The sequence below is a fragment of the Hemitrygon akajei genome, unplaced genomic scaffold (genome assembly GCF_048418815.1).
Source record: "Hemitrygon akajei unplaced genomic scaffold, sHemAka1.3 Scf000075, whole genome shotgun sequence".
In the NCBI taxonomy this organism is placed as follows: Eukaryota; Metazoa; Chordata; class Chondrichthyes; order Myliobatiformes; family Dasyatidae; genus Hemitrygon; species Hemitrygon akajei.
Genome location: NW_027331961.1, coordinates 3162769 through 3234857, shown reverse-complemented (window position 1 = coordinate 3234857; position 72089 = coordinate 3162769). Strand labels below are relative to the sequence as shown.

Sequence of the window (72089 nt, the reverse complement as noted above, 5' to 3'; positions counted from 1 at the left end):
GTGAGGTGGAAAATCTAGTCAGATGAAGAAGGCATCATATATGAGGTACAGGAAGCAAGGATCAGATGGGTCCTATTGAATATAGGGTAGCAAGAAAGGAGCTGAAGAAGCCGCTGAGCGGAGCAAGAAGGGGGTATGAGAAAGTCTTGGCGAGTAGGGTAAAGGAAAACCTCAAGGCATTCTTCAATTATGTGAAGAACAAAAGGATGACAGGAGGGAAGGTAGGACAGATTAGAGATAAAGATGGGAAGATGTGCCTGGAGGCTGTGGAAATGATCGAAGTCCTCAATGAATACTTCTCTTCAGTATTCATCAATGAGAGGGAACTTGAAGACGGTGAGGACAATATGAGTGAGGTTGAAGATCTGGAGCATGTTGATATTAAGGGAGAGGAGGTATTGCAGTTGTTAAAATCCAGGACGGGATAAGTCCCCGGGGCCTGACGGAATATTCCTCAGGCTGCTCTACGAGGCGAGGGAAGAGATTGCTGAGCCTCTGGCTAGGATCTTTATGTCCTCGTTGTCCACGGGAATGTTACCGGTGGATTGGAGAGAGGTGAATGTTGTCCCCTTGTTCAAAAAGGTATTACGGATAGTCCCGGGTAATTATAGACCAGTGAGCCTTACATCTGTGTTGGGAAAGCTGTTGGAAAAGATTCTTAGAGATAGGATCTATGGGCATTTAGAGAATCATGGTCTGATCAGGGCAGTCAGCATGCTTTGTGAAGGACAGATCGTGTCTAACAAGACTGAAAGAGTTTTCTTTCAGGATATGACCAGGCATATTGATGAGGGGAGTTCAGTGGATGCGATCTACATGGATTTTAGTAAGGCATTTGACAAAGTACCACACGGTAGGCTTATTCAGAAAGTCAGAAGGCATTGAATCCAGGGAGGTTTGACCAGGTGGATTCAGATTGGCTTGCCTGCAGAAAGCAGAGGGTCGGTGGAGGGAGTAAATTCGGATTGGAGGGTTGTGACTTGTGGTGTCCCACAAGGATCTGTTCTGGGACCTCTACTTTTCGTGATTTTAATTAACGACCGAGATGTAGGGGTAGAAGGGTGAGTTGGCAAATTTGCAGACGACACAAAAGTTGGTGGTGTTGTGGATAGTGTTGGGGATTGTTAAAGATTGCAGAGAGACATTGATTGGATGCAGAACTGGGCTGAGAAGTGGCAGATGGAGTTCAACCCGGAGAAGTGTGAGGTGGTACACTTTGGAAGGACAAACTCAAGGCAGAGTACAAAGTAAACGGCAATTTAGTTGGCAGTGTAGAGGAGCAGAGGGATCTGGGGGTACACGTCCACAGATTACTGAAAGTTGCCTCACAGGTAGAGATGGTAGTTAAGAAAGCTTATGGAGTGTTAGCTTTCATAAAGTGGAGGGACAGAGTTTAAGAGTCGTGAGGTAATGATGCAGCCCGATAAAACTCTGGTTAGGCCACACTTGGAGTACTGTGTCCAGTCAGGTCGCCTCACCATAGGAAGGATGTGGAAATATTGGAAAGGGTACAGAGGAGATTTTCTAGGATGCTGCCTGGTTTAGTGAGTATGCATTATGATCAGAGATAAGGGAGCTAGGGCTTTACTCTCTGGAGAGAAGGGGGATGACAGGAGACATGATAGAGTTATACAAGATATTAAGAGGAATGATAGAGTGGACAGCCAGCGTCTCTTCCTCAGACCACCACTGCTCATACAAGAGGACATGGATTTAAGGTAATGGGAGGAAAATTCAAGGTGGATATTAGAGGAAGGTTTTTTACTCAGAGTAGTTGGTGAGTGGAATGCACTGCCTGATTCAGTGGTGGAGGCAGAAACACTAGTGAAATTTACGAGTCGACTAGACAGGTATATGAAAGAATTTAAGGTGAAGGGTTATATGGGAGGCAGGGCTTAAGGGTACGGCACAACATTGTGGGCCGAATAGCCTGTACTGTGCTGTATTGTTCTATGTTCTATGCTCTATTACCGAACCTTTCCCACACAAATGAGAAAATGTAGCTCTCTTCTGGTCGGCTGGCACATCATCTGTAGCTATGGCCATTTTATGTCTCTGCCAGCTTTCACGAGGTTTCAATACTAGCGTCCCAAATGCTTCCAGGGAATATGTTGTCAGGCCCTGGAGATTTATCCATCTATACTCACTTCAAGAGAGCAAGCACATGTTCCATAAACTGGATACAACGAACGGCCAGGATTTCGATATGTCACCTGGAAGAGGTGGCGTGTACCCCAGAATTTTAAAAGTGGTGGCTGAAGAGATCATGAGACATCAATAAAGTTCTTTCAAGGATCATTAGCTTCTGTAATGGTTCTAGGAGACTGGAAAATTGCAAATGTTACTTCACTCTTCAAGAAAGGAATGGGAACGAAGAGAACCCATCTGTCCGTTTGTCTGACCTCAGTGTTTAGGAAGGTATAGGAGCCGGTGATTAAGGATGTCGTCTCAGGGTATTTGGAGACCCGTCATAAAATAGGCCGCAGTGGACATGATTCCTCAAGGGAAAATCATGCCTGACAAATCTGATGGAGTTCTTTGAAGAAATAATAAGCCTGATAGACAAAGGAGAATCGGTTGATGCTGTGTATTTGGATTCTCAGAAAGTCTTTGTTACGCTGCCACACATAAGGTTGTTTAACAAGCTACGAGATCATAGTATTACAAGAAAGATTCTGACATGGATAAAGCAGTTGTTGATTGGAAAGGGGCAAAGCCTGGGAATAAAATAATCATTTTCTGGATTGCTCCCAGTGACTAGTGATACTCCACAGGTGTCTGTTTTGGGACCGATTCTTTGACGTCATATGTTAATGATCTGGACAATGGAATCGGTGGCTTTGTTGCAATGTTTGCAGATAGTATGAACATAGGGGGAGGGGCATGAGGTTTCGAGGAATTAGAAAGGCTACAAAAGGACATTGACAGATTAGGAAAATGGGCAAAGAAATGGAATACAGTTTGGAGAAGTGTATAGTCGTGCACTTCGGTAGACGAAATGAAAGTCTTAGTTATTTTCTAAGTACAAAAGAAAACTGTGGTTCCAATGGACTTGGGGATCCTTGTGCAGGATTCCCTAAAGGTTAATTTGCAGGTTGAGTCTGTGATGAGGAAGGCAAATGCGATGTTCGTATTCATCCCAAGAGGAATAGAATATAAAAGCAAGAATGAAATGTTGAAACTTTATAAAGCACTTGGAGAGTTCTGAGCAGGTTTAGGCCTCTTAACTTCGAAAGGAATGTGCTGAAACTGTAGAGGGTTCAAAGGTTGTTCACGGAAATGAATGGCTTGTCATATGAACAGAGCTTTAGGGCTCTGCGCCTGTATTTACTGCAATTCAAGAAAATGTGGAGTGACCTTACTAAAACCTATCGAATGGTGAAAAGACTTGATAGAGTGGATGTGGAGATAATGGTTCCTCTGGTGGGATCGTCTACAAGCAAATGATCCTACATCAAAATAGAGGGGTGCCCTATTAGAAAGTGGTGAGCAGGAATTTATTTTGCGAGGGAATATGGCCAAATCATACAAAAACTTACAGAAGGTTCAGAGAGCTAGGTAATGTTAGTCATCGAGAAGATTAGAGTGCTAACAGGAAGGAACTTAGAAGAGCCAGGAGGGGCCATTCGAGGGCCTTAACGGGCAGGATTAATGAAAGACCCAGGGCATTCTACAAGCATGTGAAAAACAAGAGGATAACACTTGAGAGAATAGGACCAATCAAGTGTGACAGTGGAAATGCGTGTATGGAACCGGACGAGATAGCAGAGGTATTAATGAATACTTTTCTTCAGTATTCACCGCGTATAAGGATCTTGGCGATTGCAAGGGTGATCGCACTGGTCTGAAAAGCTTCTGAATGTAGTTATTAAGAAAGGGGATGTGCTGGAGCTTTTACAAAGTATCAAGATGGATCAGTCACCGGGACCAGACTAGATGTACCCCAGGTTCCTGTGGGAAGCGGGGGAGGAGATTGCTGAGCCTCTGCCAATGATCTTTGCATCATCAATGAGGACGGGAGAGGTTCCGGAGGATTGTAGGGTTGCAGATGTTCTTCCCTTTTCAGGGATAGCTCGGGAAATTATAAGCTAGTGAGTCTGACTTCAGTGGTTGGCATGTTGATGGAGAAGATCCTGAGAGGCAGTATTTATGAACATTTCTAGAGGTAAAATATGATTAGGAATAGTCAGCATGGCTTTGTCAAAAGCAGGTTGTGCCTTACGCGCCTGATTGAATTTTTTTGAGGATGTGACTAAACATATTGACTAAAATAGAGCCGCAGATGTAGTATGTATGGATTTTAGCAAAACATTTGATAAGGTACCCACGCAAGGCGTAATGAGAAAGTAAGATGGCATGGGATCCAAGGAGACATTGCTTTGTGGATCCAGAAGTGGCTTGCCCACAGGAGGCAAAGAGTGGTTGTAGACGGGTCATATTCTACATGGAGGCCGGTGACAGTGGTGTGCCTCAGGGATCTGTTCTGGGACACCTACTCTTTGTGATTTTTATAAATGACCTTGGTGAGGAATTAGAGGGAAAGATTAGCAAATGTGCTGATGACACAAAGGTTGGGTGTGTTATGGATAGTGTGGAGGGCTGTCAGAGGTTACAACGGGATTTGGATAGGATGCCAAACTGGGCTGAGAACTGGCAGATGGAGTTCAACCCAGATAAGTGCGAGGTGTTTCATTTTAGTAGGTCAAATATGATGGCAGAATTTAGCATTAATAGTAAGACTCTTGGCAGTGTGCTAGATCAGCGGGTTCTTGGGATCCGAGTCCATAGGACACTCAAAGCTGCTACGCAGGTTGACTCTGTGGTTCAGAAGGCATGCGGTGTATTGGCCTTCATTAATCGTGGAATTGAATTTAGGAGCCGACAGCTAATGTTGCAGCTATACAGGACCCTGGTCCGAGCCACATGGAGTACTGTGCTAAATTCTGATCGCGTCACTATGGGAAGTAAGTGGAAACCACAGAAAGGGTGCAGAGGAGATTTGCAAGGATGATGCTTGGATTGGGGAGCATGCCTTATGAGAATAGCTTGAGTGAATTCGGCCTTTTCTCCTTGGAGCGATGGAGGACGATAGGTGCCCTGATAGACGTGTACAAGATAAAGAGAGGCCTTGATCGTGTGGATGGTCAGAGGCTTTTCCCCAGGGCTGAAACGGCCAGGACGAGAGAACATAGTTTTCAGGTGCTTGGAAGTGGGTACAGAAGAGATGTCAGGGGTAAGTTTTTTGCACAGAGTAGTGAGTGCGTGGAATGGGCTGCCGGCAGCGGTGGTGGACGCGGAAACGATACGGTTATTTAAGAGACTCCTGCAGGGGGGCATGGAGCTTAGGAAAATAGAGGACTTTGGTAAAGCCTAGGTCGTTTGATGGACATGTTGGGCACAGCCTCGTGGGCCGAAGGGCCTGTATTGTGCTGTAACTTTTCTATTTTTCTATGTTACTATGTGTTGCCTCATCAGGACTTCATAAATTCTCAACAGCACATCCTTCCTTTTATATTACAATCCTCTTGAATTGATTGCAAAGATCGCATTTGCCTTCTTCACCGCCGACTCGGCCTGTAAATGAACCTGCAGGAAAAGTACACAAGCACTCCCACGTCTCTTCGCACCTTTTTAAAAAAATTACTTTCGGCCCAGCTTGTCCATTATTATTTCAGAGAAATTGCAGGGCAGGTAGACATGTGGTACAAGTTATATTGTGAGGTTAAAGTCCTCCTTATCTTGCTGGCCACCGTTCATTTTGCTTATAACAGCAGAATGGAAACCGTCCTTAAGCCTGGTTGCAGTGTTTTCCATTTTTTTAAACTCCTACCCAAGTGGGATGTCAGACTGTCCCGGGTTGTGAGGTTATGTTGTGCCTGCTTCACCAATCACACAGGAATTGCAGGCACAGTCCATGGTGGGCAGATTGGTTTCTATGATGTCCTCAGCTGTCCACAGCTCTCTGCAGTTCCTTGCACTTACGAGTAAAACAGGAGCCGTATGAACGCGTGAAGAATCCTGTTGGGATGCTCTCTATGGAAGGTTGATGAAATTTACTGAGGGATAGAGGTCACAATTCAAAGTTCCCGTTGTTTGTTCTATCTCTATCGTTCCATTCGATTTTAATTTAGTATCTGTGCATTCCTGGAGGACCATCTGTGATTGTCATTGATCCTTTCTCCCACATGGTTCCATCAGCTTACCCCATGCCGATTTTGTTCAAAATCTGTCCAGCTTGTATCTCTTCAAGTTAATGATACATATCAACCATCTTGTCCAACCTCTGTCCAATCTATTTCCCTCCACATCAATGAAATATATCAACCATCTTTTTCAACCTCTGTCCAGTCTGTATCCCACCACCTCAATGATAGATATCAACCATCTTTTTCAAACTCTGTCCAGTCTGTATCCTACCACCTCAATATCAGCTATAGCTCTGTGCATTTTATTTGTCTGTGACAGTGTTCGAGCAGTTTCTGCACTGGCCTCCCAGAAGGTCCAAGGGAACAACTTGTCAGGCCCGGGGGATTTGTCCATTCTAATTCAGCAAGCACCTGTTCTGTAATCCGCATACAATCTATAGCAAGACTAACTTTTCCCGATTTCTATAGTCTCTGTATCTGTCTCCCAGGTAAATATAGGCATTCAAAAATCATTGAAGATCTACCCCATCCCTTTCGGTTCCTTGACTAGATAGCACAATGTTCTTTTTTGACAATTAATTGGGCACTACGAAACAGTACATGAGGCTCAATAAATTATTCCCCCGGCAAACTGTCTGTATCCGAGAAAATGTGCTCATTACAGTTGTTGTTTACAAAGTTCACAAGAGTGATTCTAGATTGAAAAGGTTTTATGTATGAGGAGCATTTGGTGTTTCTGGGCCTGATCTCAATGGAGGGGTGATGACTCTGGGAACAGGAACCTCGATGAAATCCTGAGGTCCGGATAGAGCGGATAGGGACAAGATGCATTCAACAGTTGGGGAGTCTAGTAACTGAGGTTACAATCTCAATATATTCAGTTGTTTCTGCAGACCTTCCCTTCCATCATTCTGTCCAGTAGCAGGATCTGAATTGAACATGAATCAATGCCTGGAGTTGATCATGGATATAAGCTATTGGAGCCACAAGAACATGATGGAATTTTAGCCACTTAATTGAACAAAGAAGTACACTTTATGGTTATCACCATGTGATATCTTTTGCAAATATCCGATAGTTGCCATTTGAAGCAGATAGGCCGCATCCAACAACGTGTTTTGATTTTGGAACAGCTTCTGCACTGCTGGAAGTTCTGTAGAGATGTAAATACCAACAGATTTACTGGATACACCTCGCAGCAGGGTTAAAACAACTACTGGAATTTTAGCTTCCCCATTACAAAATGGCTGAGAGGCCAGTATTCAACTTTGTCATAATGAAACTCAGAGCATGTGAGGTCGAGTTCCTTATTTCCTATTTTCCCTTCAATCTGCTCAGCCACTTCCTCCATCACCAGGGTAACAGCCCACTAGAGCTGCAAGGAGTATTGAACATTTTTATCGCTCTCTGGTTACTGCCCTTCAGCGGAGAGACAGTGACTTCAGGAGGCAGTGTGGATGCGATGATGCCTTCAGCATTCACTGTATGGAAAATATGATGTTTATATTGGAATAAAGAGATAACGAATGAATGTTGGGATTGCATTTATGCAAATCTCTTCAGGATGCCACAAACATCTTGCAGTCAGCCAATATGTGTGCATCAAAAAGGCAAAATCCTGCACTGAGTTTCCAGCGATTTATTTTCAATTTTATATTAAAAGCATTTTCTTACTGTTTCACTGCGGGATATCTTACTATCTTTCCTTTCAGTTAGTCCTGACGAAGGGTCTCGGCCCGAAACGTCAACAGTGCTTCTCCTTATAGATGCTGCCCGACCTGCTGTGTTCCACCAGCATTTTGTGTGTGTTGTTTGATTTTCCAGCATCTGCAGATTTCCTTGTGTTTGCATTTTAATTCTGATTCCCATTCAGAGATCTCGATCAACGGCATCCTCTTGTGCCGAGATGAGACCGTCCTCAGGGTGGAGGAGCAACACCTTATATTCCATCTGGGTACCCTCCAACCTGATTGTATGAATATTGAATTCTCCTTCCAGCAAACAAATCCCCCCCCCCCCCGCGAACCAAAAAACTTCTCTATTCCCTACTCTGAACGTTCATTTCTGCTCACCAGCCTGTTATTGCTCCCAGGTCCCCTCCTTCCCTTTCTCCTATTGACAACTCTCCGATTCTTTCATCCTTATCCCTTGACCACCTATCACCTTCCAGCTCGCCTCTTACCCCTCACTTACCTTTTTATTCAGATATCTTCCCCCTCCCGCATCAGTAATGAAGAAGGTTCTTTGCCCAAAATGACGAACGGTCTACTCTTTTCCACAGATACTGCCTGTTGTGCTGAATTCATTCAGCATTTTGCGTGTATTGCTTTGGATTTCCAGCGTTTGCAAGCTTTCTTGTGTTTAGGTGTGGTAACTACCGTAACAATTATTTGGGTTCTGTTGAGATTGTACCTGGAATATGGTGTAAAGTCCCGCTCTCCATACTAACACGGGTTATACAGACCAAAGAACAAACCGCCGGAGGAACCATGGACGTCCAGTGTAGTTTCTCCTTTGGCTCCTCCCACTTCCGCCAAACCAAGGGTGTAGCCATGGGCACCCGCATGGGTCCCAGTTATGCCTGCCTTTTTGTTGGCTTTGTGGAACAGTCCATGTTCCAAGCCTATACGGGTTTCCGTGTCCCTCTTTTCCTTCGCTACTTCGACGACTGCATTGGGTCTGCCTCCTGCACGCATGCTGAGCTCGTTGACTTCATTAACATTGCCTCCAACTTTCACCCTGCCCTCAAATTTACCTGGTCCATTTCCGACACCTCCCTCCCCTTTCTGTCTCCATCTCTGGAGACGGCTTATCTGCTGATATCTACTATAGGCCTACAGACTCTCACAGCTACCTGGACTGTTCCTCTTCCCACCTTGTCACTTGCAAAAATGCTATCTCCTTCTCACAATTCTTCCATCTCCGCCGCAACTGCTCTCAGGATGAGGCTTTTCATTCCAGGACGAAGGAGATGTCTTCGTTTTTTAAACAAAGGGACTTCCTTTCTTCCACCATCAACTCTGCTCTCAAACGCATCTCTCCCATTTCCCGCACATCAGCCCTCACCCCATCCACCCGCCACCCCACTCGGGATAGGGTTCTCCTCGTCCTCACCTACCACCCCACCAGCCTCCAGGTCCAACGTATAATTCTTCGTAACTTCTGCCACCTCCAACGGGATCCCACTACCAAGCACATCTTTCCCTCCACATTCCCTTTCTGCTTTCCGCAGGGATTGCTCCCTACGCGACTCCCTTGTCCATTCGTACCCTCATCCCTTCCCGCCGATCTCCCTCCTGGCATTTATCCTTATAAACGGAACAAGTGCTACACCTGCCCTTACACTTCCTCCCTCACCACCATTCAGGGCCCCAGACAGTCCTTCCAGGTGAGGCGACTCTTTACCTGTAAGTCGGCTGGTGTGGTATACTGCGTCCGGTGCTCCCGGTGTGGCCTTTTATATATTGGTGAGACCCGACGCAGGCTGGGAGACCATTTCGCTGAACACCTGCGCTCGGTCTGCCAAAGCAGGATCTCCCAGTGGCCACACATTTCAATTCCACGTCCCATTCCCATTCTGATATGTCTATCCATGGCCTCCTCTACTGTCAAAATGAATCCAAACTCAGGTTGAAGGAACAACACCTTATATACCGGCTAGGTAGCCTCCAATCTGATGGCGTGAGCATTGACTTCTCTAACTTCCGTTAATGCCCCTCCTCCCCTTCTTACCCCATCCCTGACATATTTAGTTGTTTGCCTGTTCTCCATCTCCCTATGGTGTCCCCCCCCCCTTTCTTTCTCCCTAGGCCTCCCGAAACCATGATCCTTTCCCTTCTCCAGCTCGGTATCACTTTCACCAATCACCTTTCCAGCTCTTAGCTTCATCCCACCCCCTCCGGTCTTCTCCTATCATTTCGCAGTTCCCCCTCCCCTCACTACTTTTAAATCTCTTACTATCTTTCCTTTCAGTTAGTCCTGACGAAGGGTCTCGGCCCGAAACGTCGACAGTGCTTCTCCTTATAGATGCTGTCTGGCCTGTTGTGTTCCACCAGCATTTTGTGTGTGCTGTTTGAATTTCCAGCATCTGCAGATTTCCTCGTGTTTCCGCAACATGAAAGCCAGGACATCAACAGGATCCGGGACATCTTCTTCCACCAGGCTATGAGAATGATTAATTCATGCTGACAAAATTGTATTTTATGTTCTATTGTTGAACATACTATTTATTATAAAGTACTATAAATTGCACATTGCATATTTAGACGGAAACGAAAAGATTTTTACTCAAGTATATGAAGGATTTAAGTGTAACTATCTTGGTCAACCATTGTCCAGCCTGTATCCCACCACCTCAAAGATATATATATATATACACCATCTTGGTCAACATCTGTCCAGCCTGTATCCCATCAACGATTATATATCAACAATCTCTCTTCTGCCGTTGTCTTCATTATGACGTATTTTTGACTCACTGAGTTGATACTGAAATCGGTGTTTGTTACCTGGAACTACCGGAGGGTTTATTGAATACAGCACGTAGTAAGTTAAAGACAGCCATTGCGATTTTAGCTTCAAAGTTCAAATGTCTGCTGTATTAATCGTTGTCGGAAGGAGGGTTGGAAGCAGAGAATACAGATTGATAGTGGGGTGGGATGGATGTTGTGAGCATTGACTGCATTATCCCTGTATTGGATTGAAGAGAAAACTAATGAATATTGGTATTACATTTGTGCTAATTTGTTCTGACCGTCACAAATATCGTGTAATCAGTTAATAGTTGTGCATCATTTAAAGTAAAATGAGAAAATGGTGGAAATCTTCAGCAAATCGGGCAGCGTCTTGGACAGTCCCGGTTCAGTTACTGGGTCTTCCACAGTTTCTCTTTCCACACATCCAATCTGATGTACCGAGTTTCCAACACATGACTTTCAATTTTACATTTAAAATGTTTTATTCCTATTAGCCTGCAGGAAATGTGACGGGCAATTGTGCTGGGCAAGATCTCATTTAACAATAGCATAATGATAAAATGTGTTCAGTTTATCTGGTGGAGACAATGGGTAACATTATACCCGCCTGCTGTTACCCCGCGCCCAGGTTTTCCAGCCCGATCTCTGGCCCAGTCAGAGGTTCATCAGGTTCCCGTTCTGACACAGGTTGATGTCGGAGTGTTGGTGTTTGAAGTCTGAATGGCCGAGACACTGCAGCATATTACTGGCAACAAGGAGTCCTGGGCGAGTTGCTGCTTGAGCTATAACCCTGGGAAACACTGGGCCTATGTAGCTGTCAGTATCGGGGATTTGACCCAGGTCTGTACTTCCACAGATGGGGGCTGGATGTTCCTCCTTTCACAATGAATCAAAAGCCTCGGGGTGCTGGGCATTGGCTATGGGGAAATTTCTGATTACACCACGCAGTGTGAGATGCGGGGACGATGTGTGAGGATTCGGGGGTCGGTGAGTGGCAGATTCATCTGTGTGACGCTGTGAGGTTAGGTCCTGAGATATTACAGTTTTAGATCCAAGTACAATGGACCCGGGATTCAAGCTGCCCAGGTTTATGAGGTGTTGAGCCAGCATTTCTGTTCTGGGCTCAGATGTTTGTTTCGGGAGTTTCTTTGGAAGAAATGACTGCTATACCGAGGAGAGGATGAGTTACCATCCCATCCCTCACAGTGAGAGGCTGTGAGTAAACGGGCTGTACCGTGTTTGCAACAGTAGAAATAGACCCTGAGTTTGGTGTTCAAACTGTGTTTGGAAATCCCCCCTCATTGTCTCCTGCCTGTCAATCGTTGGAAATGAAGCAGATGTGTTCAGTACAACTGTGGCTCACGTGGTTCACAAGAGTAATCTCAGGAACGAGAGGGTTTCTGTACGAGGGTGATTGATAAGTCTGTGGCCTGTACTGGAAGGAGATGAGTTATTAACTTCAAACTTTATGTATAATCACTCAAAGAGTTGATCTGAATGTGCATGTAACGAGAGCTGTATAACCCGTCTCCTTCTACCTTAGGCCATGAACTTATCAATCACTCTTACTCTCAATCAACTCTGGAGGTCCAAGTTGTCGAATTCTGCAAAGAAGGGATCCGTTTGCTCCACGACCGCTGGACTAAGCGTGTAAATGTAGGCGGGGACTATGTTGAAAAATAAACGTGCTGGGTTTTCTAAAATGGACTCCTTCTACCTTGGGCCACAAACGTATCAACCACCGCTCGTATGACAAGCATTTGATGGCTCTGAGCTTGTACTCTATTGAGTTCAGAAGTACAGAGGTGGACGGGATCTTATTTAAACCCACAGAATACTGAACAGCCTGGAGACAGTGGACACGTGGAGGATGTTTCCATCAGACGGAGAGTCTGGGGTCTGAGAGGACAGCCTCGGAATAATCAAGCTTCCCTTTAAAACTGAGAGAAACTTCTCCAGCCAAAGAGTGGTCTATCTGTGGAGTTTGTTGCAACAGATGGTGATTGGGGCTGTCACTGGATATATTTCCGGCAGAGGTTAATATATTATTGATCGCTAACTATTGTCATTTTTTGTTAGCCAGAACTATCAGAGGATTATTAAATACAGCATGTTAAAAGCAGACTTTACAATTTTAGATTCTTCATTTCAAAATGGCTGCAGTGTTAACCTTTTTCAAAATTATACTCACAGCATACGATGTTGAGTTTGTTATTTCCCTTTTCGGTTATTTTCGGTGAGCCACTTCCTCCGTTTCCAGGGTAACGGCCCACCAGAGCTGCAAGAAGTGTTGCACATTTTTTTTAATCGCTCTGTGGTCAACGCCTCTCAGCGTACAGACAGTGGCCTCGGGAGCAAATGTAACAGAATAATAGTGGGAGGAAAGGATGCTGTGAGCATTGGCTGTGTGGAATGAACTGAGAACATAGAACCAGAGAAACATAGAGAACCCATAGCATAATACACAGGCTCTTCGTCCAACAGTGCTCTCCCAAACATGAACATACTTTAGAAATTTCCTAGGGTTACCCATCAGCCCTCTTCTTTTTATCTCCATGTACCTATCCAAAAGTCTCTTAAAAGGCCCTGTTGTATCCGCCTCCACCATCGTCGCCGGCAGCCCATTCCACGCACTCACCACTCTCTGCGTAAAAACACTTACCCCTGACATTGCCTCTGTAACTTCTCCTAAGCATCTTAAAACTGTGCCCTCTCGTGTTAGCCATTTCAGCCCTGAGGAAAAAGCCTCTGACTATCCACACGATCTATGCCTCTCATCATCTTATACACCTCTATTAGGTCACCTCTCATCCTCCATCTGTCCAAGAAGAAAAGGCCAAGTTCACTCATCCTATTCTCATAAGGCATGCTCCCCAATCCAGATAAATCCTTGTAAATCTCCTCTGCACCCTTTCTATCGCTTCCACACCCTTCCTGTAGTGAGGCGACCAGAACTGCACTCCAAGCACAGTACTCCAAGTGGGGTCTAACCAGGGTCCTATATAACAGTAACATTACCTCTTGGCACTTGAACTCAATCACAAGGTTGATGAAGGCCAATACACCGTATGCCTTCTGAACCACACAGTCAGGCTGCGCAGAATTTTTGAGTGTCCTATGAACTCAGACCCCAAGATCCCTCTGATCCTCCACACTGCCAAGAGTCTTACAATTCATACTATATTCTGCCATCATATTTACCTTCTAAAGTGAACCACCTCACACTTATCTGGGTCAGACTCCATCTTCCACTTCTCAGCCCAGTTTCGCTTCCATTCGGGGTCCTGCTATAACCTCGACAGCCCTCCACACTATCCACAATACCTCTAACCTTTGTGTCATCAGTAAATGTACTGACCTATCCCTCCACTTCCTCATCCAGGTCCTTTATAAAACTGACGAAGAGAAGTGGTGCCAGAACAGATCCCTGAGGAACAGCACTAGTCAGCGACGTCCAGGCAGAATATGACCCATCTACAAACAATTTTGCGTTCTGTGGGCAAAGCCATTTCTGAATCCACAAAGCAAAGTCCGCTTGGATCCCATGCCTCCTTACTTTCTTAATAAGCCTTGCATGGGGTACCTTATCAAGTGCCTTGCTGAAATCCATATACACTACATCAACTGCTCTACCTCCATAAATGTGTTTAGTCTCATCGTCAGAAAATTCAATCAGGCCGGTAAGGCACGAGCTGCCCTTGACAAAGCCAAGCTGACTATTCCTGATCATGTTATGCCTCTCCAAATGTTCATAGGTTCATGAAACAGAACATGTGAAGTTGAATTCCTTACTTCCTATTTTCAGATAGCTCTGCTGAGCCAGTTCCTCCATCACCAGGGTAACAGCCCAGCAGAGCTGCAGATTGTTGAACATATTTATCGCTCTCTGGTCACCGCCCCTCAGTGACCTCAGGAGCCGGTGTGGAGGCCCGGATGTCTTGAGCATTCACTGTATGGAATATATAACGTTTCTATCGCAGGAAAGAGATAACTAATGAATGTAGGGATTGCATTCATGCAAATCTGTTTAGGATGTCACAAACAGGGTTCAACAGGGATCACTCCCTCCACAATTAGATAGATAGATAGATAGATAGATAGATAGATAGATAGATAGATAGATAGATAGATAGATAGATAGATAGATAGATAGATAGATAGATAGATAGATAGATAGATAGATAGATAGATACTTTATTCATCCCCATGGGGAAATTCAAATTTTTTCCAATGTCCCATACACTTGTTGTAGCAAAACTAATTACATACAATACTTAACTCAGTAAAAATATGATATGCATCTAAATCACTCTCTCAAAAAGCATTAATAATAGCTTTTAAAAAGTTCTTAAGTCCTGGCGGTAGAATTGTAAAGCCTAATGGCATTGGGGAGTATTGACCTCTTCATCCTGTCTGAGGAGCATTGCATCGATAGTAACCTGTCACTGAAACTGCTTCTCTGTCTCTGGATGGTGCTATGTAGAGGATGTTCAGAGTTATCCATAATTGACCGTAGCCTACTCAGCGCCCTTCGCTCAGCTACCGATGTTAAACTCTCCAGTACTTTGCCCACGACAGAGCCCGCCTTCCTTACCAGCTTATTAAGACGTGAGGTGTCCCTCTTCTTAATGTTTCCTCCCCAACACGCCACCACAAAGAAGAGGGCGCTCTCCACAACTGACCTATAGAACATCTTCAGCATCTCACTGCAGACATTGAATGACGCCAACCTTCTTAGGAAGTACAGTCGACTCTGTGCCTTCCTGCACAAGGCATCTGTGTTGGCAGTCCAGTCTAGCTTCTCGTCTAACTGTACTCCCAGATACTTGTAGGTCTTAACCTGCTCCACACATTCTCCATTAATGATCACTGGCTCCATATGAGGCCTAGATCTCCTAAAGTCCACCACCATCTCCTTGTTCTTTGTGACATTGAGACGCAGGTAGTTTGAGTTGCACCATATCACAAAGTCCTGTCTCAGTTTCCTATACTCCTCCTCCTGTCCATTCCTGACACACCCCTGGTTCCCTTGTTCATTCATCCCTCCCCACCAATCTTCTTCCAGATACTTATCCCTGCATACGGCCTAAGTGCTACACCTGCCGTACCCCTCCTCCCTCACCTCCATTCAGAGACACAAAGCAGTCCTTCCGGATGAGGCAACGCTTCATCTGCGAATCTATTGCTGGGGTCATCTATTGTGCCCCGTGCTCCCGATGCGGCCTCCTCCACATTGGTGAGACCCGCCATAAACTGGGAGACGGTTTTTGTTTAGCATCTCTGCATCATCTGCCACAAGGGGGACATTGCAGCGGCCAAACGTTTTAATTCTGATTTCCATTCCGACGTTTCTATCAGACCGCCCTCAGGGTGGAGGAGCAACACCTCAGTGATCGTTTTCACAAAAAAAACCAAAGGCCGGCAGATGTGTGGAGACGGAAGGGATGGAGGAACTGAGGATCGGGCAGAAACATGTGGCTGAGATGGGAGAGCAGCCGCCATCTTGTTGATGGTTAGAGGGGCTGAATGGCCTCCTCCTGCTGTTTTTCACTTGATGTCTCAGTGTGCCTGTCCAGTGAGGCTCCGGAGGAATCTGAATAGAAAAAAAGTGTTTATAAACATAGAAGTGATTTCAATGAAACCTGCACAATTCCTTTTCGGGTGGGAATTGTATGTCGGACCGGGATGGGAATCGAACCCTTGACTCTGAGAATCGGGAGTTGGAGCCATGGGGACGGGGAAGATACAGAGGGGAACAATAAAAATGTAGCTAGTGTAAATATGGAATAATGTGGGGAATGCGGCAGGTAGGTCGGGCAGCGTGTGAGGGGCGAGGAGCAGAGTCACCGGTTTCTCGCTCCCATTTCAAACGCAGATCTGCAGCATCTCAGGTTTTCGCTTCCGAGGCCCCGCCCCCGCTCTCACAGCCTCCGGATGGGCGGGGTTTTCTTTCCGTTCTCTGTTGAAGCTGTTCGTCTGTGGGGAGCCGGTGGACGGATCTCGCTGCTCTCCGGACAAATTGATGAAGTTCTCATCGGTCAGTATTGAGGCCGGTCACTGGGGTTGAACGCAACCGACAATTTCCCATCGGTGAGTACTGAAGTCGATCCCGGGGGCGGGGAACCTCATGTTGGGCAGAGAGTCCCGTTAACCTCCTCGAACTGGCGGCCTCGTCCCGCTTCCTGGATACAAACTGTCGTGGTCGGTCCGGGTTGTGGGACCTTCACACCGAACCGCCTGAGATGAGCCGATGCTCAGCCCCTGGTGTTCTGGTCCCAGGAGCGGGATGAGGTGGTGATGCCGAGACTGAACCCATCCATTAAGATGTACCTGGTGAACTTTACCTCCATCACCCGGCCCGGTATCGGATCCAAACTCCACCTGGATCGACGCCTGGGGTCGATAATTGTTTTACATATTTCCAGCACACTGGAAGAGGCCGTTCGGTAAAACAAATCATTCTCAATGATATATATATCAACCATCTTGTTCCACCTCTGTCCAGCCTGTATCCCACTACCTCAATGATATATATCAACCTTCTAGTTCAATCTCTGTCCTGCCTGTATGCCACCAGCTCAATGATATATATATATCAACCTGCTTGCTCAATGATTGTCCAGCCTGTATCCCAATGCCGCAATGATATATTTCAGCAATCTCTCTTCTAAACTTTGTCTTCATTGTGAAGTTTAGTATTGCAGCTTTCTATTTATTTATTTATTTGTGTGCCTGTCTGTTTGTTTATTTATTTATTTATTTATTTAGTTAGTTAGTTAGTTAGTTATTGTTCGCTAGGAATACCAGAGGTTTAGTTGGACACAACACGCGACAGGGTAAAAGCAACCATTTCAATTTTAGATTCACCGTTACAAAATGGCTGCAGTGTTAATCTTTGTCATAACGGAACTCACAGCATCTGATGTTCAGTTTGTTATTTCCCTTTTCGGTTATTTTCAGTGAGCCACTTCCTCTGTTTCCAGGGTAACGGCCCGTCAGAGCTGCAGCAAGTGTTGCAGTTTTTATCGCTCTGTGGTCACCGCCTCTCAGCGTAGAGACAGTGGCCTCTGGAGCAAATGTAACAGAGTGATAGTGGGGGGAAAGGATGCTGTGAGCATTGGCTGTATGGGATGTGTTACACCAGGGTCAGAATGAACTCAGAACTAACAGAGTGGTTGGGGTGGGGGTGGCATTTACAGTTCAGGGTGGCAATCAGTTACTATCTGTGCATTAAAATGAAGAGGGAGAAAATACCACAGTTGCAGGAAATTTAAAGTAAGGAAGGGAAAATACTGGAGACGCTCAGCAGATCGGCAGCATCTTGGACAGTCTCAGTTCTGGAATTGGGTCTTCCACCATTTCTCCTTTCAGAGACGTAGTCTGATGTACTGAGCTCCCAGCATTTTCTACTTTATAATTTTACATTTTGTTCCTGCTACACTGCAGGAAACATGGCAGCCCGCTCTCCTGTGCAAGATCCCACACAGCGATGACATAGAGATCAAATGTGCTCGGTTTAGCTGCTGGGGTCAGGCTGAAGTGTATCCGCATCCTCTATACAGACCGGGGAACCAGCCTGAGCACCGGCCCCGGCAGAGGGTCATTAGGTTCCAATTCCACCTTAGTTTGTGAATCGGAAATGGCAGGAACTCCACGGCAAATTGCCGGCACCAAGGCGTCTTTCCATGGGTGATAATATTGGGCTGGTGACTCTGATGATATGGAATTGGCAGTATACGGACTACAGTCCAGGTTGGTAATTCTGCAGCTGGGATCGGAATTTTCTCAGTCTGCAGTGAAGCTGAAATCCCGGGTGGTTGGGCATTGGTTATGGGGAAATCACAGTCAACACTGTCCAATAGGATATCATATCTGTCAAGTATTTTGGAGATTATTTAAGAATGAACTAGGGCGTTAGATGAAGTTGGGCAGTGACGTTGTTCATCTGAACTTTGGTAAAGTCTGTAACAAGATCTTGCATGGCAGCTGATCGGGGAGGTTCGGTCACGTGGGATTCACAGGGGGCTGGCGAGGTGGGTTCACACCGGGCTAGAGAACAAGAAGGAGAGGGGGATGAATGTAGACGGTTCTAACGAATGGAGGCCTGTGACGACTGGGATGTGAGTGTCAGTGTTGAGATCTCTGTAATTTACTATTCATGCCCTTGATTTGTATATGAATGTACATGGCTACACAGAAAATGTAGTGTAGTTTTTTTTGGGGGGGTTTGATTTACTTTTCAGCTGGTTTGGCACACTATTGTGTTCCTGTGATGTACTGTTCCATGTTCTGTTCTATCTTCAGCATCTAGACTTTCTCTTTGACTTCCACTGGCAGATAGACAGGTGAGAGTGAGGGGGAATTTCCAAATGTGAATTCAGTTCTGAAACCCCGGTCTATTTCTACCGGTGCAAACACAAAACAGGGTATTTAATCACAGCCTCTCCCTGTGAGAGATGGAATGGGAACTCATTCTCTGCTTTGCTTCCAAAGGAACTTCAGAACCAAACATCTGAGCACAGAACAGAAATACTCGCTCAACATCTCATAAACGCGGACAATTTGATTCCCCGATTCATTTTATCTGGGTCAAGACATGTGTGGTATCCCAGGATGCAACCTCAGAGGGTCACAGCCCGCACCCAGAGCCTCGCACATCTTTTTCACATCTCACACTGACAGATTCACGCTACCAATATCCAGCCCCCGGAGACGTCTGCTTCATTGCGGAAGGAGGAACATCCAGCCGCATCTGTAAAAGCACCAACGGAGACTGAAGCCCAAACACTGACAGTTCCATATTCCTGGAGCCCCCATCCCAAGATTGTATCTCAAGCACCAGCTCTCCCAGGGCTCTTTGTTGCCAGAATAATCCGAGGAATGATAAGCATTATGTATGTGGAGCATTTGATGGCCCTGAGCCTGTGTTCAGTGGAGTTCAAATGGTTGGCGGGTTAGGACAGGGGTGATTATTTACACCGACTGAATGACAGGAAGTTTGGTTGCAGTGGGAATGGAGAGGGTGTCTTGATTAGACGGAGAGTCTGGGATCTGAGAGTGCCGCCTCAGAATAAAGAAGCTTCACTTTAAAAACTGAGATGAGAGCAATTACTTTAGCCAAGTGTTGGTTGATCTGTGGAATTCGATGCCACAGAGGGTGGTGGAGGCTGTCGTTGGGTATATTCATGTTCTGGATTGCTAAATAGGTTGCGTGCTATAGCAGGGAAGCAAGAATACGGTGTTGGGAAAAAAAATCTCCATGATTGACTTTGGAGCAGACTAGATTGACCGAATCACCTAATTCTACTCCTGTGCATTATGATTTGTATCTTATACCATGACTGAGTAATCAGTTCTTTGTGTCCCATCACAAACAAGAGAAACTCTTCAGATGCTGCCAAGCAACACACACAACATGCTGGAGGAATTCAGCAGGCCAGGCAGCATCTATGGAAGAGAGTAGAGTCGACGTACAGATGCTGCCTGGTGTGATGAGGCCCTGCAGCAATTGTGTGTGTGTTTCTTTGTATCCCATGTCAGGCTTTGGAAAGTGTGATGGGCAGTTACAGATTTCTTCACTCGCATCATTATATATGAGTTCAAGTTTAAGTTCCAATAAGTTTACTTCTTTGGTCTACTTTGTATGAGTAACATGCTTCATTGTCTCTCTGGTTAAAGATAGACCTGACCTGCGAGATTTATTGGAAGAAAAGCCCACGACAGGAAGAAAATCACAACTGAAGACGAGTGAACAGCAACAATGAACCAGCCCGAAGACGGACAGCAGCAAATGGAGATAACCCATCTGACTTGGCGTCTCCATTGATTCAGTCAGGAGAAATTTTGGTGAGTCTTATTTACCCAAACACTGGTCCTTTAGACATTACATTTCTGTATCAAGGAAGGTGGGAAATAGCTGGAGTGGGACTGAATAAGCCTCGGAATACCAGTATGCGTCTGTCAGACCCAATTGCACTCACTGCAGATTTGCTAATTACTCTGAGAAGCCACGCACATTCCCTCATATTGTTTCCTCATTTCAAACTCTTATCAGTTCTGCTTGTTTCCTTGCTTGGCTGTGTTAGGTCACAACAATCTCAAAATGCATTGAGAATTTCCTCCCTTTATAAGAGGCCGCAGTTTTCTCCTGCTCTAGTGATTGCAGAAATGTGGAATTACCGTGAACTACAGCAACATGTCATTGACTCCTCTGTCTATTGCAAGCTGCAACGATATACTTGCCCTCGAGTATGTTGTCGCACAAGCCTCTGCAAACCCTCTTGAAGCCAAATGTCCCAGCACCACATTTCCGTCTTAACTAGCAAATGCCAAACAATAATTTACATTTGTATACCCTGTCGCCATCAAATGCTTTGCTGCTAATAAATTGTCAGAACCAACGAAGCTGTGATTAAGCATATTTAGGTTTTATAATGAAGTTATGTTCCCATTTGGCCCTGTACCAAAGGCATGGGTTATATCTGTACTTGAGATGTCCCTGCAGCCGGGACTTCTGGAGCTGCCGGGGTGAGTTTAAACTCAGTCGTTGCGGGATGGGAACCAGAGTGTTTGGTCAGATAATAGAAGAGTTGATATAAAGGTAGATGCGAATTTCACAGAGACTGTGGAAGGATCGGATGTGGACAGGGCATCATGTAGTCAGTTGGAAATGTCTTTAATTCAATACAATATGTATTAAGAACACGAGTAACTTAGAACATGGATGGTACATGTTATCACCATTACACAGACCGGACTGTTACAAGGGCAGGATTGGTGTTTGATGCTCCAGGTTTTACTTGTTTCATAATACATATGGGGGGGGGGGGGGGAGGTGAAAGGCGGAGAATTGTCTTTACTAATTAGGAATCATATGACAGTTACATAAACAGAGGACATCAATGTGGGTGGAAATCAGAAAAGAGAAGGGAGCTATCATTCTGTGAGTATTCTATAGGCCTCCCCCAAAGCCACTGGGATAATGATAACTTGGCAGATTTGGGAAAGGTGCAAAAACAACAAGGTTATTATCATTATTGATCTCAACTTTCCTGATGTTGATCCCACCTCCTTGTTCCAAAATGTGTCAAAGGGGCAGAATGTGTTGTGTGTCCAGGAAGGATTCTTGACATGGTATGTGGATGGGCTAACTGGAGGATTTGCCATACTGTATCTAGTATGAGGCAATGATGCTGGTCAGGTGACAGATGTCACGATGGGTGACCTTTTTGAGATAGAGACCACAACACCCCAACTTTTATCATTGTCATGGACAAGGATAGTAGCAGACAATACGAGGCAGTATTTAACCAGTGGATGGATAGTTACAATCGTATTCGAAGGATCTTGGGGGTGTAAATTGGGAAAACATTTTCAAAGGGAAATGCCAGATGGAACTGTGAAGTTTGTTTCAGGAACACTTGAATGCGGTTCGGGGTAGATTTGTTCCACACACAGTGAAAGAATGTTAAAATAAACGAACCGTGGTTCACAAGGGATGAGAACATTTAAGCAAGAGGGAAAAGGAAGCATTATTTAGGTACAGTAAGCAACATTCAAACGAGGCTCTAGAGAATTATATGGTATCCTGGAAGGAACTTAAGAAGCGACTTGGAGGTCGAGGGCAACTTGAGAAGTCCTTGGGAAGTAGGACGAAGGAAAACCCAAGGCATTCTACATGTGGGTGAAGAAGAGGAGGGTGAATAGATTGAGGGTAGGACTAGGACTACTCAGGAACAATGGTGGAAACGTGCCTGGAGGATGCGGTGATAGGTGAGGTGCTTAATGAATGCTTTGCTTCAGTTACCAATGAGGTGGACAGTGATTGTGATGATAGAATAGCAGCATGGCAATATTAAGAAAGAGATGTTCAATCTACCAATATACACCACATTACTACAGGAAGTGAGGGGGGAGGTTACCGGGCATTGACAATGATCATTGTATCCTCTCTGGCCACAGGGATAGTAACACATGATTGGAGGCTGTCAAATGTTGTTCCATAATTCAATTGTCATGGTTCCGGTTGGCTGTTCCCCTTTAACGCTCCTTTCTCCCTAATTATGCCCTAATTTCAGTCATTAGATCTCCATTGCTGCTAGTTTACTCAATTAACATACACCTGGTTTTCATCAGAGACTGTGAAATAAATACGATGGCGACACGATCACAGGTTGCCAGTTTGTTGGTCTATTCCCATGTGATACTTTGTTTCTCGACTGCTTAGAACTGTTTGTTCTAAGTTCAACTCCAGTCTCAAGATATTCCATGAAAACCGCGTCACCGTGTCAAGACTCCATGTCAGAGCTCCGTGTCAAGATTCCTCCGGTTTGCTGTCCAACGTTCACGCCTGCGCCCGCATCCCCAGCTCAATCTCCACGCCGGTGACCTGCACTTGGGTTCTGCTCAGTCGCTCTGTGCCACATCAATAAACCCAATGCGTTTAATCCTGGGGATTATAGACCAGTGAGTGTTACATCAGGGGTGGGCAAACCCTTGGAACTCCAGTTGAAAACAATGAAAGACAGTTCCTTATCTTGCTCCGGTGGTTGAACTTGACAGCGGTGAAGGCAAGGCTCCAGGCGACGCAGGCTCCAGGAGGAAGGTGAAGGGAAGGGATACAGACAGGGGGTATGGACAAGAACAATCCAGCCCAAACAAGAATCAGCTTCCTCAACAGAAACTGGGGAAAACCTGGAATAAGGAACGTGGACCGGACTGTGAACCGGAAGGCGCTACGATCTTAATGTGTTTCCCCGGAAAGGAGCTCCAAACCCACCAGACAAAGTAAGACTACCCAGACATACCAAGTCAGGAGACCAACTCTACCACCCAACAAACCAAAAACTAAAGCTACAAGACCTACACAAAACCACATAGTTACAGTTAACGTATAGTTACAACAGTGCAGCCAATACCATAACTGATTTTTAAAAGAACCATGGGCACAGTAAAAAATAGTCCAAAGATGTTAAAAGATTCTAAGTTCGAAAGAAACCATGACACAGTTTCCACAAGTCCTCAGGGTCCCGATAGACTCGTCATCCCACGCAGTCGGCAGAAGGGATTACCCCCGCTATGGACTTCCAAGGCGCCTGTGGACTCAGCTTCACAGACAATGAAAGCTCCGTCAGACCCAGCCTCGCAGACGCAGCACACAGTGAAAGCGCCCCGACCGCAGCGGACTCCGAGTCCGTCGAACCCGTTGTGTTAAAATTAGACCTGAGGTGAGAGATTTATTGGAAGAACTGCCCCAAATGGAAGCAAACCACGAGTGAAGACAAGGGAACAGCAGCAAGTTAACCTGCCCGAGGACTGAGAGCACCAACTGGAGAGAAGCCATCTGACTCAGAGTTTCCAGTGATTCAATCAGCAGAAAGTCTCGTGAGTCTCGTTTACTCAAACACTGGTCCTTTAGACATTACATACCTGCACAAAGGAAGGTAGTAAATAGTTGGGATGAGACTGAAAGTGCCCAGAAGTACCAGTTATGCCTCTGTCAGACCAGTTACAATCACTCCAGGTCAGGTGATGTGCTGTCAGTATCCCAGCTCTTTAAAGTCACTCACATTCCCCACACTGGGATTTGATATCACTCTGCGTCCCCTCATGCCTGACGTCACGTGTGAGTTCCCCCACACTAGGATCTGACGTCACGTGTGCACTTCCTTACGTCACACTGGTGCTGAGACGGTTGAATTTTACCGGCTAAGGTAACAGCTACCTGACCCACCCACCCCACCCGACAGTCAACAGAGGCGTTACCCTCTTCACATTGGTGAGAAGTGATGTTAATCACTGCTTACACCCAATAACGGAGATGGACCGGCCGAGAGGGCGTTACCCCTGCTGATACCGACTTCCGCTCCCGTCCTCAAACTCCCATTCAAAACAGAACAAATCTCAAAGTAAATGTCCAGCCTTTTTATTTATTTACATTTCCCTCCACGTGAAGTTGGGTGCGTTCGTGAAGTGACTTGTGTGACCGGATTATAATGTATTGCTGACAGAAAGGAGGAGACCGCTCGGCCCATTGGCTTGATGCAGGCTACTCGCAGAGTGAGTGATCTGGCAGAATGACGAGGGTGAGGGATTTTACTGAGATGATAAAGATGGTGTGAGAGGGGGGTGAGTCTGAGAGGTTGTTTGTCTCTGGGGAAGGAGCCCATTGACAGTGGGGAAAGGGGGTGAAGATGGTGTGAGAGGGGGTGAGTCTGAGAGGTTGTTTGTCTCTGGGGAAGGAGCCCATTGACAGTGGGGAAGGGGGTGAAGATGGTGTGAGGGGGTGAGTCTGAGAGGTCGTTTGGGGGATCAAGGAGCAGGATGGGGAAGGAGCCCATTGACAGTGGGGAAGGGGGGTGAAGATGGTGTGAGAGGGGGTGAGTCTGAGAGGTTGTTTGTCTCTGGGGAAGGAGCCCATTGACAGTGGGGAAGGGGGTGAAGATGGTGTGAGAGGGGGTGAGTCTGAGAGGTTGTTTGTCTCTGGGGAAGGAGCCCATTGACAGTGGGGAAGGGGTGAAGATGGTGTGAGAGGGGGGTGAGTCTGAGAGGTTGTTTGTCTCTGGGGAAGGAGTCCATTGACAGTGGGGAAGGGGGTGAAGATGGTGTGAGGGGGGTGAGTCTGAGAGGTCGTTTGGGGGATCAAGGAGCAGGATGGGGAAGGAGCCCATTGACAGTGGGGAAGGGGGTATATTATTGAAAGGATGAAGATGGTGTGAGAGGGGTCGGACAGGATACAGAGGCGAGCAGAGGGATTCACCACATTGGGAGGCAAACACCGGCACACTGTTGATCTGCAAGTGTGGCCGATGGTCCGGGCAAAGTGGATTGGAGTCGTGTTGGGGGGCAAGAATGAACTGGTCTGGAGTCTTATTGAATGACAGGATGAACTGAACGGGCTGAGTGGCCTGCTCCTGTTTCTGGTGTCTTGGTGTTAAAAGAGAATGAATAACCAGACCCTTCTTGGGTCTGCATGATAGATAGATAGATAGATAGATAGATACTTTATTCATCCCCATGGGGAAATTCAACCTTTTTTCCAATGTCCCATACACTTGTTGTAGCAAAACTAATTACATACAATACTTAACTCAGTAAAAAATATGATATACATCTAAATCACTATCTCAAAAAGCATTAATAATAGCTTTTAAAAAGTCCTTAAGTCCTGGCGGTAGAATTGTAAAGCCTAATGGCATTGGGGAGTATTGACCTCTTCATCCTGTCTGAGGAGCATTGCATCGATAGTAACCTGTCGCTGAAACTGTCTCTGGATGGTGCTATGTAGAGGATGTTCAGAGTTATCCATAATTGACCGTAGCCTACTCAGCGCCCTTCGCTCAGCTACCGATGTTAAACTCTCCGGTACTTTGCCCACGACAGAGCCCGCCTTCCTTACCAGCTTATTAAGACGTGAGGCGTCCCTCTTCTTAATGCTTCCTCCCCAACATGCCACCACAAAGAAGAGGGCGCTCTCCACAACTGACCTATAGAACATCTTCAGCATCTCACTACAGACATTGAATGACGCCAAACTTCTAAGGAAGTACAGTCGAATCTGTGCCTTCCTGCACAAGGCATCTGTGTTGGCAGTCCCCGTGGTGTTCCCGTGGGTGTTGTAGTGACCGGTGCTTTGAGCCCAGTCGTTTCCAAACTGTGTCAACAACTTGGCTGAGGGAACAAATTTAACATTTTCAAGACTGCTCTTGAAAAAAATGTATATTTGTACATTGTTAATGACAGAAAATCTATATTTATGATTATTGACACAACATATATATTTGTATATTGTTAATGACATAAAACTTGTATTTCTATATTGATAATGGCGCAGAATTGTATAATCTGTCATCTGAATGTACTTGCCTGTGATGCTGCTACAAGTCAGTGTTTCTCTGTCCCTGTACCTTCCCATATTGTGCACTTGGCAATAAATTCAATATTTGTTTCTGCTACAGAAGTGGGTGATCTCACAGTTCCCACATTAGGCTCCAGCTGACCTGTTTCTCCAACTCACTCCTTTTACCTCAGTTTCCCTGAAACCTCTTGACAAGAGACACAGAACATTGAACAGTACAGTACCAGAACAGGCCCTTCGGCCCAAAACGTTTTGCTCAGCTAATTAAATTAGGAATCAAATGGCTAACTAATCCCTTCTGCCAACACAATGTCCACACGTCCCTCACACTCATGTGCTGATTTAAATATCTCTTAAAAGTCACCGCTGTGTCTGCCAGAACCAGCACCCCGGGCAACACATCCTAGCAACCCGCCACTCTCTCTGGTAATAACACTTGCCCCTCACATCTCCTTTCAGACTACTCCCCCTCACTTTAAATACATGGCCTCTTCTATTAGACCAGGATAAAAAATATTGTCTGTCTTCTCTGTCTCTGCCTCTCATAATGTTATACACCTCCATCGTCTCACCCCAGCCTGCAGGGCTCCAGAGAAAACAACCCAAGTTTGTCCAACCTCTCATTATAGCTCATGCCCTCTAATCCAGGCAATATCCTGGTAAACCTCTTCTGCACCATCTGTGCGTTAAGTAATGAGGGACTGAAGTGCAGTGGCTAAGGAGGGAGGTAGAAAGTACATTGTATTTATTTTAAGAGTTATCAGGTATAAGAATGAAAATGACTTTAACGATTATTTGGACTTTGTTGAGATTGTACCTGGAATATGGTGTAAAATCCCGATCCCCACACTAACACGGGTTATACAGACCAAAGGACAAACTGCCGGAGGGTCGGGGCAGAGTGACAATTATTTGTGTTTTGTTGTGATTGTACCTGGAATATGGTGTAAAATCCTGCCCCACCTCAATACTAACACGGGTTATATAGACCAAAGAACAAACTGCCGGAGGAACTCAGTGGGTCGGGCAGCATCTGTGGAGGGAAATGGACCGTCAACATTTCGAGCCGAGACCCTCCCTCTGGCCTGAGAGTGGACGGGAAATAGTCCGAGAAAAGAGGTGAGGGGTGGGGATGGGGCAAGAGCTGGGGAGTGAGAGGTGGATCCAGGTGAGGGGGGAGGTGGGAAGGTGGAAATAGTGACAGGGGTGGGAGGTGAGTGGTTGGGGCAACACGGGGCTGCAGAAGATGGAAATTAATTCTATAGAGGATGAACAAAGAGGTTAGAGAGTATTTGTTGTAGAGAGTGCAACAAAGATTCAGCAGACTGATCCCTGGAGTGGTGAGGTCATCATATGAAGAAAGATCAAATGTGATAGCCCTTTCATTTAGAGAATCGAGGACTGAGAGGTGAACACATTGAAATGCACAACATCATTACCGGTTGAACAGCGATCCCAGTCTCTGGAAAAGGGGGTGGACTGTCCGGGACTGAGATGAGGGGAAATGTCTCCACTCCGAGGGTGGTGAATGTCTGTAAATCCCCTCCACAGAGGGCGGTGAAGACTCGGTGATCGTCCTCACATAAAACAGAGGCCGGCAGATGTGTGGAGACCGAAGGGATGGAGGAAATGAGGATCGGGCAGAAACATGTGGCTGAGATGGGAGAGCAGCCGCCATCTTGTTGATGGTTGAAGGGGCTGAATGGCCACCTCCTGTTGCTTCTCGCTTGATGTTTCAGTGATCCTGTTCAGTGCGGCCGGGGAAATGTGAATAGAAACATAGACTGATTTAAATAAAACCTGCACAATTCTGGTTTGGGTCTAAAATGTGTGCCGGACCGGGATGGGATTCAGACCCGTAACTGTGACCTGGGGGCTGGAGGGATGTGGACGGGGAAGATGCAGAGGGAAATTTTAAAATATATCCAGTGTAATTATGAGATGATGTTTGAAATGCGGTGGGGGGGGGGGGTGTCGGGCAGCGTGTGAGGGGCGAGGAGTGGAGTCACGGAGTCACGTGGGAGACCGTCCACCCGTCATGTGATCCCGTTGTACCGCAGGGCTGCAGCATCCGCAGGTTCGTTTCCGAGGCCCCGCTCACAGCTCCGATAACGCGCTGACGACATCGCGCATGCTCAGTACGGGAAGGGACTTTAGTCTGCAGAACCAAAATGCTCCCACGAACGGAGCCTTTGCTGCAGTGCAGATGGAATTAAACACTGCCGGATAAACGTTTATGAAACCTGAACGTTTTTCTTTGTTGTACTGCATTTTTATCCTGTCCTTTAATTAGTAAGTAAAATCAAAAGAATTTTTTTTCTCGTCTGTCTTCATCCTAAAATATTCATAGTTGCATTTTACAAAAGAGGACACATCTACGATGTTGTGCTTTTCTCAGTCCGTGTGAAAATTCCCGGCTCAGAGCAATGGTTGATCCATGTAGCTGCAAAAATAGTAATTAGAGGGAACATTGGAGACGAACCACGTTACATGCTATGCATATTAATCACGATTGAATATGGTACATTATCGTGCTTCCTGTTATAGAGGAGATGTTAAAAGTCAATAGAGTGGAGAGAACAGTTTCACCGGGAGCCTCTCTGGTATCCAGGAAATAGTAATGAATAACGCAAGAAAAATTAATAATAATTTCGCCTTGTCCGTGGGAGCGTACTGTGAGGCAAAGACGCTCAGGTGCTGAATGATATAGAACTAATATTGAGCAGCGAATAACTAGATGGTCCATTTACTATAAATTCAAGAGCTTTTCGTTTTCGTTTCTCGAAAGATCACTATTAATGCCCCGATAATCACTTTTACTACCTTTTCAGAACACTGGGTGTAGTACCTCCCCCATTATAGGTATGAGCAAGGATGTGATCTGGGCCAAATTGCGCAATTAAGCGTTCAGCATATCACGCATCATCCTGGATAATCCCAGTTCTGATACTGGGTCATCCACAGTGTATTTTTCCACAGATGCAATCTGCTGTACCGAGTTTCCAGCACTTTATAAGAGGACGCAGGAATATGGCATTGGGGCGAAAAAAAAAATCAGCCATGATTGAATGATGGAGGAGACTCGATGATCTGAATCACTTCATTCTGCTCTGATATCTTATCATGACTGAATGATGAGTCCTTCGTATCCCGTATCAGGATTTGTGACGTGTGAGGGACAATTACAGATTTGTTCCATGAGATTCTTTTATTTGTCTTCAGCGTTTAAATTTCAGTGAGATTCGCTTTCGAAAAAATTGAGCAGAAATATTTTTTCTCCTTTGTATTGTTAATGTGCTTCATTATCTCTCTGGTTAAAGTTAGACCTGCGGTGAGAGATTTATTGGAAGAAAAGCCCACAGCTGGAAAGAAGCCACGAATGAGAACAAGGGAACAGCGACAAGTGAACCAGCCCGAGGACTGAGAGTACCAACTGAAGAGAACCCTCTGACTCAGAGTTTTCATTGATTCAGTCAGGAGAAAGTTTGGTGAGTCTCATTCACTGGAACACTGGTCCTGTAAACATTACATATCTTTACAAAGGAAGGTACGAAATAGGTGGGATGCCTCGGTCAGACCAAGTTGCAATCACTCCAGATCTGGTAATGTGCTTTCAGAAGCCCAGCTCTTTACAGTCACTCACATTCTCTCAGTCTTTGCTCATTTGAAGGTCCTGCATCATCTGAAGTAGCTTTTGGTTAGTTCTGATGTTTCCTTGTTACGTTATAATCATCTTAAAATGCGTTGACAATTTCCTCCCTTTATAAGAAGCCCCAAGTGTGTCGTGTGGAAATTGTAGAAATGTGGAATTACCATGAACTGCAGCAACATGCCCTTGATCCCATTAGCTATTGCAATCTGCAGTGATATACTTACCCTCGAATATATTGTCGCGTAGGCCTCTGCTGAGAACAGACCATTTATAAAGCAAAATATCCCAACTCTGCATTTTATTCAGTCCTCACTAGCACATGGCAACCCATAATTTACATTGACATACCTTGGGCTCATCAAGTACTTTTCTGCTAATTACATTGTCAGAACCTGTGAACGTGACATGAAGCAGAGGTGGGAATTCAAAGTTATGTTTCCATGGATGTTGTGCATGGGACTTTATTAAAGCCTTTGACAAGGTGTCACATGGCAGCTTGGTCTCGATGATCAGGTCCCATGCTGTCCGGGGAGAGCAAATTGGATGTATTCAAAATTAGCTTCAAGGTAGCAAGCAAAGAGTGCTGGTTGAAGGTTTCTCCTCGCAATGGAGGCGAGTAGTTAGCGGTGTGCCGTGTGGCTACAATTTGGGACCTTTGATATTCGTTATTTTATAGCAATGATTTGGATGCGATTACACAAGGATTACTTGACTGGTAATTTCGCAGAATGCACAACATTAGTAGTTGCTGTTCACAGAGAAGATTATCGTAGCATCTAGGGGATCTAAATGGACAGGGGCTGGTAAAGAGATTGCAAAGCCAATCTGATCAGCAGCGGATTCATGCAGATGTTGGGGATCATGTGGAGGAAACAGCCAGAGGAAGTGGATGAGGCAGGTGCAGTTGCATAATTCAAAAAGCAGTTGGGGTGTGTAGATGGAGTGAAGAGGCCAGAAGGGAGATGGCCCCATCACAGGAAATTGTGACCATCTCAGTGGGCACTGTGGTTGGCATTGTCTCGTTGGGCTGAACGCTCTGAAGTTGGATTTTATTGCTCTGTGACTCTGTCAGTAGATGCGCCAGGTATCAGTGGACAGATATGGTGTGGAAGTGGTTACTAACAGGGAATGTTTGGTCCCCATGTCAAATGCTACAGGGGATGGAAATACTGTCATATTTGCAAAGTAGTCGTACTCTCTGACTCACTGTCTGCTTGTTGTGAAATTTAGAGCCTCACCAGCAGGTGGCGCTGTCCTGCAGAGCGACCAAAGTGTTATCAAGACGACGACAATCAACAATCGCCAGTCAGAATCAGAATGGACAAAGGTATGATCACAGGGATCTTTGAATTAAACTTTTGTCGCGTTTGTACACAATAGTTCAGATGAAAAAAAAACTGACAGAGGTGTTAACAGGGCATAGAAAAGTTTCATCAAGCAGTGTCATTTATCCCACTGGTAAAGCGGCCTTGAGTAATTGATCAACCCAACAGTTCCAGCGCAGGGACCTGACACCAGTAATGGTCGAATCACTCCGCTCATCATACAAAGCTTCAGCTGCGTGAAAGGAGCAGGGGCTCCTGAATCAGGTGGTCGTGAGTGAAACACAGACAGCAGTGTGACAGCGATCTTGTGGTTTCTGTGAATGTTCAGGTTCAGGGACCATTTCACCTCCAGACAGGCCCTGATGTGTAAGACATCCTCAACTTTCATTTATAAAATTCAGAAGCAGATGATAGGAGCATTTCCGGGATTTCAGAGATTCTATGATAACACAGCATTTCAGGTTTTGGAAGGAAAGCTACCAACTCCTCCCTGGTTTTTCTTGCCTGCTACGCAAAGGAGGAGGGGTGTCACCGAAATCTGTTTTCTGTAGCGGAGCGGAGATCATTGCCGGTGCTGGGAATGGCTGAGGATCAGGAGGCAGCTCATTGTAGATACATTTGTGATCTGCTTCGGAGTTTTAACACCCCAATGAATGTCTGGGCTGTGGAGAAATGGTGAACCTGAGTTTCTAAATATTTCCCTCTTGATATGATCTTCCACATGAATTTAAATTCCTAGGATCTTGGCTGGGAAACCCGGCATAACCAATGATCAAATGTCTGTGTCACCTGTAGACATTGTGATTGTGCTCAAATCTGAGATTCCAGCTGGAATAAAAACGATGCTCCAGCCTGGAAACGTGTCCTTCGGTCCATATAATTCATGCTGATCTAAATGTCCCATTTTCTTGCAGTTTTCCCAAATTTCCCGAGTAAACTTCTTCTCCCCTTTTTCCTGCCCACATGCTCTCAATTTTGTAATTTTATTTGTGTTTGCGGCCTCCTCTGGATGCATGTAATTTATACCCATCAGCTACCACGTGAAAAAATGCCCTTTTGGTCCCTTTTAAATCTCTGCCCTCGAGTCTCAGACTCCCCTACCCGGGGAAAAAAGACTATGACCATCTATCCTATCTGCACCCCTGATTACTGTATGTGTGTGTGTAAGGTTTCCCTTCAAGCTCCTGAGCTCCAGGGCAAGCTGTCCCAGCCCAACCATATAACACAAAAAACAACACCCTAGCCCAGTACCGTAGTGTTCATTCTTCTCTACACACTTTCCAGCTTCATCACCTCCATCCTATAGATTAGCAACTGCAACTACACACAAAGCTCTATAACCAAGACTTTGCCAATGACATGCATAGTTGTTACATGATGATCAGCAGGTGGGGGATAAGATGGCAACCAGGGGAGAGGTCAGCATAGATCGCAAGGGAATGGTCAGCCTGCGAACCAGGGGACCGGACAACGTGCGTCTCAAGGGAATGGTCAGTCGGTGACCAAGGGGACTGGAGAAAGCAACTCAAGTCCCCTTGTCCAGTCTCCAGCCCCTCGTGTGACAAAGCAACTGGAGAATGTGTGATCCAGCAGACTGGACCACGTGTAATCCCGTTGCTGCTCTTTGTGTGACACAGACTACTGGACAGTTAGTGACCGAGGGAGATTTTAGCTTGTGGAAGATAATCACAGTGATATTTCCCAGTATCACCGGACACCGGTGCATTATGATCCCGTGGTCATCCATGCGTTCAACTGCTGTGATTGGTATTACTGTGCTTATCGTGGTATTTTACTGGGAGTAAATATGTCCGGTCACCGGCTTATCGGGATGGTCACCTGACAGGATGTACGGGTCACATTAACCAGCACAGTTCCACTCCAAATCTGGTCACAACACATTGCAATCTGAATCAGTTTTGCTCAGATCTAAATCATACTTGTATAACGTGCAATTCATTATTTATTTCATGTGGAAAATGGAAACTAGTATGGAAAGTACTGAAGAGGTCTTTACCAGGCGGATCATCGTGGGAAGATGATCGGGACACGGGAAGCAAGGTACCAAAGCTGGGTCAGATTGAGAGCGATGTCCCAATGGAATGCGGTCCGGCCGCAGAGGAGGAGGAGCAAATTCAGCCCAGAGACAGTGACGTCAGAGACACTGATCCGGACCCTGGAACCGGAACAAGTGAGGCGACTGTCTGTCAGCCCAGAGACAGTGACGTCACAGACACCGATCAGGACCATGGAACCGGCACAAGGGAGGCGACTGTCTGTCAGCCCAGAGACAGTGACGTCAGAGACACCGATCAGGACCCTGGAACCGGCACAAGTGAGGCGACTGCCTGTCAGCCCAGAGACAGTGATGTCACAGACACCGATCAGGACCCTGGAACCGGCACAAGTGAGGTGACTGTCTGTCAGCTCGGAAGCTCATTGAACACAGAACTGTCAAGTCCCCAAGAAGGAGCAGGTGAGTGAAATATGAGCGTGATGAGCTCACAGAATGAGGCAGGGTGGAGGGTAAAGGTGAGGCCTTGTTGGAGGGTTGGTCAGAGGAGAGGGAAAATGTGTGGGTGTGGTACATGTGGTGCACTGGGCAGCCATTACCCCACTACAGGAAATGTACTACCTGCTCTGAGGATTTCCAGGATGTGAATTGGAGGAAATGCAGCTGTCCAGATGAGGAGAGTGTTTCCGGGATGTGAATCAGGGGAAATGTATTCGCCAGGATGGAGAGAGTATCTCTGGGAAGCGAATATTACCGACAGTCCCAACATTTATGCCCATTCAAATTTAAATAGGTGAATGGGTCGGATGGGGGATGGACTGGTTTATATTAAATGTGGTCCTTCTATTACGTAATGCCTAGAACATTGTTGGGTAGGCTTTAAGGCAAGTGTTACATTCAAGTCAAGTCAAGTCACTTTTTTATTGCCATTTCGACCAGAACTGCTGATACAGTACAGAGTAAAACTGAGTCGCTTTTCAGGACCATGGTGTTGCATGACACATTACAAAAACTAGACTGAACTACGTAAAAAAACAACAGAGGAAAAGAAAAAAAAAACACACAACTACACTAAACTACACACCTATCTAGGACTGCATAAAGTGCACAAAACAGTGCAGACATTACAATAAATAATATACGTGACAATAGGGCAGTAAGGTGTCAGGCCAGGCTCTGGGTATTGAGGATTCTGATGGCTTGGGGGAAGAAACTGTTACATAGTCTGGCCGTGAGAGCCCGAATGCTTCGGTGCATTTTCCCAGATGGCAGGAGGGAGAAGAGATTGTATGATGGGTGCATGGATCCTTTATAATGCTGCTGGCTTTACGGATGCAGCGTGTGGTGTAAATGTCCGTGATGGCGGGAAGAGAGACCCTGATGGTCTTCTCAGCTGACCTCACTATACGCTGCAGAGTCTTGCGATCTGAGATGGTGCAATTTACGATCCAGGCAGTGGTGCAGCTGCTCAGGATGCTCTCAATACAACCCCTGTAGAATGTGATGAGGATGGGGGGTGGGAGATGGACTTTTCTCAGCCCTCACAGAAAGTAGAGACACTGCTGGGCTTTCTTGGCTAAGGAGCTGGTGTTGAGGGACCAGCTGAGATTCTCCGCTAGATGAACACCAAGAAATTTGTTTTGTTCACATTCAGAGACAGGCTGCTGGCTCTGCACCAGTCCGTTAGCCGCTGCACCTCCTCTCTGTAAGCTGACTCGTCGTTCTTGCTGTGTGTTGCAGCACAGTCGTGGGTCAGCAAAGTGAACAGCAGTGGTCTGTGCACACAGCCGTAGGGGGACTCCGTGCTCAGTGTGATGGTGTTGGAGATGGAGAATTAATCCAATTTTGTATCTGGAGGCAGGTTCAAGACACGGTTTTTTGTTGAGTTGGGTGAGAGCGGTGGAGACGAGGGATATCTGAGTTCAAGCCAACATTTTCCTTTTTATATTCACAGAGCCAGAGTTTACATTCTCCGACCTCCTGGCACAGGGGGAGGAATATCGACTGTACCAACTGACAAAGTTCTACAGAGACAGACTCAAACAAGCAATTGAAGAAAAGGTTGAGAGACTGGGTTTGATGTTGACAGAGGAGGGACATTTTAGTAAAGAAGAAAATGAGGTGAGTGCAGTTTGTGTATTGTCCCTGATCTGCTGGTATCAGAGGGAATAGTGATCAACATTAATCTCCTGCACGTTTTAGGAGATCGACTTGGGAATGGAGACTTTGATCTCTGACTTGTCTCCCGCAGATCTGGTTTCAGTTTTTAAGGTGGGGAGCACTGGGAACTGCAGGTTTAGCATCACCTTTTCTTGTATCACCTGCTGTATTTATCAGTGTGAAGTAAGAGCAGTGGCTGCATATCTGGACTTCCAAAAGGCATTCGGTCTGAAACTAATTTCAAATCTTGGCTGAACCGTCGGGTAGCTTCACATCATCTCATTAATCCAGGATGAGTATTAAACTGTCAATTGGGCCAACCGGCTTCACTGCGGTACCTGAGGGAGGGAAACCAGCTAACCACAGCTTGTCTTGGTTCCCTGAGTTCCCAAACAATGTGTGGCTGACTTGTCATAGTCACAGCAAAGTACAGTGCAGATACAGGCCTTTTGGCCCATCTATTCCATGCCAGACTACGGAATCTACTTATTCCCATTGACCTGCACCGGGCCATGGCGCTCTATACGCTCATTACGCAAGCATCTGTTCAGAATTCTCTTAACCACTTGCTCTACTTGCTAGTTCACACTCTCACCACCCTCTGAGTAAACAGGTTTCACCTTTGTACCCTTTGAACTTTTCACCTTTCACCCTTTAGTGATAACCTCTTGTTGTAGTACCTCTTTACCTCAGTACAAAATGCCTGCTTGCATTTATCCTACCTATATCCCAATGTCACTGTGTACACTTCTATCAAATCTCCGCTCTATCTTTCATGTTCCAATGAATAAAGTCCTAATCAGTTCACTCTTTTCTTATAACTTACGTCTTCCAGTCCAGGTAACATCCTTGTAATGTTTTTTTCTGTACTGTTTCAAACTTATTTCCATCTGTCTCTCCATAGGCCTCTCCAACGTCTTATTCAACATCATATCCTACACGATATTTTCATTTACCAAGGTTAATGCGCTAAGAAACATTCTTTCAGAGCCTATCAACATTTGCTGCCACTTTTAATGGCTTATGTACCTGTATTCCCAGATCACTTTGTTCTACCGGTCTCTCAGTAAGATCTACCCTGATTGGTCCATCCAAAGTGCTACATCTTGCACCTGTCTGCATTAAATGGCATCGGCCCCTTTTAAGCGCATTCTCCAGTTGGTCCAGACCTCACTGCAAGCTCGTGTAGTCTTCCTCTTTGTCCACTGCACCTTCCAAATATTGGAGTCAACAGCAAATTTGCTGATGCTCTTAACCGTAATTTCATCCAGATCATTGATATAGATGACAAACAACAACAGGCACAGCACCGATCCCCGTGACACTGCACGAGATACAGGCGCCAAACAGAAATGCAACAGTCTATAGTGACACTCCGGATTCTTTCCAAAAAGTTAGTGTCTCATCCAGTTTACTACTTTATCTTGAATGCTAAGCAACTGAATCTTCTAGACCAACCTCCTATACGGGACCTTGCTAAATATTGTGCTGAAGTCCATGTAGACAATATCCACAACCTTGCCTTCATCAACTTTCCTTGTAACTTCCTCGAAAAACTCTGAGATTGATTGGATGTGAAAGATCACGCACAAAGCTGATATCGTATGACCACAAACATCAATAGTTCGATCTAAAAGGGCAGAAGAAAGCACAAAACATAAAATAAATCTGGTGACTAGCTGATATCTCATGATCCCAAAAAATCAACAGATTGTCCTGAAAGGGAAGAACATCAATAGGATTTCCTGAAAGGGAAAGGGCAAACAAAAAAAAATCTGCTAACTTGCTGAATATCTGACTAATGAGAGACAGGGACACACCATTTCAGGTCACTCTCCTTGGAGCTCACAAACAGTGATTGTCATGTCCTAGATCTGACCTATTCAGCCATAAGTGGTATTAGAAAATCAAGTGTGTTACTCCCGTGAGCAACTCTGTTCTCGTTGGGATTCATTGGCGCTGTCTGTAATGAATCACACAGGCATTATCCAAAGGCAAGAGATAATCTGTAAATATGATGCTGATCTATAAATTCATCATCTGGAGACGTCTGCTTTACTGGTTAAATTTCTTTCACAACTGTAACTCCTCAGATCTGGTAGCAGTGAAACTGAGGGATTATTTCACAGTGCAGTGGACCATCAGGGAATTATGCTGATTTGTTCCATAATTATTGTCCATTATTCGTGTTATGGAAAAGCTTTCCAATTCCCGTCTGGTAACTGTTCTAGGAGATCAATCATTCAGATCCAGGACATAGAACATAGAAGATAGAATAATACAGCACAGTACAGGCCCTTCAGCCCACAATGTTGTGCCGACCCTTAAACGCTGCCTGACCCTTAAACCATCAGGGAATTATGCTGATTTAGTTCATAATTGTTGTCCATTATTCCCTACTGATATCTGTGCTAGGAGATCAACCATTCAAATCCGGGACACAGAACATAGAACATAGAACAGTACAGCACAGTACAGGCCCTTCGGCCCACAATGTTGTGCCGTCCCTTAAACCCTGCCTCTCTTATTTCTCAGAGCGATGTCCTAAGCCCATCCATATTCAGTTACCTTAATTTCATCATAGGTGTATGTTGCTTGAAGACTATTCAATGTTTAATTCATAATTCCTCAGTTACTCAGGAAACCCATGCCTGCATTCAGGAAGTCATTACCATTTTACGGTATGAGTGCCAGGCAGTAACCATCTCCATTATAAGATAGCCGCACTGACATTTCTTAATCTTCTTTTGTCTTTACACATCATAAGACCATACGGCATCAGAGCACAATTGGCCATTAGGCCCATCCATTCTGCTCCGCCATTACATCATGGGTGATTTACTATCCCTCTCAACCCCATTCTCCTGCCTTCGCCCAGTGAACTTTGCTGACCTGACTAGTCAAGAAGGTTTCACCCTCCATTTCAAATATACTCAATGACCTGGTCTCCTCAGCTGTCAGTTCCAATGGATTCTGCAGATTCACTACCCCTCGGCTAAATAATCCCCTTATTTCTGTTCTAAATGGACGTCCCTCTAATCTGAGGCTGTTCCGTCTGGTTCTAGACTCCCCCACGTAAAAACAACATCTCCACATCCTCTCAATGTCTTTCGATATTCCACAGGTTACAATTAGATTCCCCCCTCATCCTTCCACACTCCAGCCAGTACAGGTGCATCCAGGATCTATTCCCATCAAAATATGGTTTAATATCACTGGTTCTGTTCGTTTAGATTCCTCTCTGGATTTTTCACGATGCCATCACATATTTTCTCTGATCAGGGGAACAAAATATGCGAGTGTGGTCTGGCCAGTGCTTGTTCTTATATTCTGATCCTCTCGAAGCGAATGCTAGCATTGTATTTGCCTTTCCGAACACAGACTCAAACTGCATGGAATCCTGCACCAGGACTCCAGAGACTCTGTACAACTTGGATTTCTGAATTTTCTCCCATATTCAAAAATAGTCTACGTCTTCATTATTTCTGCTAAAGTATATGGCCACGTACCTCACTACACTACATTCCAATTGCCACTGATGTGTCCATTTTTTCATCGGTCCATGTGGGACACCTCGTCAAAGGTCCTCGGGAAGTTCAAGTAAACAACTTGCACTGACTCTCTGTTGTCGACCCAGCATGCTGTTCTCTCAAAAAATTCCAACAGTTCTGTCAGGCAAGATTCCCTTCATGGATGTTGGTCTTTTTCTTATCATGTGCGTCCAAATACCCCGAAACCTTATCCTCAATTATCGACTGCTGACATCATCCCAAACGCTGATCAGACTAACTGGCCTATGGTTTAAAATGATCAGTCCTCTGGAAACATTCCAAAATCTAGTGATTCTTGAGTGATCATTACTAATGTCTCCACAATCTCTTCAGCTAACTCTTTCAGAAGCAATCGGGTGAGTTGATCTGGACTCATCTATCTTCAGAACTTTCAGCTTACCAAGCGCCTTCTCCGCAATAATTGCAAATACACTCACTTCTGCCACCTGACATTCTCAAATATCTGGCACGTTCTAGTGTTTTTACAGTGAGAACTGATGCAAAATGCCGACTAGTACCTTGTGGCATTTCCTTGTCCCCTGACAGTACCTCTCCACTGTCATTTTCAAGCAGCCCAATATCCACTCTCCTCTCTTTCAATCTTCATATATCAGACGGACGTTTTGGTAAGCTATTTTACATTATATAACCATATAACCATATAACAATCACAGCACGGAAACAGGCCATTCCGGCCCTCCTAGTCCGTGCCGAACTCTTAATCTCACCTAGTCCCACCTACCCGCACTCAGCCCATAACCCTCCACTCCTTTCCTGTCCATATACCTATCCAATTTTACCTTAAATGACACAACTGAACTGGCCTCTACTACTTCTACAGGAAGCTCATTCCACACAGCTATCACTCTCTGAGTAAAGAAATACCCCCTCGTGTTTCCCTTAAACTTTTGCCCCCTAACTCTCAAATCATGTCCTCTCGTTTGAATCTCCCCTACTCTCAATGGAAACAGCCTATTCACGTCAACTCTATCTATCCCTCTCAACATTTTAAATACCTCGATCAAATCCCCCCTCAACCTTCTACGCTCCAATGAATAGAGACCTATCTTGTTCAACCTTTCTCTGTAACTTAAGTGCTGAAACCCAGGTAACATCCTAGTAAATCGTCTCTGCACTCTCTCTAATTTATTGATATCTTTCCTATAATTCGGTGACCAGAACTGTACACAATATTCCAAATTTGGCCTTACCAATGCCTTGTACAATTTTAACATTACATCCCAACTTCTGTACTCAATGCTCTGATTTATAAAGGCCAGCGTTCCAAAAGCCTTCTTCACCACCCTATCTACATGAGACTCCACCTTCAGGGAACTATGCACTGTTATTCCTAGATCTCTCTGTTCCACTGCATTCCTCAATGCCCTACCATTTACCCTGTATGTTCTATTTGGATTATTCCTGCCAACATGTAGAACCTCACACTTCTCAGCATTAAACTCCATCTGCCAACGTTCAGCCCATTCTTCTAACCGGCATAAATCTCCCTGCAAGCTTTGAAAACCCACCTCATTATCCACAACACCTCCTACCTTAGTATCATCAGCATACTTACTAATCCAATTTACCACCCCATCATCCAGATCATTTATGTATATTACAAACAACATTGGGCCCAAAACAGATCCCTGAGGCACCCCGCTAGTCACCGGCCTCCATCCCGATAAACAATTATCCACCACTACTCTCTGGCATCTCCCATCTAGCCACTGTTGAATCCATTTTATTACTCCAGCATTAATACCTAACGACTGAACCTTCTTAACTAACCTTCCATGTGGAACTTTGTCAAAGGCCTTGCTGAAGTCCATATAGACTACATCCACTGCCTTACCCTCGTCAACATTCCTCGTAACTACTTCAAAAAATTCAATAAGGTTTGTCAAACATGACCTTCCACGCACAAATCCATGCTGGCTACTCCTAATCAGATCCTGTCTATCCAGATAATTATAAATACTATCTCTAAGAATACTTTCCATTAATTTACCCACCACTGATGTCAAACTGACAGGTCTATAATTGCCAGGCTTACTTCTAGAACCCTTTTTAAACAATGGAACCACATGAGCAATACGCCAATCCTCCGGCACAATCCCTGTTTCTAATGACATCTGAAAGATCTCCGTCAGAGCTCCTGCTATCTCTACACAAACTTCCCTCAAGGTCCTGGGGAATATCCGGTCAGGACCCGGAGATTTATCCACTTTTAAATTTCTTAAAAGCGCCAGTACTTCCACCTCTTTAATTGTCATAGGTTCCATAACTTCCTTACTTGTTTCCCACACCTTACACCATTCAATATCCTTCTCCTTAGTGAATACCGAAGAGAAGAAATCGTTCAAAATCTCTCCCATCTCCCTCGGCTCCACACATAGCTGACCACCCTGATTCTCTAAGGGACCAATTTTATCCCTCACTATCCTCTTGCTTTTAATATAACTGTAGAAGCCTTTCGGATTTACTTCCACCTTATTTGCCAAACCAGACTCGTAATTTCTTTTAGCTTTTCTAATCTCTTTCTTAAGTTTCCTTTTACATTCTTTATATTCCTCGAGCAATTCCTTTACTCCATGCTGCCTATATCTATTGTAGACATCCCTCTTTTTTCGAACCAAGTTTCTAATATCCCTTGAAAACCATGGCGCTTTCAAACCTTTAACCTTTCCTTTCAACCGAACAGGAACATAAAGATTCTGTACCCTCATAATTTCACCCTTAAATGACCTCCATTTCTCTATTACATCCTTCCCATAAAACAACTTGACCCATTCCACTCTCTCTAAATCCCTGCGCATCTCCTCAAAGTTAGCCTTTCTCCAATCAAAAATCTCAACTCTAGGTCCAGTCCTGTCCTTCTCCATAATTATATTGAAGCTAATGCTATTGTGATCACTGGACCCGAAGTGCTCCCCAACACATACATCTGTCAGCTGACCTATCGCATTCCCTAACAGGAGATCCAACACTGCCCCATCTCTAGTCGGTACTTCTATGTATTGTTGCAAAAAGCTATCCTGCACACATTTCACAAACTCTAAACCATCCAGCCCTTTTACAGAATGAGCTTCCCAATCTATGTGTGGAAAATTATTCTCTAGTCTACCTTCCTATTTCATTTTTTCTCTATTTACGGCTTTTTAATTGCCTTCTGTTGGTTTGTAGAAACATCCCAGTCCTGCAGCTTTCTACTATATTTTGTAATATTCTGTGCCCTCTCCTTTGCTTTTGTGCTGCTTTGACTACCTCGTCAGCCACGGTTGATCATCCTCCCTTTAGAATAATTCTTCATCATTGTGATTGTTTGTCCTCCGAGAAACTTCAGCCATTCCTGCTCTGCCATTGTCCCTGTTAGTGTCATTTTCGAATTTATTATTGCCCAGCTCCTCTCTCATACCGAGGTAATTCCTTTATTCTACTGTAGCACTGATACCTCTAACTTTACCTTCTCCCTTTCAACCTGCTGGCTGAGTTCTGCTATTTTATGATGACTGCCTTTTAAGGGTTTATTTAGCTGAAGCTCCCTAATCAAATCTGGTTCAATACACAACACAGAATCCAGATCCACCTTTCCTATAGTGGGCTCAACCATAGGCTTCTCTCAAAAGCCATCTCATCGGCATTCTATAAATTCCCTCAATTGGGATTCAGCACCGACCTGATTTTCCAAAGCTACCTGGATATTGAAACTCCCCGTGACAATTTTAGCATTGACCTTTTTCCATGCCTCTTCTCTCCCCCGTTGTAATTTGTAGCCCACATCCTGGCTACTGTTAACATGCCTGTATATAATTTCCATCAGGGTCATTTTACCTACGCAGTTTCTTAACATCCACATCGTCTAATCCGACATCACCTCTTTCTCAGGACTTTTCATTTTTAATGACAGCAGTTTCGACCCAACACTTTCACCTACCTGCGTATCCTTTTGATTCAATATTTATCCTTGGATTTAAGCACCCAACTATAAACTTTTGTCAGCCACGATTCAGTGATGCCCGCCATCCATTTGTTTTTGCTCTCTCTCTCTCCTCTCTTCCGTTCTTGTTGTCACATCTTGTTGATGTAATGCTGCACATTGACAGATCGAGGAAATCAATCACATTGTATCTACTGCAGGGTGTCAGGAAATCCTTATTCTTACACACTATTGATTTAGAATTTCCTTCAGTTACTGTTTCTCTGTTAATGACTGAACCCAGAGAGGATGAGGCAACAGCCCAGTGACTGCATCTGTTCTGAAGCTACCGGGGCCATGAACAGACACTTTCCTGCACATTCTCCATGTCTGTCTGTCTGCTCCACAATAAGTCCATTGTTTCCTTTTGTAGAAAGTCACTGAACTGAAAGAGAAGGGAAACCGGGCAGAGAGTTCCAGACTTTTCCTCAGTTTGGTGAATGGCAAAGGCTCCCGGGCCCGGAGGGCGATGTGGGAATCCTTTCTGATGTGGAGGACTGAGTTACCGAAGTTGGACAGAATACTGAGGGAAATACAGGAACTCGGTATGTTAAAACCATGCACTGAACACAAAGGCACATTGAGATAAATATTTTAGTTATTTTAATTATTTTAGCTCTGTTTCCATGGATTTTTTTTAAATACTTAAACAGGTCCTGATCCACAGGAATACATGAACATCGGCCAAGGTTTATCTGAATTACCCACTCAGCTGATCGGTGAGTGATCAAATGCACAGTTCAAACCACATCTCAAGTGTTAGTCTGTGACTTGGCAAAACCTGGGAATCAAAATTCGCCATTAATCATTCGCTGATCTCTGGATTCCAGTAACAATTCAAAGAATCTCTCTTTGCAGCCTGAATATTCTACAATATATTTTTTCTATTAATCCAGCTGTTGGTTCTGCTGAAGGCTTCACTCCAGGTCCTAATGGTCTGGGAATCCCAACACACCCCAGGCAGGCTCCTGATACACTGTATGACCCAGTCCAGGTGACTTTTCTATCTTCAGACCTTTCATCTTCCAAGCCCCTTTTCCTTTGTAATAGCACTACACGCAATTCTGTTTGCTGATGTTCTTTACCTTTTGGAATTCTGCCAGTGACTTGCACAGAGTGTGTCTGGCATTTCCTTTTCACCCGTTACTGCAACTACAACAGCAGTTTCTAGTGGTCCGATATCAACCCTCTCCCTTTTTTTACTCTTTATATATCTGGGAAAGAAAAAAAAATACTTTGGTATCCTTTCTTATATTATTGACCATTCCCTTGCATTTCCTGCACATTCATGTATAACTAGGAACATCTATAACATAGTTGCCTCCGACATGACCCTAGTCACTAGACTCTAGACACTAGAATACTACAGCACAGTACAGGCTCTTCCGCCCTGGATGTTGGGCCGACCCATGTATTCCTTTAAAAAGAGTACTAAACCCACACTACCCCGTGACCCTCTATTTTTCTTTCATCCATGTGCCTGTCCAAGAGGTTCTTAAATACCCCTAATGTTTTAGCCTCCACCACTATCCCTGGCAAGTTGTTCCAGGCACCCACAACCCTTTGTAAAATACTTACCCCTGATGTCTCCCCTAAACTTCCCTCCCTTAACTTTGTACATATGTCCTCCAGTGTTTGCTATTGGTGCCCTGGGAAACAGGTTCTAGCAATCCAGCCTATCTATGCCTCTCATAACTTTTTAGACCTCTATCAAGTGCCCTCTCATCCTTCTACGCTGCAAAGAGAAAAGTCCCAGCTCTGCTAACCTTGGTTCACATGACTTGTTCTCCAAACCAGGCAACATCCTGGTAAATCTCCTCTGTACCCTCTCCATAGCTTCCACATCCTTCCTATAATGAGGTGACCACAATTGAACACAATACTCTAAGTGCGGTCTCACCAGAGATTTGTAGATTTGCAACTTGGCCTCTCTACTCTTGAACTCAATCCCCCTATTAATGAAGCCTAGCATCCCATAGGAGTTCTTAACTATCCTATCAACCCGTGCAGCGACCTTAAGGGATGTATGGATTTGAACCCAAAGGTCCCTCTGTTCATTCACACTCTTAAGTAACCAACGATTAAACTTGTACTCAGCATTCTGGTTTGTCCTTCCAAAATGCATCAACTCACATTTATCCGGATTGAACCCCATCTGCCACTTTTCTGCCCAAATCTGCACCCTGTCTATATCCTCTTGGAACCTTCGACAACCTACAGCTCCATCCACAACTCCTCCAATCTTCATGTCATCCACAAATTTACTCACCCATTCTTCCACCTCTACATCCAGGTCATTTAAAAAAATCACAAATAGCAGGGGTCCCAGGACAGATCCCTGCGGCACTCCACTAGTCACCGACCTCCAGGCAGAATACTTTCCTTCCACTACTACCCTGTGCTTTCTTCCTGTAAGCCAATTTTTTATCCAAACAGCCAAGGTTCCACTTATCCCGTGCCTCATGATTTTCTGGATGAGTCTTTCGTGAGGGACCTTGTCAAATGCCTTGCTAAAATCCATACCTTCAACAATTGCTTTTTGTTACCTCTTCAAAAAACTCAATTAGCCTCGTGAGGCACGACCTTCCCTTCACAAAGCCATGTTGACCCAGACAGTAAATTCCAGGCACCCACAACCCTGTTAAAAAACTACCCACAATTGCTGTAAATTTACCCCATCTCACCTTAACCAAATGCCCTCTGGTATTAGACACCAGTCATATGTAAAAAATAAACAAAATACAGGCTGTCGACCCAGACTGTTATCTCTCAAACTTGTACACCTCAGTCAGATCTCTATTCTAACTCCAGAATAAACAAACCAGGTTTATCAAACCTCTACTTGTAGCACATGTCACCGAATCCAGGCAACATCCTGATGAACCTGTTCTGCACCCTCTCCAATCCTTCCAAGAGCTGGACAATCAGAAGTGAACACAATACTCCAGATGCTCCCTAAAACCATAAGACCTAGTAGCAGAATTAAGCCATTCGGCTCAGTGAATTTGCTCTTCAATTACTCTCTACCCCATTATCCCAGTAAACGTCGACGATCTTCCTAATCAGGAACATATCGACCTGCATTTTAAATATATCCAATGAAGTGACTTCCTCAGCCATCTATGACAATAATTTCACAGATTCACCACCCGCCAGCCAAGACATTTCTCCCAGTTTGTGTCCCCGGCAGCCAGGACAGTTCCCCACAGTTCTCAAGCATGTTAATATTCTGTATGAGCCTCCGATGTGGGACTTTGTCAAACCCTCTACCAATATACAAGTAGACAATATCCATGTGTAACTTCATCCATCACCTTTGTCACCTCCTGGAGGAACTCAATCAAGTTGGCGAGACACAAACCCGACCCAAAGCCTTGCTACTGAACCCCAAACCACCTCATACATCCTCTCCGTCATACTCCCATGGGGCGGAACATATAAAAGGCTGAAGGTATGTACCACCAGCCTCAACGACAGCTTTATTCTGCATTTATAAGACTACTAAATGGTCACCTACTATGTTATTATTGGCTGTTAATAATAATAAGACAATTTTATATCTAGAATTATAGCATCGTACATCTCGTAACTAATAAAAACTCAGATAACAACTTAGATAACCACAATATACTCACAGGAGAGCAGACAGAATACCATTCGGGTTTGAACAACAGATAACAGATTATCTAATTCTATTTCAAACCCTGTGGAAAGCAGAAAACTTTCAGTGTTATATTGTCAATCAAAAAAAAACCATCTGATTCTGTTCCTTGTGTGTTTTAGAGAAGTTCCAAATATATATAAAATTCATACAATACTTGTGAAATTTCTACAACTGATGAAGCATTCGCGTAAAATAAACGTCCGATTAACAACCGCAGAGGAACAACGACCACTATCAAAATAAATGGAGGGATTTTCCAAAGCGACTCACTAAGCCCACTATGGTTTTGTCTAGCTTTAAGCCCACTCATAATTTACTGAAACAGATAAAAATCAGATATCTAATCAGAAAAATATATGAACTATACCTTGACACAGCTATACATTGATGATTTGAAATTATTTGCTCTTGCATCAGTAAAGCTGAAACAAACAATTTAAATAATGGAACTAATTTCCAAATACATAAGCATGAACTTTAGACTAGGAAAGTACAGAACATGATTAAACATAAAGAAAGGTGCAATAGAGCCGGTAGAATATCAAACAGAGCATCGGGATGCAATGCAACAGAATATGAAATGTATATTTAGGATATCAATAAGCAAAGAAAATAGATAATAGTGTGATAAAGGAAAACCTTCCAACAAAATTTAATTCAAGGCTGAAGAAAATCTGAATTTACTGCTAGGCTGAACAAACTTTGAATTTACATCAAGGATCAAGAAAATCTGCCAAACAGAGCTGAACAGTAAAAATATAACGAAGGTAGTAAACACTCACTGTGCCCATATTGATGTATAATTTTGGTAAAATACCCTGGTCTGAAAAAGACCTGGAAAATATGCAAAACAATAAGAACTTAAATAGCAATTTCTGGAAAACCCCGTGTGCACTGGAGCGCACTTGGATTGATATGAACGAGGACAGTATGAGGATGATGAATAACAGATCTAAAAAAATGAGACAACAGCCAGATAAAAATTTTCAGGATCAGGGTTAATATCATGGACACACGTCGTGAAAATTGTTTTTCTGCGCCAGCAGCACGATTACAGTAAAGTGTGTGCAGTGAGTCTGTATTTATGTATACAATTGTGGAAATAGAATTGTATCAGCGTGAATTAATCAGTCTCATGGCCTGGTGGAAGAAGCTGTCCCGGAGCCTGTTGGTCCTGACTTTTACGCTGCGGTACCATTTCCCGGATGGTAGCAGCTGGAACAGTTTGTGCTTGGTGACACTTGGGTCCAGAATGATCCTTCGGGCCCTTTTTACCCCCTATCTCTCTCTGAAATGACCTTAGTAGTAGCAAGTTCACACCTACAGATGCACTGGGCTGTCCGCACCACTCTCTGCAGAGTCCTGTGATTGAGAGAAGTACAGTTCCCATACCAGGCAGTGATGCAGCCAGTCACGATGCACAAAATTGTGCCCCTATAGAAAATCGTTAGCATTTAGGAGCCCATCCCAAACGTCCTCAGCCATCTCAACCATCTGTTTTTCTGTTTTTCTGTTTTTTTTGTTCAGACTAGAGAATATGCCAGGCAGGATGTCGGAATGCTCCACTTGCAGGATGTGGGAAGTCAGGGAGACATCCAGTGTCCCTGACAACGATACTTGCAAAAAGTGTATCCAGCTGCAGCTCCTAAAAGACCGCATTAGGGAACTGGAGCAGGAGCTGGATGACCTCCGGATCATTCGGGAGACTGAGCAGTTTATAGATAGTAGCTTCCAGGAGGTAGTTACACCTAAGGAACAGGGCACAGGTAATTGGGTTACCGTCAGGCGAGTGAAGGGGAAAGGGCAGTTAATGCAGGGTTCTTCTGTGGCCATTCCCCTCCAAAATAGGTATACCAATTTGGATACTGTTGGGGGGGGGGGGGGGGGAGAATGGCTTACCTGGGACAAGCTGCGGCAGCCGGATCTCTGGCACTGAGTCTGGTTCTGCAGTGCAGAACGGAGGGAGGAGGAAGAGGAGAGCGTTAGTGATAGGGGACTCCATAGTCAGGGGTTCAGACAGGAGATACTGTGGTCGTGACAGAGACTCCCGGATGGTTTGTTGCCTCCCGGGTGCCATGGTCAGGGATGTCTCTGATCGCCTGCACAGCATTCTGAGGTGGGAGGGTGATCAGCCAGATGTCGTGGTACACATCGGTACCAATGACAGGAAAGAGTCAGGATGTCCTGAAGAGTGAGTACAGAGAGCTTGAAAAACAGGACATAGAGGGTAGTAATCTCCGGATTGCTGCCTGTGCCACGTGCCAGTGAGGGTAAGAGTGCGATGCTCTGGCAGATGAACACGTGGCTGAGAAACGTGTAGGGGGCAGGGTTTCAGATTTCTAGATCATCGGGTCCTCTTCAGGGGCAGGTGGGACCTGTACAAGAGAGACGGGTTACACCTGAACTACAAGGGGACCAATATACTTGCAGGGAGGTTTGCTAGTGTTATTGGGGAGGGTTTAAACTAGATGGGAACCAGAGTGCCAGAGTAGATAGTGGAATGGGGGTAAAAATAAATGATGTTGGTAGTTCATGGTAGTCTTGAGGCAAATCAGAGTAGATAAATCCCCGGGACCTGACAGGGTATTCCCTCGGACCTTGAAGGAGACTAATGTTGAAATTTCAGTGGCACTGGCATAAATATTATGTCGATATCTACGGATCGGGTGCCAGAGGATTGGAGAATAGCTCATGTAGTTCCGTTGTTTAAAAAAGGCTCAAAAAGTAAGTCGTGACATTATAGGCCGGTAAGTTTGACATCGGTAGTAGGTAAATTATTGGAAGGAGTACTAAGAGATAGGATCTCCAGGTATTTGGATAGACTGGGACTTATTAGAAAAAGTCAATATGGCTTTGTGCGTGGTAGGTCATGTTTAACCAATCTATTAGAGTTTATCGAGGAAGTTACCGGGAAAGTGGATGAAGGGAAGGCAGTGGATGTTGTATACATGGACTTCAGTATATTCAGTCCATTCGGAAACTGGATGGTAGAGGAGAAGTTGTTCTGAATCGTTGAGTGTGCGCCTTACTCCGTTCCTCATGAACCAGACGGTGATGCAGCCAGTTACAATGCTCTGCAAGTCACACCTGTAGAAATATTCAAGTGATGCTGGAAACTCCTGATGAAATATAGCCACTGTTGTGCCTTCTCTGTAGTTTCATCGATATATTGGGTCCAGGTTAGATACTCGGAGATATTGACAGCCAGGAATTTGGAATTGCTCACTCTTTCCACATCAGATCCCTCTGTGAGGACTGGTGTGTCGTGTTCCCTCATCTCGCCTTTTCTGAAATCCACATTAGCTCTATTGACACACTGTCATAACGCAAGCAGGATTCAGCACTCCATACAAGCATATACAAATCTGATAAGGGGTACACATCACTGAACGTAAATGAATGCATAACCCATAAAAATGAAGAAACTATCATAATAGTAGAAAACGTTAGCCAATGGAAGAGTCTGACTCCCCACGGAGGACATCCACACGATCTGAGCCGATTAGATGTCGACAAGGCAGCGTCGAGCTCCTGGCTCAGAGTTGGAGACTTCTTCCCAGAAACAGAAGGGATCATTGTAGCAATACAGGACAAGGTTGTTGACACATGTAGTTATCAATAATACAGAATAAACGACTAATAGGTCCAAGACGATATATGCTGAAAATTATAAGAGAAACTACAAACAATCAGACTTTACAAGATCCTGCAGTAGTTCAACTGATTCTCAATACTTGCACAAGCACAATAAAATGGCGGACAACATTCACAAAAACATTGCTTCAACTACAACTGATGAAAAACACCATAATTTACTGAACGTACAAACCTCTTCCACTTTTAGAGTTAGAGTCCTTCATATCATACTGCGTCCGATCATTATTTCAGATAGGATAATACATGATCTGCGTTCGGATGTAATTTTACAGGATAAACAAGCTAAAGCAACTTTTTAAATATATATAGCCATTCCAAACACACATAACTTACAGAAATGAATTAGTAAAAAACAATACCAGAAATATGTTGAATTGAAAGGGCAAAATGAAAGACTATGGAACACGAACAGGGTATTATTTATCCCAATCGTAATATCGATAACTGTTATCATCCTAAAGGCTTTACAGAATAGTATTAATAAATTAGGCCCACACGGCGATACTTGTGTAAATCTTCGAAAACCCATAACACTATTCACCACGAGAATAGTCTGAAATCTCCTATCAATTGAGACACGAGTGTGCTTGGCTATGCCTGTACCTCAAGTTTTACCAGTTTAGGCTAAGATGATGATGATGATGATGATGATGATGATGATGATAATAATAATAATGACTTATTTATAAAGCACCTTTCATCCAGACGATGCCGTTCAAACCGCATCACAACGGGATAAAGTGCAAACTATAAAATAAAAGACAAAATGTGTCAGTCCTAATATACACCTCAGACTTCTGCACAGTACTGTAGTTTAAGGTGTTGAATTCTACAGTTTAGGAACATAGTCCCAAAAAAACTCAACGCTGACCTCCCAATGATCCTTTGGCCTTCTACCTTATCATCTGCCTGCACTGCATTTTCTCGGCAACTGAAACACTGTTTCCCTGAACTATTCTGTTCCATTTTTCCTTGTACAACCTCATTGCACCAATGTGATGTAATGATCTATTTGGATCGCATGCAGAAAAGTTTTCCATTTTACAGTGGTGCATGTCACAATAATAAACCAATTTACCGATTCATTGTCAATAATACAGTGCCCCTTGGTTGCTTAAGATTGTTATAACCGGGGGGGGGGGGAGGGGGGTGACAGTGCGGATGAGCTGCCACGACCTATTAAATGCTCCCAGTGGCGAGTAGCCTCTGTCCAGCTCTTGGCCTTCACGTGCGGTTTAGCCACTAATCCCGGTGGAAGCGTTTCTTCTGACAGGAGAAGGGGCAGCGGTGGGTTACTGGTGCCTTACAACCAGTCGCTTTGGGCAGATGGGGCTTGTCGGCTGTGATTGGCAGCTCACCCAGGAACAAGAAAACTCTGATCTCAAAACTCCACTGCCTTGTACCTGTAACCCCTCTTGGGGGAGAGTTTGGGAGTAAACCCAATGGGAAAAGCCTGGAGCTGGAGTCCCTCAGTCAGTGTTAAATGGTGTTCAACGCAGACTGGCATCTCCTGCGACACCTCTGGTGCCAAGCTGTGTCAGTCTATGTCGTTCCTTTGTGTACATCAGATGCATGGAAAGAGGGAGCTTGCTACATCGGCAGAAGCTTCCTCTCCATATCGGAGTGTTCCGGCTTGCAGGGGAAGGACATCCATGGTCGACTCTGACAGACGGAGGCCTCATTAGACAGCGCCCCATACCCCCACAGCAAGACTGATGAGTAGCAGTTGCCAAGACTTCACCACCCTCTCCCACAGACACGATGTACATCACTGAGACAGACCCTTGTGGCTTCTTCCATGAACACAGATTCCATCTTTCCACCAACCCTCCATCACTGCGATTGAAAACTACCCATTTTCATTCCTGTCATTCCGATGGGTTATCGATCCGCAACTTCACTGTGATTCTCCCCCAGACGCTGCCCGACTTGAGTATTTCCCGCGTATTCAGCTCCTGTTTTGATGCAAGAGCAGTGGACACCTGTGACTCCCCAGTGTGCAGATTGGCCAAAATGCACAGTGTCCTGCTCTCCATAGTTCCACATCAGATCAACATTAACATCCTCTGTTAATGAGGCAAACAATGCTTTAAATATAGTGAAATGTTGTTGTAACGAGAGTGCAGTCAGGATTGCAATAGGATATTCAAGATTCAAAAACTTTGTTGTCATTCCAACCGTACATCAGCTCTGCAGGGTAGAATGAGACAGCGTTTCCCAGGAGCAGTGCAATCATAACATAACAAACGCAACACTAAATAATAAACACAACAATAAATAATAAAACACAACAGCCACATGTCGCTTTAAATCAAGTTATAAGTGTCCGGTGCAAGTTAAAAGTGTCCAAAGCAGAGTCAGGTAGAGCAGCTATTTAGCAGTCTGACTGCCTGTGGGAGGAAGCTGTTCAGTAGCCTTGTGGTTTTAGTTTTGATGCTCCTGTAACGTTTATCTGATGGCAGAAGAACAAACAGTTCATGGAGAGGGTGTGAGGGGTCTTTAATGATGTACCGTGTCTTCTGGAGGCATCGACGTTGAAAGAGGACTTGGACAGAAGGTAGGGAGACCCCAATAACCTTCTCTACTCCCCTAACCACCCCCTGCAAGGCTTTTTTGTCGGCAGCACTGCAGCTGGAGTACCAGGTTGTGATGCAAAAGGTCAGCACACTCTCAACCACGCCTCTGTAGAATGTAGTTAAGATGTTAGTGGGGAGTGATGCTTGTTTAAGCTTCCTCAGAAAGTGCAATCAGGGGAATGTTCACCTTCACAAATAACAAGAACCAGAAAATGAGGATTGGACATTTTCAGGGACATCCATTGCTGTCAATTCCATGTCTGTGAACAGAATTTTACTTTCTGTCCTAAAATCCATGGAAGCATTGAATTTATTCATGTAATCTCAAACACTGAATGCTGAAATACCGTTATAAAGTTTTTTGTCAGATGAGCCATTTAATGTTTTGAATATGTTCTCTGTTCCCATGGAAGATGTTCAACAGAAACACAAGGAGACTCTGCGGGCACAAACTGAAACACTGAGAGTGAACACGATCCTGATGACGGAGAAGGTGAAGGTTTTCCAGCTGGCCGATCGATACGCTGAGCTCACGGTCATTTCTACTGTTCGAGATCGGAGACTGGTGGAACATGAACTGCTGGCAAGAGGCAGAGACCATGAGGATTATAGAGAGAAACAGCTACGCAGTCAGCTGGAAAAAATCCGTACTGATCAGTTATTCCAGAGCAGCTTTTCCCGGAGTAAATCCAAATCTGGGAGTTCAGCAGCAGTGGCCGGAGTCCCAGGGATCGGGAAAACAACGATGGTACAAAAGATTGTTTATGACTGGGCCACGAGGAAAATATACCAACAATTCCAGTTTGTCTTCAGCTTCAAATTCCGGGATTTAAACTCCATTAATTGTAGAATAAACCTGAGGGAACTGATTCTGGATCAGTATCCTTACTTTGGGAATTTCCTGAGAGAAGTCTGGAAGAACGCAGAGGGATTACTGTTTATATTCGATGGTTTAGATGAATTCAAACACAAAATCGATTTTGCAGACAGTCGGAGAGATACAGAACCCAAGCACCAGTGCCCAGATCCCGAGTGGTGGTGTGAAGTGTCTGACATTGTGTACAGTTTAATCCAGGGCAAGCTGCTCCTAGGGTGTTCAGTGCTGGTGACCACCCGTCCCACTGCGTTACATTTATTGGAAAAGGCAAAGATCGCTGTCTGGGCTGAAATCCTGGGATTTGTTGATGAGGAACGGAAGGAATATTTCATCAGACATTTTGAAGATCAGACGGTGGCGGAAGCTGTTTTCAAACACGTGAAGGAGAACGAGATCCTGTACACCATGAGCTACAACCCCTCCTACTGCTGGATCCTCGCTCTGGCACTGGGCCCCTTCTTCACACAAAGAGTCAGGGACCCACAGCGAGTTCCGAAGACCATCACCCAACTGTACTCCTACTATATTTATAACATCCTGAAAAACCACGGCCGAGAGATTGAGAACCCCCGGATTGTGTTACTCAGGGTTGGTCAGATGGCCTTCAGAGGAGTGTCCGAGAAGAAGATTGTGTTTACAGATGGAGATTTGATCAAGTACAATCTTCAGCCTTCCCAGTTCCTGTCCGGGTTCCTGATGGAGCTTTTGGAGAGAGAGGATTCTGCCCAGAGCGTGGTGTACACATTCCCACACCTCACCATCCAAGAGTTTGTAGCTGCAGTCGCACAATTCCTGAATCAACATCCTGGGGATATCCTGATATTCCTCACTGAAGCCCACAACATGACAGACGGGCGATTTGAGGTATTTCTCCGTTTTGTTGCTGGTCTCTCCTCCCCAATGACAGCTCGGGGCCTGGAGGAGTTTCTGGGTCCATTTCTTCATGAAACAACCTGCCGGGTGATTGACTGGATGAAGGAGGAGGTTAAACGCAAGAGTGGAAACACAGGGAGTGAAGCTGGTAAAAGGAGCCTCCTGAACACATTGCACTACCTGTTTGAGTCTCAAAATCGTGGACTGGCTCAGGCTGCACTGGGATCTGTGAAAACACTTTCATTCAGTGGAATAACACTGACCCCGATTGACTGCGCGGTCCTGTCTCATGTCATCGGACTCTGTGATACAATAAAACACCTCAACCTGGGGAACTGCCACATTCAGTGTGAAGGAATCCAGCGGCTGGGACCCGGGCTGCACAAGTGCCAAGAGTTGAGGTAACTTGATTTAACTCTCACTCTGAACTGTGAAACTGTTCTACTGTGTCATTTCAATGTAAAGGGATTTGGGTTAAACTGTGATAAATCAGATTGTGAAGAATTGTGACAAATGCCCGGGGATCGGTCAGTAACTCCCCAAGGACGGCAGGATTCTGTGGTTCCTTGTGAAGGGATATTGAAAACTTCATCAGATCAGTGAACAACGACCATTGGTTTAATGGTAGTAAATCACAGGAATGGCCGTGTTTCCTGCTGCCTGTGACACGTCCATTGACAATGTTCCTTCTCACTGTTACTGACACCCAGACCGACACTGACTGCAGAAGGTGGGTCAGAGATTCACACCCCCTTCCCGGTGAGGGACAAGAGACCGTCTGCAGACTGTCTCAGTGAGAAGGAAAGAAATACCATTGTGAGATTGTCCCCCCTGCCCTTGATAGTGTGTGACTTTGCTCACTACCAGATACACAGAGAGCGAGGCCGCATCTCCTCTGGGTCTCTGTTCAGACCCAGTACACACGTACAAAAATTTTCTGCATCCTCTCGTCTTGTAGGATTATCGTTTACCCTTGGAATCCCCCTGTGGGACTTTTTAACTTTTTAACTCTCGTCCCCATCCCCATTCCTCCTGTGGGCTCTCTATTACCCTTTCCTCATCCTCCAGTGGAATGTCTTTTCCCCAGCGCCCATCCTGTGGTATCTCTCTGCCCCATCCCCCTTCCTACTGTGGATTCTCTCTTCCTCATCCCCCTTCCTCCTGTGGGATCTCGCTACCCCATTCCCCTTCCTCCTGTAGGATCTCTCTCCCCCAACACCCTTCCTCCTGTGGGATCTCTCTCCCCCATCCCCCAACCTCCTGTGGGAATTCTCTCCCCTATCCCCCTTCCTCTTGTGGGATCTCTCCCCCAACCCCCTTCCTCCTGTGGGATCTCTCTTCTCCATCCCCCTTCCTCCTGTGGGATTTCTCTCGCCAATCCCCCTTCCTCCTGTGGGATCTCACTTCCCCATCCCCCTTCCTCCTGTGGTATCTCTCTTCCCCATCCCCGTTCCTCCTGTGGTAACTCTCTCCCCCATCCCCCTTCCTCCTGTGGGATCTCTCTCCCCCATCCCCCTTCCTCCTGTGGGAGCTCTCTCCCCCATCCCCCTTCCTCCTGAAAGACCTCTCTCCCCCATCCCCCTTCATCCTGGGGGATCTCTCTCCACCATCCCACTTCCTCCTGTGGGATCACCCTTCCACATCACCCTTCGTCCTGTGGGATCTCTCTTCCCCATCCCCGTTCCTCCTGTGGTATCTCTCTCCCCCATCCCCCTTCCTCCTGTGGGAGCTCTCTCCCACATCCCCCTTCCTCCTGAAGGACCTCTCTCCCCCATCCCCCTTCGTCCTGAGGGATCACTCTCCACCACCCCACTTCCTCCTGTGGGATCTCTCTCTCCCAACCACCTTCCTCCTGTGGGATCTCTCTCCCCCATCCCCCTACCTCATGTGGGATCTATCTACCCCATTCCCCTTTCTACTGTGGGTTCTCTCTCCCCCATCCCCCTTCCTCCTGTGGGATCTCTCTCCTCCATCCCCCTTTCACTTGTCGGCTCACCCTTCACCATCCCCCTCCCTCCTGTGGGATCTCTATCCTCCATCCCCCTTCCTCCTGTGGGATCAATCATCCCCAACCCCCTTCCTCCTGTGGGATATATCTCACCCATCCCCCTCCCTCCTGTGGGATCTCAATCCTCCATCCCCCTGCCTCCTGTGGGATCTCTCTTCCACATCTCCCTTCCCCTTGTGGGATCTCTCTTCTCCATCTCCCTTCCTCATGTGGGATCTCTCTGCCCCATCCATCTTCCTCCTGTGGGATCTCTCCCCCCACCCCCCTTCCTCCTGTGGGATAACTCTCCCCCATCCCCCTTCCTCCTGTGGAAAATCTCTGACCCATCCCCCTTCTTCCTGTGGGATCTCTCTTCCCCATCCCCCTTCCTCCTGTGGGATCTCTCTCCTCCATCCCCCTTCCTCCTATGGGATCTCTCTCCTCCATCCCCCTTCCTCCTGTGGGATCTCTCTCTCCCATCCCCCTTTCTCCTGTGGGATCTCTCTCCTCCATCCCCCTTCCTCCTGTGGGATCTCTCTCCCCCATTGCCCATCCTCCTGTGGGTTCTCTCTCCCCCATCCCCCTTCCTCCTGTGGGAACTCTATTCCCCATCCCCCTTCCTCCTGTGGAATCTCTCTCCCCATACCCCTTCCTCTTGTGGCATATCTCTCCCCCATCTCCCTTCCTCCTGTGGGTTCTCTCTTCCCCATTCCCCTTCCTCTTGTTGGATCTCTCTCTCCCATTCCCCTTCCTCCTGTGGGACATCTACACTCCATCCATTCCTCCTGTGGGTTCTCTCTCCCCCATCCCCCTTCCTCTTGTGGGGTATCTCTCCCCCATCTCCCTTCCTCCTGTGGGTTCTCTCTTCCCCATTCCCCTTCCTCTTGTTGGATCTCTCTCTCCCATTCGCCTTCCTCCTGTGGGACATCTACACTCCATCCCTTCCTCCTGTGGGTTCTCTCTCCCCCATCCCCCTTCCTCATGTGGGATATCTCTCCCCCATCTCCCTTCCTCCTGTGGGTTCTCTCTTCCCCATTCCCCTTCCTCCTGTGGGACATCTACACTCCATCCCTTCCTCCTGTGGGTTCTCTCTCCCCCATCCCCCTTCCTCTTGTGGGATATCTCTCCCCCATTCCCCTTCCTCCTGTGGGACATCTACACTCCATCCCTTCCTCCTGTGGGTTCTCTTTCCCCCATCCCCCTTCCTCTTGTGGGATCTCTCTACCCCATCCCCCTTCCTACTGTGCGATCCCTCTCCCCCATCCCCCATCCTCTTGTGCGATCCCTCTCCCCCATCCCCCATCCTCTTGTGGGATCTCTCTCCCCATCCCCCTTCCTCCTGTGGGTTCTCTCTTCCCCATTCCCCTTCCTCTTGTGGGATTTCTTTCGCCATCCACCTTCCTCTTGTATGATCTCCTTTCCCCATCCCCCTTCCTCCTGTGGGATCTCTCTCCCCCATCCCCCTTCCTTCTTTGGGATTTCTCTTCCCCAACCCCCTTCCTCTTGTCGGATCTGTCTCCCCCATCCCCAATCCTCCAGTGTGATCTCTCTCCCCCATCCCCCATCCTCTTGTGGGATCACTCTCCCCCATTTCCCTTCCTCCTGTAGGATCTCTCTCCACCATCCCCCTTCCTCCTGTGAGATCTCTCATTCCCATACCCCTTTCTGCTGTGGGATCCCTCAACCCCATCCCCCTTCCTGTTGTGGGAACTCGCTACCCCATCCTCCTTCCTCTTCTGGGATCTCTCTCCCCCATCCCCCTTCCTCGTGGGATTTCTCTTCCCCATTCCCCTTCCTCTTGTGGGATTTCTTTTCGCCATCCACCTTCCTCTTGTAGGATCTCCTTTCCCCATCCCCCTTCCTCCTGTGGGATCTCTCTCCCCCATCCCCCTTCCTTCTGTGGGATTTCTCTTCCCCATCCCCCTTCCTCTTGTCGGATCTGTCTCCCCCATCCACAATCCTCCAGTGGGATCTCTCTCCCCCATCCCCCATCCTCTTGTGGGAACACTCTCCCCCATTTCCCTTCCTCCTGTAGGATCTCTCTCCCCCATCCCCCTTCCTCCTGTGAGATCTCTCATTCCCATACCCCTTTCTGCTGTGGGATCCCTCAACCCCATCCCCCTTCCTATTGTGGGAACTCGCTCCCCCATCCTCCTTCCTCTTCTGGGATCTCTCTCCACCATCCCCCTTCCTCTTGTGGGATATCTCGTCCGCATCCCCCTTCCTCTTGTGGGATTTTTCTTCCCCATCCACCTTCCTCTTGTGGGATCTCTTTTCCCCATCCCCCTTCCTCCTGTGGGTTCTCTCTTCCCCATCCCCCTTCCTCCTTTGGAATCCCTCTCCACATACCCCTTCCTCTTGTGGGATATCTCTCCCCCATCTCCCTTCCTCCTGTGGGTTCTCTCTTCCCCATTCCCCTTCCTCTTGTTGGATCTCTCTCTCCCATTCCCCTTCCTCCTGTGGGACATCTACACTCCATCCCTTCCTCCTGTGGGTTCTCTCTCCCCCATCCCCCTTCCTCTTGTGGGGTATCTCTCCCCCATCTCCCTTCCTCCTGTGGGTTCTCTCTTCCCCATTCCCCTTCCTCTTGTTGGATCTCTCTCTCCCATTCCCCTTCCTCCTGTGGGACATCTACACTCCATCCCTTCCTCCTGTGGGTTCTCTCTCCCCCATCCCCCTTCCTCTTGTGGGATATCTCTCCCCCATCTCCCTTCCTCCTGTGGGTTCTCTCTTCCCCATCCCCCTTCCTCATGTGGGACCTCTATACTCCATCCCATCCTCCTGTAGGATCTCTCATCCCCATCCCCCTTCCTCCTGTGGGTTCTCTCTCCTCCATCCCCCATCCTCCTGTGGGATCTCTCACCCCATCCCCCTTCCTCATGTGGGACCTCTATACTCCATCCCATCCTCCTGTAGGATCTCTCATCCCCATCCCCCTTCCTTCTGTGGGTACTCAATCCTCCATCCCCCTTCCTCCTGGGGGAACTCTCTTCCCCATCCCCCTTCTCCTGTGGGATCTCTCTTCCCCATCCCCCTTCCTCCTGTGGGATCTCTCTCCCCCAACCCCCTTCCTCCTGTGGGATCTCCCTCCCCCATTCCCCTTTCTACTGTGGGTTCTCTCTCCTCCATCCCCCTTCCTCCTGTGGGATCTCTCTCCCCCAACCCCCTTCCTCCTGTGGGATCTCCCTCCACCATTCCCCTTTCTACTGTGGGTTCTCTCTCCACCACCCACCTTCCTCCTGTGGGAACTCTCTCCCCTATCCACCTTCCACCTGTGGGAACTCTCTCCCCCAACCCCCTTCCTCCTGTGGGATCTCTCTCCCCCATTCCCCTTTCTACTGTGGGTTCTCTCTCCACCACCCACCTTCCTCCTGTGGGAACTCTCTCCCCTATCCACCTTCCACCTGTGGGAACTCTCTCCCCCAACCCCCTTCCTCCTGTGGGATCTCTCTCCCCCATTCCCCTTTCTACTGTGGGTTCTCTCTCCTCCATCCACCTTCCTCCTGTGGGAACTCACTCCCCCATCCCCCTTCCTCCTGTGGGATCTCTCTCCTCAATCCCCCTTTCACTTGTCGGCTCACCCTTCACCATCCCCCTCCCTCCTGTGGGATCTCTATCCTCCATCCCCCTTCCTCCTGTGGGATCAATCATCCCCAACCCCCTTCCTCCTGTGGGATATATCTCACCCATCCCCCTCCCTCCTGTGGGATCTCTATCCTCCATCCCCCTGCCTCCTGTGGGATCTCTCTTCCACATCTCCCTTCCCCTTGTGGGATCTCTCTTCTCCATCTCCCTTCCTCATGTGGGATCTCTCTGCCCCATCCATCTTCCTCCTGTGGGATCTCTCCCCCCACCCCCCTTCCTCCTGTGGGATAACTCTCCCCCATCCCCCTTCCTCCTGTGGAAAATCTCTGACCCATCCCCCTTCTTCCTGTGGGATCTCTCTTCCCCATCCCCCTTCCTCCTGTGGGATCTCTCTCCTCCATCCCCCTTCCTCCTATGGGATCTCTCTCCTCCATCCCCCTTCCTCCTGTGGGATCTCTCTCTCCCATCCCCCTTTCTCCTGTGGGATCCCTCTCCTCCATCCCCCTTCCTCCTGTGGGATCTCTCTCCCCCATTGCCCATCCTCCTGTGGGTTCTCTCTCCCCCATCCCCCTTCCTCCTGTGGGAACTCTATTCCCCATCCCCCTTCCTCCTGTGGAATCTCTCTCCCCATACCCCTTCCTCTTGTGGCATATCTCTCCCCCATCTCCCTTCCTCCTGTGGGTTCTCTCTTCCCCATTCCCCTTCCTCTTGTTGGATCTCTCTCTCCCATTCCCCTTCCTCCTGTGGGACATCTACACTCCATCCATTCCTCCTGTGGGTTCTCTCTCCCCCATCCCCCTTCCTCTTGTGGGGTATCTCTCCCCCATCTCCCTTCCTCCTGTGGGTTCTCTCTTCCCCATTCCCCTTCCTCTTGTTGGATCTCTCTCTCCCATTCGCCTTCCTCCTGTGGGACATCTACACTCCATCCCTTCCTCCTGTGGGTTCTCTCTCCCCCATCCCCCTTCCTCATGTGGGATATCTCTCCCCCATCTCCCTTCCTCCTGTGGGTTCTCTCTTCCCCATTCCCCTTCCTCCTGTGGGACATCTACACTCCATCCCTTCCTCCTGTGGGTTCTCTCTCCCCCATCCCCCTTCCTCTTGTGGGATATCTCTCCCCCATCTCCCTTCCTCCTGTGGGTTCTCTCTTCCCCATTCCCCTTCCTCCTGTGGGACATCTACACTCCATCCCTTCCTCCTGTGGGTTCTCTTTCCCCCATCCCCCTTCCTCTTGTGGGATCTCTCTACCCCATCCCATTTCCTCTGGTGGGATCTCACTCCCACATTCCCCTTCCTCCTGTGGGGTCTCTCTTTCCCATCCGACTTCCTCCTGCGGGATCTCCCTTCCCCATTCCTCTTCCTCCTGTGGGATCTCTCTCCCCATACCCCTTACTCTTGTGGTATCTCTCTCCCTCATCCCCCTTCCGCCTGTGGGTTCTCTCTCCTCCATCCCCCTACCTCCTTTGGGATCTCTCTCCCCCATCCCCCTTCCTACTGTGCGATCCCTCTCCCCCATCCCCCATCCTCTTGTGCGATCCCTCTCCCCCATCCCCCATCCTCTTGTGGGATCTCTCTCCCCATCCCCCTTCCTGCTGTGGGTTCTCTCTTCCCCATTCCCCTTCCTCTTGTGGGATTTCTTTCGCCATCCACCTTCCTCTTGTATGATCTCCTTTCCCCATCCCCCTTCCTCCTGTGGGATCTCTCTCCCCCATCCCCCTTCCTTCTTTGGGATTTCTCTTCCCCAACCCCCTTCCTCTTGTCGGATCTGTCTCCCCCATCCCCAATCCTCCAGTGTGATCTCTCTCCCCCATCCCCCATCCTCTTGTGGGATCACTCTCCCCCATTTCCCTTCCTCCTGTAGGATCTCTCTCCACCATCCCCCTTCCTCCTGTGAGATCTCTCATTCCCATACCCCTTTCTGCTGTGGGATCCCTCAACCCCATCCCCCTTCCTGTTGTGGGAACTCGCTACCCCATCCTCCTTCCTCTTCTGGGATCTCTCTCCCCCATCCCCCTTCCTCGTGGGATTTCTCTTCCCCATTCCCCTTCCTCTTGTGGGATTTCTTTTCGCCATCCACCTTCCTCTTGTAGGATCTCCTTTCCCCATCCCCCTTCCTCCTGTGGGATCTCTCTCCCCCATCCCCCTTCCTTCTGTGGGATTTCTCTTCCCCATCCCCCTTCCTCTTGTCGGATCTGTCTCCCCCATCCACAATCATCCAGTGGGATCTCTCTCCCCCATCCCCCATCCTCTTGTGGGAACACTCTCCCCCATTTCCCTTCCTCCTGTAGGATCTCTCTCCACCATCCCCCTTCCTCCTGTGAGATCTCTCATTCCCATACCCCTTTCTGCTGTGGGATCCCTCAACCCCATCCCCCTTCCTATTGTGGGAACTCGCTCCCCCATCCTCCTTCCTCTTCTGGGATCTCTCTCCACCATCCCCCTTCCTCTTGTGGGATATCTCGTCCGCATCCCCCTTCCTCTTGTGGGATTTTTCTTCCCCATCCACCTTCCTCTTGTGGGATCTCTTTTCCCCATCCCCCTTCCTCCTGTGGGTTCTCTCTTCCCCATCCCCCTTCCTCCTTTGGAATCTCTCTCCACATACCCCTTCCTCTTGTGGGATATCTCTCCCCCATCTCCCTTCCTCCTGTGGGTTCTCTCTTCCCCATTCCCCTTCCTCTTGTTGGATCTCTCTCTCCCATTCCCCTTCCTCCTGTGGGACATCTACACTCCATCCCTTCCTCCTGTGGGTTCTCTCTCCCCCATCCCCCTTCCTCTTGTGGGGTATCTCTCCCCCCATCTCCCTTCCTCCTGTGGGTTCTCTCTTCCCCATTCCCCTTCCTCTTGTTGGATCTCTCTCTCCCATTCCCCTTCCTCCTGTGGGACATCTACACTCCATCCCTTCCTCCTGTGGGTTCTCTCTCCCCCATCCCCCTTCCTCTTGTGGGATATCTCTCCCCCATCTCCCTTCCTCCTGTGGGTTCTCTCTTCCCCATTCCCCTTCCTCCTGTGGGACATCTACACTCCATCCCTTCCTCCTGTGGGTTCTCTCTCCCCCATCCCCCTTCCTCTTGTGGGATATCTCTCCCCCATCTCCCTTCCTCCGGTGGGTTCTCTCTTCCCCATTCCCCTTCCTTCTGTGGGACATCTACACTCCATCCCTTCCTCCTGTGGGTTCTCTCTCCCCCATCCCCCTTCCTCTTGTGGGATCTCTCTACCCCATCCCATTTCCTCTGGTGGGATCTCACTCCCACATTCCCCTTCCTCCTGTGGGGTCTCTCTTTCCCATCCGACTTCCTCCTGCGGGATCTCCCTTCCCCATTCCCCTTCCTCCTGTGGGATCTCTCTCCCCATCCCCCTTACTCTTGTGGTATCTCTCTCCCTCATCCCCCTTCCGCCTGTGGGTTCTCTCTCCTCCATCCCCCTACCTCCTTTGGGATCTCTCTCCTCCATCCCCCTTCCTCCTGTGGGATCTCTCTCCCCCATTGCCCATCCTCCTGTGGGTTCTCTCTCCCCCATCCCCCTTCCTCCTGTGGGAACTCTATTCCCCATCCCCCTTCCTCCTGTGGAATCTCTCTCCCCATACCCCTTCCTCTTGTGGCATATCTCTCCCCCATCTCCCTTCCTCCTGTGGGTTCTCTCTTCCCCATTCCCCTTCGTCTTGTTGGATCTCTCTCTCCCATTCCCCTTCCTCCTGTGGGACATCTACACTCCATCCATTCCTCCTGTGGGTTCTCTCTCCCCCATCCCCCTTCCTCTTGTGGGGTATCTCTCCCCCATCTCCCTTCCTCCTGTGGGTTCTCTCTTCCCCATTCCCCTTCCTCTTGTTGGATCTCTCTCTCCCATTCGCCTTCCTCCTGTGGGACATCTACACTCCATCCCTTCCTCCTGTGGGTTCTCTCTCCCCCATCCCCCTTCCTCATGTGGGATATCTCTCCCCCATCTCCCTTCCTCCTGTGGGTTCTCTCTTCCCCATTCCCCTTCCTCCTGTGGGACATCTACACTCCATCCCTTCCTCCTGTGGGTTCTCTCTCCCCCATCCCCCTTCCTCTTGTGGGATATCTCTCCCCCATCTCCCTTCCTCCTGTGGGTTCTCTCTTCCCCATTCCCCTTCCTCCTGTGGGACATCTACACTCCATCCCTTCCTCCTGTGGGTTCTCTTTCCCCCATCCCCCTTCCTCTTGTGGGATCTCTCTACCCCATCCCATTTCCTCTGGTGGGATCTCACTCCCACATTCCCCTTCCTCCTGTGGGGTCTCTCTTTCCCATCCGACTTCCTCCTGCGGGATCTCCCTTCCCCATTCCTCTTCCTCCTGTGGGATCTCTCTCCCCATACCCCTTACTCTTGTGGTATCTCTCTCCCTCATCACCCTTCCGCCTGTGGGTTCTCTCTCCTCCATCCCCCTACCTCCTTTGGGATCTCTCTCCCCCATCCCCCTTCCTACTGTGCGATCCCTCTCCCCCATCCCCCATCCTCTTGTGCGATCCCTCTCCCCCATCCCCCATCCTCTTGTGGGATCTCTCTCCCCATCCCCCTTCCTCCTGTGGGTTCTCTCTTCCCCATTCCCCTTCCTCTTGTGGGATTTCTTTCTCCATCCACCTTCCTCTTGTATGATCTCCTTTCCCCATCCCCCTTCCTCCTGTGGGATCTCTCTCCCCCATCCCCCTTCCTTCTTTGGGATTTCTCTTCCCCAACCCCCTTCCTCTTGTCGGATCTGTCTCCCCCATCCCCAATCCTCCAGTGTGATCTCTCTCCCCCATCCCCCATCCTCCTGTAGGATCTCTCTCCACCATCCCCCTTCCTCCTGTGAGATCTCTCATTCCCATACCCCTTTCTGCTGTGGGATCCCTCAACCCCATCCCCCTTCCTGTTGTGGGAACTCGCTACCCCCATCCTCCTTCCTCTTCTGGGATCTCTCTCCCCCATCCCCCTTCCTCGTGGGATTTCTCTTCCCCATTCCCCTTCCTCTTGTGGGATTTCTTTTCGCCATCCACCTTCCTCTTGTAGGATCTCCTTTCCCCATCCCCCTTCCTCCTGTGGGATCTCTCTCCCCCATCCCCCTTCCTTCTGTGGGATTTCTCTTCCCCATCCCCCTTCCTCTTGTCGGATCTGTCTCCCCCATCCACAATCCTCCAGTGGGATCTCTCTCCCCCATCCCCCATCCTCTTGTGGGAACACTCTCCCCCATTTCCCTTCCTCCTGTAGGATCTCTCTCCCCCATCCCCCTTCCTCCTGTGAGATCTCTCATTCCCATACCCCTTTCTGCTGTGGGATCCCTCAACCCCATCCCCCTTCCTATTGTGGGAACTCGCTCCCCCATCCTCCTTCCTCTTCTGGGATCTCTCTCCACCATCCCCCTTCCTCTTGTGGGATATCTCGTCCGCATCCCCCTTCCTCTTGTGGGATTTTTCTTCCCCATCCACCTTCCTCTTGTGGGATCTCTTTTCCCCATCCCCCTTCCTCCTGTGGGTTCTCTCTTCCCCATCCCCCTTCCTCCTTTGGAATCTCTCTCCACATACCCCTTCCTCTTGTGGGATATCTCTCCCCCATCTCCCTTCCTCCTGTGGGTTCTCTCTTCCCAATTCCCCTTCCTCTTGTTGGATCTCTCTCTCCCATTCCCCTTCCTCCTGTGGGACATCTACACTCCATCCCTTCCTCCTGTGGGTTCTCTCTCCCCCATCCCCCTTCCTCTTGTGGGGTATCTCTCCCCCATCTCCCTTCCTCCTGTGGGTTCTCTCTTCCCCATTCCCCTTCCTCTTGTTGGATCTCTCTCTCCCATTCCCCTTCCTCCTGTGGGACATCTACACTCCATCCCTTCCTCCTGTGGGTTCTCTCTCCCCCATCCCCCTTCCTCTTGTGGGATATCTCTCCCCCATCTCCCTTCCTCCTGTGGGTTCTCTCTTCCCCATCCCCCTTCCTCATGTGGGACCTCTATACTCCATCCCATCCTCCTGTAGGATCTCTCATCCCCATCCCCCTTCCTCCTGTGGGTTCTCTCTCCTCCATCCCCCATCCTCCTGTGGGATCTCTCACCCCATCCCCCTTCCTCATGTGGGACCTCTATACTCCATCCCATCCTCCTGTAGGATCTCTCATCCCCATCCCCCTTCCTTCTGTGGGTACTCAATCCTCCATCCCCCTTCCTCCTGGGGGAACTCTCTTCCCCATCCCCCTTCTCCTGTGGGATCTCTCTTCCCCATCCCCCTTCCTCCTGTGGGATCTCTCTCCCCCAACCCCCTTCCTCCTGTGGGATCTCCCTCCCCCATTCCCCTTTCTACTGTGGGTTCTCTCTCCTCCATCCCCCTTCCTCCTGTGGGATCTCTCTCCCCCAACCCCCTTCCTCCTGTGGGATCTCCCTCCACCATTCCCCTTTCTACTGTGGGTTCTCTCTCCACCACCCACCTTCCTCCTGTGGGAACTCTCTCCCCTATCCACCTTCCACCTGTGGGAACTCTCTCCCCCAACCCCCTTCCTCCTGTGGGATCTCTCTCCCCCATTCCCCTTTCTACTGTGGGTTCTCTCTCCACCACCCACCTTCCTCCTGTGGGAACTCTCTCCCCTATCCACCTTCCACCTGTGGGAACTCTCTCCCCCAACCCCCTTCCTCCTGTGGGATCTCTCTCCCCCATTCCCCTTTCTACTGTGGGTTCTCTCTCCTCCATCCACCTTCCTCCTGTGGGAACTCACTCCCCCATCCCCCTGCCTCCTGTGGGATCTCTCTTCCACATCTCCCTTCCCCTTGTGGGATCTCTCTTCTCCATCTCCCTTCCTCATGTGGGATCTCTCTGCCCCATCCATCTTCCTCCTGTGGGATCTCTCCCCCCACCCCCCTTCCTCCTGTGGGATAACTCTCCCCCATCCCCCTTCCTCCTGTGGAAAATCTCTGACCCATCCCCCTTCTTCCTGTGGGATCTCTCTTCCCCATCCCCCTTCCTCCTGTGGGATCTCTCTCCTCCATCCCCCTTCCTCCTATGGGATCTCTCTCCTCCATCCCCCTTCCTCCTGTGGGATCTCTCTCTCCCATCCCCCTTTCTCCTGTGGGATCCCTCTCCTCCATCCCCCTTCCTCCTGTGGGATCTCTCTCCCCCATTGCCCATCCTCCTGTGGGTTCTCTCTCCCCCATCCCCCTTCCTCCTGTGGGAACTCTATTCCCCATCCCCCTTCCTCCTGTGGAATCTCTCTCCCCATACCCCTTCCTCTTGTGGCATATCTCTCCCCCATCTCCCTTCCTCCTGTGGGTTCTCTCTTCCCCATTCCCCTTCCTCTTGTTGGATCTCTCTCTCCCATTCCCCTTCCTCCTGTGGGACATCTACACTCCATCCATTCCTCCTGTGGGTTCTCTCTCCCCCATCCCCCTTCCTCTTGTGGGGTATCTCTCCCCCATCTCCCTTCCTCCTGTGGGTTCTCTCTTCCCCATTCCCCTTCCTCTTGTTGGATCTCTCTCTCCCATTCGCCTTCCTCCTGTGGGACATCTACACTCCATCCCTTCCTCCTGTGGGTTCTCTCTCCCCCATCCCCCTTCCTCATGTGGGATATCTCTCCCCCATCTCCCTTCCTCCTGTGGGTTCTCTCTTCCCCATTCCCCTTCCTCCTGTGGGACATCTACACTCCATCCCTTCCTCCTGTGGGTTCTCTCTCCCCCATCCCCCTTCCTCTTGTGGGATATCTCTCCCCCATCTCCCTTCCTCCTGTGGGTTCTCTCTTCCCCATTCCCCTTCCTCCTGTGGGACATCTACACTCCATCCCTTCCTCCTGTGGGTTCTCTTTCCCCCATCCCCCTTCCTCTTGTGGGATCTCTCTACCCCATCCCATTTCCTCTGGTGGGATCTCACTCCCACATTCCCCTTCCTCCTGTGGGGTCTCTCTTTCCCATCCGACTTCCTCCTGCGGGATCTCCCTTCCCCATTCCTCTTCCTCCTGTGGGATCTCTCTCCCCATACCCCTTACTCTTGTGGTATCTCTCTCCCTCATCCCCCTTCCGCCTGTGGGTTCTCTCTCCTCCATCCCCCTACCTCCTTTGGGATCTCTCTCCCCCATCCCCCTTCCTACTGTGCGATCCCTCTCCCCCATCCCCCATCCTCTTGTGCGATCCCTCTCCCCCATCCCCCATCCTCTTGTGGGATCTCTCTCCCCATCCCCCTTCCTCCTGTGGGTTCTCTCTTCCCCATTCCCCTTCCTCTTGTGGGATTTCTTTCGCCATCCACCTTCCTCTTGTATGATCTCCTTTCCCCATCCCCCTTCCTCCTGTGGGATCTCTCTCCCCCATCCCCCTTCCTTCTTTGGGATTTCTCTTCCCCAACCCCCTTCCTCTTGTCGGATCTGTCTCCCCCATCCCCAATCCTCCAGTGTGATCTCTCTCCCCCATCCCCCATCCTCTTGTGGGATCACTCTCCCCCATTTCCCTTCCTCCTGTAGGATCTCTCTCCACCATCCCCCTTCCTCCTGTGAGATCTCTCATTCCCATACCCCTTTCTGCTGTGGGATCCCTCAACCCCATCCCCCTTCCTGTTGTGGGAACTCGCTACCCCATCCTCCTTCCTCTTCTGGGATCTCTCTCCCCCATCCCCCTTCCTCGTGGGATTTCTCTTCCCCATTCCCCTTCCTCTTGTGGGATTTCTTTTCGCCATCCACCTTCCTCTTGTAGGATCTCCTTTCCCCATCCCCCTTCCTCCTGTGGGATCTCTCTCCCCCATCCCCCTTCCTTCTGTGGGATTTCTCTTCCCCATCCCCCTTCCTCTTGTCGGATCTGTCTCCCCCATCCACAATCATCCAGTGGGATCTCTCTCCCCCCATCCCCCATCCTCTTGTGGGAACACTCTCCCCCATTTCCCTTCCTCCTGTAGGATCTCTCTCCCCCATCCCCCTTCCTCCTGTGAGATCTCTCATTCCCATACCCCTTTCTGCTGTGGGATCCCTCAACCCCATCCCCCTTCCTATTGTGGGAACTCGCTCCCCCATCCCCCTTCCTCCTATGGGATCTCTCTCCTCCATCCCCCTTCCTCCTGTGGGATCTCTCTCTCCCATCCCCCTTTCTCCTGTGGGATCCCTCTCCTCCATCCCCCTTCCTCCTGTGGGATCTCTCTCCCCCATTGCCCATCCTCCTGTGGGTTCTCTCTCCCCCATCCCCCTTCCTCCTGTGGGAACTCTATTCCCCATCCCCCTTCCTCCTGTGGAAACTCTCTCCCCATACCCCTTCCTCTTGTGGCATATCTCTCCCCCATCTCCCTTCCTCCTGTGGGTTCTCTCTTCCCCATTCCCCTTCCTCTTGTTGGATCTCTCTCTCCCATTCCCCTTCCTCCTGTGGGACATCTACACTCCATCCATTCCTCCTGTGGGTTCTCTCTCCCCCATCCCCCTTCCTCTTGTGGGGTATCTCTCCCCCATCTCCCTTCCTCCTGTGGGTTCTCTCTTCCCCATTCCCCTTCCTCTTGTTGGATCTCTCTCTCCCATTCGCCTTCCTCCTGTGGGACATCTACACTCCATCCCTTCCTCCTGTGGGTTCTCTCTCCCCCATCCCCCTTCCTCATGTGGGATATCTCTCCCCCATCTCCCTTCCTCCTGTGGGTTCTCTCTTCCCCATTCCCCTTCCTCCTGTGGGACATCTACACTCCATCCCTTCCTCCTGTGGGTTCTCTCTCCCCCATCCCCCTTCCTCTTGTGGGATATCTCTCCCCCATCTCCCTTCCTCCTGTGGGTTCTCTCTTCCCCATTCCCCTTCCTCCTGTGGGACATCTACACTCCATCCCTTCCTCCTGTGGGTTCTCTTTCCCCCATCCCCCTTCCTCTTGTGGGATCTCTCTACCCCATCCCATTTCCTCTGGTGGGATCTCACTCCCACATTCCCCTTCCTCCTGTGGGGTCTCTCTTTCCCATCCGACTTCCTCCTGCGGGATCTCCCTTCCCCATTCCTCTTCCTCCTGTGGGATCTCTCTCCCCATACCCCTTACTCTTGTGGTATCTCTCTCCCTCATCCCCCTTCCGCCTGTGGGTTCTCTCTCCTCCATCCCCCTACCTCCTTTGGGATCTCTCTCCCCCATCCCCCTTCCTACTGTGCGATCCCTCTCCCCCATCCCCCATCCTCTTGTGCGATCCCTCTCCCCCATCCCCCATCCTCTTGTGGGATCTCTCTCCCCATCCCCCTTCCTCCTGTGGGTTCTCTCTTCCCCATTCCCCTTCCTCTTGTGGGATTTCTTTCGCCATCCACCTTCCTCTTGTATGATCTCCTTTCCCCATCCCCCTTCCTCCTGTGGGATCTCTCTCCCCCATCCCCCTTCCTTCTTTGGGATTTCTCTTCCCCAACCCCCTTCCTCTTGTCGGATCTGTCTCCCCCATCCCCAATCCTCCAGTGTGATCTCTCTCCCCCATCCCCCATCCTCTTGTGGGATCACTCTCCCCCATTTCCCTTCCTCCTGTAGGATCTCTCTCCACCATCCCCCTTCCTCCTGTGAGATCTCTCATTCCCATACCCCTTTCTGCTGTGGGATCCCTCAACCCCATCCCCCTTCCTGTTGTGGGAACTCGCTACCCCCATCCTCCTTCCTCTTCTGGGATCTCTCTCCCCCATCCCCCTTCCTCGTGGGATTTCTCTTCCCCATTCCCCTTCCTCTTGTGGGATTTCTTTTCGCCATCCACCTTCCTCTTGTAGGATCTCCTTTCCCCATCCCCCTTCCTCCTGTGGGATCTCTCTCCCCCATCCCCCTTCCTTCTGTGGGATTTCTCTTCCCCATCCCCCTTCCTCTTGTCGGATCTGTCTCCCCCATCCACAATCATCCAGTGGGATCTCTCTCCCCCATCCCCCATCCTCTTGTGGGAACACTCTCCCCCATTTCCCTTCCTCCTGTAGGATCTCTCTCCCCCATCCCCCTTCCTCCTGTGAGATCTCTCATTCCCATACCCCTTTCTGCTGTGGGATCCCTCAACCCCATCCCCCTTCCTATTGTGGGAACTCGCTCCCCCATCCTCCTTCCTCTTCTGGGATCTCTCTCCACCATCCCCCTTCCTCTTGTGGGATATCTCGTCCGCATCCCCCTTCCTCTTGTGGGATTTTTCTTCCCCATCCACCTTCCTCTTGTGGGATCTCTTTTCCCCATCCCCCTTCCTCCTGTGGGTTCTCTCTTCCCCATCCCCCTTCCTCCTTTGGAATCTCTCTCCACATACCCCTTCCTCTTGTGGGATATCTCTCCCCCATCTCCCTTCCTCCTGTGGGTTCTCTCTTCCCCATTCCCCTTCCTCTTGTTGGATCTCTCTCTCCCATTCCCCTTCCTCCTGTGGGACATCTACACTCCATCCCTTCCTCCTGTGGGTTCTCTCTCCCCCATCCCCCTTCCTCTTGTGGGGTATCTCTCCCCCCATCTCACTTCCTCCTGTGGGTTCTCTCTTCCCCATTCCCCTTCCTCTTGTTGGATCTCTCTCTCCCATTCCCCTTCCTCCTGTGGGACATCTACACTCCATCCCTTCCTCCTGTGGGTTCTCTCTCCCCCATCCCCCTTCCTCTTGTGGGATATCTCTCCCCCATCTCCCTTCCTCCTGTGGGTTCTCTCTTCCCCATTCCCCTTCCTCCTGTGGGACATCTACACTCCATCCCTTCCTCCTGTGGGTTCTCTCTCCCCCATCCCCCTTCCTCTTGTGGGATATCTCTCCCCCATCTCCCTTCCTCCGGTGGGTTCTCTCTTCCCCATTCCCCTTCCTTCTGTGGGACATCTACACTCCATCCCTTC

The 72089-nt window shown here is 47.8% G+C and overlaps 1 protein-coding gene across 1 annotated transcript; it reads left to right on the top strand.

Moving 5' to 3' along the window:
* Positions 1-16484: 16484 nt before the first annotated feature.
* Positions 16485-43885, top strand: LOC140722360 (uncharacterized). Its single transcript, XM_073037123.1, has 8 exons — positions 16485-16711; positions 20300-20467; positions 29798-29965; positions 31360-31456; positions 33445-33930; positions 35423-35589; positions 43532-43703; positions 43812-43885. The coding sequence occupies exons 4-8, from the start codon at positions 31447-31449 to the stop codon at positions 43883-43885; spliced, it is 909 nt and encodes a 302-aa protein (XP_072893224.1). The 5' UTR covers positions 16485-16711; positions 20300-20467; positions 29798-29965; positions 31360-31446.
* Positions 43886-72089: the final 28204 nt, after the last annotated feature.

Excerpts from the sequence above, each read along its gene's own strand:
- LOC140722360 (XM_073037123.1), top strand. Across the intron at positions 35,590-43,531 it reads TTAGTAAAGAAGAAAATGAG|AAAGTCACTGAACTGAAAGA; the intron begins GTGAGTGCAGTT and ends TTCCTTTTGTAG. Across the intron at positions 43,704-43,811 it reads GAGGGAAATACAGGAACTCG|GTCCTGATCCACAGGAATAC; the intron begins GTATGTTAAAAC and ends ATACTTAAACAG.